At 42.3% G+C, this 57,426-nt stretch overlaps 1 protein-coding gene and 1 long non-coding RNA gene across 2 annotated transcripts; one reads left to right on the forward strand and one right to left on the reverse strand.

The window, feature by feature from the left end:
- The first annotated feature begins 2,754 nt into the window (after positions 1-2,754).
- On the forward strand, positions 2,755-4,962 carry LOC306938865. Its single transcript, XR_013791781.1, has 3 exons — positions 2,755-2,967; positions 3,434-3,599; positions 4,871-4,962. It is a non-coding gene; the product is annotated as an uncharacterized lncRNA (long non-coding RNA).
- A 23,133-nt stretch (positions 4,963-28,095) lies between these two features.
- Positions 28,096-44,997, reverse strand: LOC306938110 (apolipoprotein B-100-like; the record flags this gene model as incomplete). The annotated part of the gene is made up of 29 exons (XM_079522126.1): positions 28,096-29,067; positions 29,271-29,457; positions 29,670-29,781; positions 29,893-35,283; positions 35,372-35,736; positions 35,843-35,952; positions 36,035-36,198; positions 36,387-36,559; positions 36,678-36,882; positions 37,587-37,705; positions 37,820-37,999; positions 38,093-38,298; positions 38,883-39,050; positions 39,444-39,647; positions 39,747-39,926; positions 40,034-40,229; positions 40,337-40,548; positions 40,644-40,790; positions 41,006-41,114; positions 41,234-41,681; positions 41,790-41,875; positions 41,971-42,095; positions 42,192-42,344; positions 42,753-42,900; positions 43,063-43,208; positions 43,317-43,429; positions 43,977-44,002; positions 44,521-44,716; positions 44,946-44,997. The coding sequence occupies 29 exons, from the start codon at positions 44,995-44,997 to the stop codon at positions 28,096-28,098; spliced, it is 10,893 nt and encodes a 3,630-aa protein (XP_079378252.1).
- Positions 44,998-57,426: the final 12,429 nt, after the last annotated feature.

Consider the following 57,426-nt stretch of genomic DNA (forward strand, 5'->3'; position numbering starts at 1 on the left):
TATCTTAAAAAAATAACCTTGTTTCCCCCCCCCCTCAAGGCTTTTAGCTGAAAAGGCTACTGCAAAAAAGAAGATCTCTCTCTGATGCCCTGAAAGCTCTTCCTCCAATGACTGCTGACTTTATAGACCATCAGTTGAAGACATGTGGCCGAAACCAGAGAGGAAAACAATTCCCAACATCGGTCAAACAGCTGGGTGTGAAGATTTATCATCACAGCCCCAGAGCCTACTGGACACTGAGGAAGCACTTTACTTACATTTCCATGTAAGTAGTTCAAGAATGGATCATGACAACTTGACAAGATAGACCAAGTGAAGTGTTGCAGTTCATAATAACATATCCAGTATTGCTGAGCTTTTGTTCAACCATTACAAATCTATGAAAATGTGTCCTAACTGCATTGACCATCCAGATGTTTTTTTTGTTTTTTTTTTAAATCATTCCATTACACTAAAATGCTATACTGCTCCTCGATTTTACAGCCAGGTTTCCTAGATGGTGTCCTCAGTCACATGGAAAACCTAGGGAAAAAGCTATATCCCAGTGAGCTCGTCTTAGATGAGATGGCAATAAAAAAAACATCTGGATTACAACAGCTCACTGGATTCTATTAATGGCCTCACAGCTAAAGGACAGGTGGCTAACCAAGCCATGGTCCTGATGGCTCGAGGAGTGGCCTCGAGGTGGAAGCAGGTGAGTTGATATTTTATTCCATACTGCTTAGAGAAAGTGACCAATGCATGCACATACAAGATAAAGTTTATTTTATGGGAGTGATTGTGTGTTCACTCAGGACAAATTAATGCACTTCATCTGTTCACTACAGGCTATATAGGATACTTCCTTGCAACAAGTGCTCTCTCAGGAGAAGATACGGCAGCGATACTGTCGGAGGCTGTGAGGCGCCTAACAGTAATTGGTTTCACAGTAAGTCTATTATGTAGATGCGTACATATTATGTACATACTTCACATACATGTTACAGAGATTATGTTAACATGTACAGTGTACACTGTCTCACAACAGGTCATTTCTGTGGTCCGTGACCAAGCCTCAACCAATATGAAAACGCTGAAGTTGCTGGGAGCCAGCCTGGATCCAAAAGATGCTACAGATGTGGCACACTGCATATTGGTGGAGGGGAAAATAATTCCTCTTATATTCGATGTGCCTCATCGTGTGAAATCCATTCTCAACAACCTTAAAAAACATGGCCTGAAGGTTGGTTTCATTCCCAGACCTGTTTTACCATCTAATGAGAATTCAAATTGGACATAAATTTAGTACATTTTAATGACCATGGTGATGTCAGAGACATTCCTTGCATGCATCTTGGTGTGATCAATGAGTGCAAACCTGGTTACAGTTGTGAAATAGTTACACGTATCACGTATCAACTTCCATCTTGTTACAGATGGGAGAAAAACAAGTCCAGTGGAAACACTTTCATGCTCAGGATATGCAGAACTCTGTCCGCCTTGACTCGCAAACATATTGATTTGCCAGCTTTTACCAATATGCGTGTTCGACTTGCAACTCAAGTCTTCAGCCACACTGTGGCTGCAGGTGGGTAATAATCGACAAACTATTTATGATGAATGGGGCAATCAGAATGGAATGTAATTTAGTTTGGAACAAATTCACCTGTATTACAACGGAATGTAATGCAAGCCAATAATCCAACAATCATATAGGGATGAAGACAATGATTGACTTGAAAAGGCTACCAAGTGAGGCACATCATACAGCGGATGTTTTTGAAGACATGAACAGGTTGTTTGACATACTGAATTCAAGGTACTAATTCTGACTATTTCAAATGGCTACTGATCATCACACATTTTATTTTTATTTATTTTTTTATCCCACGATTTTGTAACCCATTTTTCACCCCTGTGTCAATTATCTAATGTGATCCTGGGCTCTACACACCCTCCGCCAACCTAGTCCCCATATATGGGGGACATGGGGAGAGCAACGGACTTGAACTCATGCTTCCTTCATGCCTGAGTGTCCAAGTTGCTCCTTTACACCCTGGTTGGCCGTAGCGTGTGGAAGGAACACGTTATTCCAACCAGTTCCTTTCCAACTTTGGGAAGATCATCACACTTGTATAGTTTATTTTTTATTTATTTTTATTATTAGTCAATTTAAGTCGATTTTAGATTCTTTATTAATCAGCAAACTCATACTTTTCAGAAGCCTCTCTCTTTCCAATCCTTGGTGCCGACCCCTCCGAAAAGGTGACAAGTCCAAAGAACAGTTTTAAGATCCTCATGGACAGCCTTACATGGATCTCTTCTTGGACCTTCAGGTTGGTTAGAACACATTACATGTGGTGATCAGAAAGAGGCAATGGACAATTGTCATGTTTCTATGCAGATGAGTATATTTCCATGAAATAGTCCTCAGACACCTAGAGATTTGTACAGTGACAGATCTATGATTCTCAAAACAGAATGCCACTGGCATCATTGGATTCATACAATAGATCATTGACTTCCAGGCCTAGATTCACTCCCCCTTGCCATCGAGGTTTAATCCTCACCATCCGAAGCGTCCTCCACATTGTACAGAAGCTGGAGAATTAACATGGAGACGTCAAATTCCTGTGCACAGCCAAGCTTAACCAGGACTGCCTTGAGGTATGAACATAAGTTTAAAAAAAAAAAGATTATGAATAAACACAGTAGTTAATATTTTCTTCTAATCCATTGTATGTCTCTTCCCACTCCCAGAATTTGTTCTCTGTGATCCGTGGCAAGGGTGGACATTGCTTCAATCCCACAACCACAGAGTTTGCTGCAGCACTTAAAAGTGCCTCTGTTGCTTCTCTGTCCAACGGCATGGGGAGTGTCTGTGTGGAGGATAAGGACATGCCTTTTATCAGTGGACAGAGCAATGCACCAAGCACTGACCAGTCTAACCCACTTCACTCCAACCCCCAAACGGCATCTACTTCAAAGGTGTGTATAATTTAAAAATAAATACAAATAATTGTATGGCTGCCTGCCACATGCACATTGAAAATAAATGTGGACATTTTCTCACCCCCTTATAAGTTGTAATGTGTAAATTCCCCAGAGTTAGTGTCGAAGTGTCCTTGAGCAAGACACTGAACCCTATAATTGCTCCTGATGTGCTGGTTGGTGCCTTGCATGGTTTCCGCCGCCATCAGTGTATGAATGTGTGTTTGAATGGGTGAATGTGATCTATGTAAATGCACCATTTATGGATTTTGTGAATATGATATATTGGCCAAATGTATTTGCATGTCTTCGTTGAACATGTTGCTTCTTACACACAAGAATTCTTTCCTAGTCAGTAATGAATGGCTTGAATGCATTTAAAAACAAATCGTCTAACCCTATTTGCTGTCCATTCAGACAATTTAAACTCATCAAGTTGTTCCAACTTGTGCTTATGTTACAGTGTGTTCCTGAGTGTGAAGACCTCACAGCTGGTGGAGTACTGTCGTCAGGAGGGCATAGTGTTTGAAGGGTACTGCCCCCTGGCCAAGGGACAGGCCCTTAACCATCCCACTGTTCTACAGCTTGCACAAAAGTACCAACGCACCCCTGCTCAAATCTGCATACAAGTATACAGGTATTAATCATGTCATAATATTGACAATCTAGTCAGACCAGACTAGGCCATAAAAGCACATTATCCCCAAGGTTAACAACTCTTTCAATTATTATTGCCTAAACTATATAGTATGCATGCATTATTATATGTATTAATGTGTTTAACTATCGGGGCGGCTGTGGCTCAGGAGGTAGAGCAGGTCGTCCAATGATCCCTGGGTTGGTGGTTCGAATCCCGGCTCCTCCTGTCCACATGTCGAAGTGTCCTTGGGCAAGACACTGAACCCTACATTGCCTCCAATGAGTCGGTCGGTGTGAGCTCGCCACCATTGGTGTGTGAATGTGGGAAGTGAGGACGCTGGCCTCGACTGTTCGCCGCCTCACCTCCAAATGTATGAATGAATGAACCATTGTAAAGTGCTTTGAGCACTTGGAAAAGCGCTATAAAAATGCAATTCATTATTAAGGTCCTATCTGTTGATTCTCTGCATGTTTTCCTCACGGTGCCTTTATGATCTTTGTATTCATAAGTGATTCTTCTCCTTTTTTCATCATGCTCTTCTGCTTTGTTGCCGGAGTACACCGTGTTGCACATTGCATTCATCTGTTATGAATGGGATCAGATTTTCTTGTGATATTGTAATCTGTGTTGTCCTATAGGCTAGAATTACTTCTCTCCTCTGACCAAACCTGCACTTACTCATCTATTCTACACTACATATCACATTATAGTGCTGCACAATTAATCAAAATAAAAGATCAAGATCTAGATTCAGACACTTATGCAATCTCATTTTGTGAAGAATCGTGCAGCACTAGTTGGCTGTCTAATTCATTTTAGTTACTCTTATGTTTTTTTTAAATAAATATTTTCATGGGAAAAAAATGAGAATCGTGATTATTGTGGAGTAAAATCGAGATTCACATTTGAGCAAGAATCGTGCAGCACTATCACATTATACCTCGATTTAAACATACTTTGCCTACATCACATCTCACAGAATAACTTACTTGATCTATCTCAACCACCAACTAATATGGTTGCTGACTCCGTCCCAGTCAGCAGTTAAAAACTCAATTGTAAGGAGATGGATGCAGGTCCTTCTAATGTGAAATTCATAGTCAGAAAACATAGTAGCAATGGGAAATGATGTCAGGAGCCAAGGACAATAGATAACATATCTACGCATTTCTGTATAGACATACTACAGTATACAGTATTGAATCGATGGCATAGTCATGAGATGGTGCTATGTTGTTAATAGTTTTGGTGTTTCAACAGGTCTTTGATTTCTTGCTCTCTCCTGAGGACATGGACAGCATCAGGAGACTCCACTGCGACATGAAACTCATTAATCTAAGTGATCCACTCTGAAAAGAGAAAACACACACGTGATCCAACACATCTGGAGAATGACATTTTGTGTAACAATCTCATAGAACGTCTGCCTTTAAGCCCTGTATTCAGTATGTTAACCTGACAGTGCTCGGTAATATATTAGTGTTCCTAATAGACTAGTGTGATCAATATGCAAGCATGTAACGGTTACAGTGTACTTTGGTTGTTACCCTGCTTGGAAATAATACACTAAGACATGACACAGGATAATTGTGTTTATATGTGATACTTTCCCACTGATTCATATGCTGGAATATATCCATTGTGTGTTGCCGTCTTCTGTTTGTTTTTGCATTGCATTTTCTTTTCTCCTATTTTTCTTTTTTCCTTGAATGAAATTGCATTGCATTTTATTAAGTGTCACAACCTTCTGGTTTTTAGGTGAATGTTTGTAATACTTGTCAATCAAATTATACAGTACAGTGTAAATGAATGAAGTTCATATGTCTTGACTAGCCTACATTCATCTTAGTCATGAAATCCAATTTGTTGTTTTTCTTTTTTCCTTGTATCTTTGTCCATGGAATGTTTTCTGGGATCCTGGAAGAGTGGGCACCTGAGAAGTCTGTGCAGCTCAATGATTTGAGGATACATGGTACATTATCAGACAAATGTACACTTCCATATTAGGCCTTAATTAGATGTTAATGTTATTTCAAACTATTTTCCAAAGCATACATTTTTATTATTTTTTTAATATTTAGGATATCCAGACTTCTCATCTGGCCTGATGATGCTCAGAGTTTGGTCTTTCGTGTGAAATCTAACCAATAACCATGCTCTAGCTTTTGCCTAAAAGCATGTCATCTTTAACACAAACTTCACCAAATATGTGTTTAGGCCAAATTTGCACACTGAATGTTGATCAATCAATGGAGACTAATTCATTTTCAGTTAGGCTGCCTTATGATTGTGAACATTATCTGTATTTCAGCTGGTATGTGACTTTGTGCTATAAGTCAGAAATGTGAATTGTCAGTACAACCATGATTTCTGAAGCTCTGAAACTGGTTATGACTAGTGCCACCTTCTGGTCACATTGATTTAGTGCAGTCACATTCTGCATTATTTTTTACTTCATCTCCCCACACACTAGGTCTGCTTACAACTCTGTTCTTTTAAATCAAAGCTGAAGACCTTTGCCTTTTTACTAAGGTTTTTGAAACTTTCACAAATTAGCTTGCTTCCTGCTCAATAGCCTGAGAGCTCTGATCAAACTAAACAGCGATCCTGCTGAAATATTTTCCTTGCAAATGTTTCTTGAGAGATCACACAGTGGTAGATCTTTCTATTATCAGACGTATTGGCAGAGACATTTTCCACTATAGAGAATTTCCTGCATCACTGTACTAATGCAACATTCATGCAGTACATGGACGCACAGACTGCACAACTGGTGCAACTAAACTGAAGACCCACAACTATGACGCTGCATAGTGCTAGTCTATGGTTAAGAAACTTGCAGCAAATTAGGTGACAGCTTTACTGTCCAGAAACCAAAGTTACAGTTATCACACCTCTTGACAAGAATAACAAGTGTGATTTTCTGTGGTCACAGTTTAGATGACATGGAGACACATTGTTCACTGTTGAAGAAATACTATAGGAATATAATATAATATCTGAACTAAATGGATGCACCTGCGACGTATCCTCATGTATAGGCCTATCCCAAGGTCATCAGGGTTTCGGGTCTCGCAACACCCCTCACTCAGATGACCTTATACGTCCCAGTAGCTACCCACCATCAGTCCCATTAGGGAAAGACAGGGCCACACAGTCCGTCGCTCCCGAACTACTCTGCCGAGACTGGGAGGTCTGGCACGTGGAAGGACTAGGCTCTGTGGGTCGACTCCTGTCCGGGCCCCTCCTTCATGACTTTGTATCTATAAAATATGCATATGAAGTATGAGAAGGTACATTTTTGATTCATTGTAAGCAGTGTACAGTATCAACTGCTGTTCTCATTCAGCCCAGTTATTTCAAGTTCATGTCACTTCAGTGGATCGCCGTATGGAGTGCCATCCTGAGGATAAAGCATGTGAGTAGTACCATTAATATGTCAGACTTTGGACAAATAACAGAGGTTGAATGATGAAGATTAATATTGGGGGAAGCGAGCATATTCTTGGCATAGATATGCAAGCTCGTGAATCTCAGATGTACATTCATATTGTTATATGGTTTGAAGGGTATACTGTGTGTGTGTGTGTGCGTGCGTGCGTGCATGTCTGTGTGTGTGTCTGTCTGTCTGTGAGCATAAGTACACATACATTATGTAGGCCTACCTACTACAGAGGCACCAACGTGCCAAAGGTCCACCACTGCTGCCTTCCCCTGCCCCTCCTGTGACAAAGTCTGCGGATCGCGCGTCGGTCTGAACAGCCACCTGGCTATGCACAGATGACAGACACAACAATAATCACAAATCCTATTTGGAGCAACGTCATCGTCGACATCGACGGACTGCCATAAGCAAGTAAGTGTGTGCGTGTGCGTGTGTGTGTGTGTGTGTGTGACGTGTACAAACTACATGTAGCCTATATAGGCAAGATAAGGCAATTGTATTTATATAGCACCTTTCATACACAAGGCAATTCAAAGTGCTTTACAGAATAAAAAACAAAGATTACAATAGACAAAATTAAATACTGTAAGATAAAGGAGCATATGAATTCGAACAAATATATGTTTTTAAATTAGAAAACCGCTATGGTTGGGGATTTCCTAATGTATCCTGGAATATTATTCCAGGTTTGTGGTGCATAGTGAAATGCTGCTTCCCCATGTTTTGTTCCAACTATGGGGTGAACAATTAGTAGGCCAGCCCCAGATGACCTGAGGGTTCTAGATGGTTCATATGGCTTCAGCATGTCTGAGATGTAGCTGGGCCCAAAGCCACAAACAGATTTATAGACAAGTAACAACATTTTAAAAGTTGGAAATACAATCGAAATACAATCGTTTTCAACGAGGGCGGCGCAAATAAGAGCTATTTTAAGCATGTGTGCAACATGACAACTGTTTTAAAGTATTGTACAGTAACAACTAAAGTCTCTTTAATGTTTATGTTGTACTATTACTACAAAACAATCTAAAATAAAGGGATTTAAGATCATTAAAGCTGGGCTGTTGCCTGAGTCCAATGCATTTTCTGCCTACTTTCAGTCCGCAGGACTTGTCCCAGTTAATTGGTTGTCCCAATGTCCCCTTGCTCAATAGAAGTCTATGTAGAAGAGCCGCCATTGGACTGGCCCCATGAAGTGAACGCAGTTTGCATAACTCTGGCTATATCTAAGGCTCTGGGCTACAGTACATAGGTGAAATTCGTCCTCTGCATTTTACCCATCCTGTGAACTTATTGATCTGTTATTTTCAAATAGACGTGAGTAGGGTTAAAGTACTGATTTTTATAACTGTAGTATTAGTAGGCTAAACACATTTTGCAGGGACTCCCCTGAACCCCCCTCAGGTATATGGTCAAGTTCAAGACAGAAGGCCTTGAACTTTAGTCTTCGACACAAAAGTCGAAAGGTCTATTCAATCTATTCAATACACAACAACAGGGGGTGTTACTGTGTATTGAACAGATGAGTTTACTATCAATATAGTGCTGTCATGTGGGCCACATTTACATAACTAATGGGGTATTCGGTTCATTATGTAAATCAGTAACAGTGGCCGACATGACAGTAGCTACAGAAGTTACAGAACGGTTGCTAAATGTCTTGAACGTGATCTGACACCGTGATGTCATGTAAACGCTGAATTACAATACCCAAAATCTCGTCCGAGTCTCGGTCACTCCAGCATGGCGATGTTACCGTGAAATTGGTGACCTGCTGAAATAGGTCATATAACACATGCATGAAATGAAATGAAATGAAATGAAATCATATAACTAAACGTCAGTGTCCATTCCATACGTAAATCATTGCTGTTTGTTTATTAGCACTTATAGCAGTCTAACCTCGCGGTATTTAGGCCATGTGTCAAAGACCTCCATGTAAGTTATTTGAAGTCCAAAGGTGATCACATATTTCGTCAGGTCACCAATTTCACCGTAACACTGCCATGTCACACACACACACACGCACACACACACACACACACACTGACTACACTACGCTACGAGGCTGATGTAAATAAATAATCTCATTGATCTGCAGTGGCATGCAGATGCAGTGGTGGTTCAAGTTCAACAATCAACGACTCATATTTTCTCCTCTAAACGTAACATATGTGTCACTTGAATTAAAACAAAACTAATAACAATAGCAAAAATCCAAAAAATAAACACACGAAACCAATTTGTTACTTCGGGCGCGTTCGGAAATACCGCACTCGTGCGATATTTCCGAACGCACCCTCGTCATCGTCACTTGGTGGAAAGCCCCCCGAAGCCAGGTCGGTGAGGCGAGGTTACACTTGAACTGAAAAGTTAGTTGACATTTAAACCGACCAATCAACGAGCAGCGACAGCCCAACAGTCAACCAATCAATGACGGACGAGGGGCGGGCCGCGCCGTCGCGGGCACTAGCACGCGTATGGGGCGGAGCTGCAGATAAATAGCTGAGTCGCACTGTTTCAACCTCAGATGCATTGAATCCTAAACAGAGACAGTCGCATCTACCTACCCGCTTAACAGCATCATTACCACCACCTGCTCAACAGCCACAGACATCACTAACCAACCACCATTACACACAGTTACAGAAAGGATACATCGACAACCACGAAAGGAACTAGTGTTTATCTTGCACCAGTGCTAATATTGTTGCTTTTCATTTTCAACAGTGAGTTTTATTTTCGAATTACTCGTACGTTGGGCTTGGGGTAAGGGCCGGGGAACGGTCTGTTAGACTGTTACCGTTGCCGCCTGTCGGTATCGTTGCGTTGATAACGTCTGTAGTTGTGTTTTTCAAATAAGTTTGTAAGCATTTGGGCTGTGTATCGTCGTTGCGTCGATAACGTCTGTCGTTTTTTTTTTCAAATAAGTTAAGCATTTGGGCTGTCGGTATCGCCGTTGCGTCGATAACGTCTGTAGTTTTTTTTTTCAAATACGTTTGTAAGCATTTGGGGTGTCGGTATCGTCGTTGCGTCGATAACGTCTGTAGTTGTGATTTTCATAAACGTTTGAAAGCATTTAGGCTGTCGGTAGCCGTTGTAGCCTAGCTTGGCCACAACTACTATCACAGAGGGCAATTGTTTTTTTCACCGTCAGGTTCCCGTCTTAATTATTGCCGTTGTACTGGGTTTAAAACGTTTAAGTTAGTTAGGCGGCCTACATTTACAAGTTAACTAAAATTGTGGCTCGGCCATTACATTTTGAATCAAACTATAACAACATAGCTGACCAGACCTAAGCTAACCACTTGTAGCATAAATAATACTCATTGTTAGATCTGTTTTTTTACATTTCTCTTTCACAGGTGTATCAGCCTTGTACAACTCTCAGCTCTCTCAGTACTCTCTCTCTCTCTCTCTCTCTCTCTCTCTCTCTCTCTCTCTCTCATTCTCAGTTCTCTCTCCACAGGCACATAGCAGCTCCTCTCTCTCTCTCTCTCCCCCCCACAGGCACAGCAGCACCTCTCTCTCTCTCTCTCTCTCTCTCCACAGAGCAGCACCTCTCTCTCTCAGTTCTCTCTCTCTCTCCACAGAATGGAGCAGTATATTCTCGGGTTGATCAACGAGCCGGCTGTCTCTGGACGTGCAGGTAAGTTGAGGGCTCGTTCCAGAAGGCAGGTAGATGTCCGCGTGGACAACCTGAGGAACCGCCCCCTGACCGATGACGACCTGGCCGTCATCACAGCGTGTGTCCCTGAACTGTACCGCCAGTTCGACCAGGTATGTGACGTTTCCTCACTAGTAGTAGTTGAGAAGCAGCTGCTCAGACCCCCGAAGGATGTCACACCCGTTGTTGAGGAGAAACCCTGTGCATGCTACTATGACCACCTCACTAAAGAGTGGAGGCCGGTGCGTGCAAGCTATGACCGGCGTAGAAAGCAGTGGAGACCTGCTTTTATTCCAACGGTCGTGCGGTGTCTCTGTACTCGCTACGTCCACAGTAGTAAGACGTGGGTTCCGGTGCGACCGCCCACGCCACCAGCCAGGGTGGTGACTACCCAGAGCAACAGCCTGTTCCATGAGTTCTCTGGGTGCCTCGTGACTCCACCACACCCTGATACCCTAACGCCCCCCTTCGGTTGTTGGAAAGCCCGCTGTGGCAACCGTTATGACCTCGTGGAGGTGAACGGTCAGCAGCTGGCCAGAGTCATCTCAGGTGTCTCCGCCACATGGGAGCTGGGCGGAAGGCCAGTCCAGCGCCAGTGGAGGGTGACTGTCTATAGGTCAGACGGACAGATGCAGCTGTCTGTGTTCTGTAGCTTCCCTGGAGAAAAGGTACGGAGGCGTTTCGTCTTTAGTGACGGGGTGCCTTCCCCTTCTCCATCGCTGAAGAGGAAGACTGATGCCGATGTGACCATCGACAGAGGCCCTCCTCGAAGCAAGACAGGTCTAAGACTGTAACTCAGACAGACCTGGGGTGCAGTGTTCATTGTAGCAGCTGCGTGCACAGGGTTTTTCCTCAACAACGGGGGTGCATCAAGTTGAATATAGACAGCTCCTTAGCTGTCTATCTCTGGACGTGCAGGTAAGTTGAGGGCCAGACATTTTTATTTGATACCTTACACATAGAATTGTGTGGAATTAATACGGAATGCTTTTCGTAGTACTTTGATGAGAGTATCGACCAGGTAAGTGACCTTTCCTAGACGACAAGAAGCTCTTAAGGACCTCTGGTACAGGTTGGTTTTGTGCCTTTTCAGCAGGAAGTGGATCTTGGAGGCATCGATCTTGTTCCTCCACATGTGCTAGGCCTCACAGAGAAACTTGACACTGTCTCTCTACTCTATAGGGTTTAACTTTTAACATCAAGTAATAATAGTCGCAAAGAAAACAAACAAATAAAACCCCCTATTGGCCAAACACAATTGGCCGTGTTTACGGGTGGGAACTTAATCTGGCGATGGATCAAGTGACCGTCCCTTTTGCTGCACTGCAGAAGCTACTTGCAAGTGTGTATGGGAGGATGCATACAGTAGTTTATACCTCCCCAGATGTGGTGGTGCCAGCAACAGGGACTCAAGGACACTTGGGGCAATTGGGAATTGGCGATGACTAAATTGGGTCTCCTCCCATGGATTGTCGCCTTGACGTTGGCGGAGGAGCTTATGTATTTCTTACCCAGAGAGCAGGTCATGGCAGTTACATGCCGGACAGCTTAAACGGTAAGAGATCAACTAAGGACAATCCGTAGATAGAACAAACCTGTGTTACAGAAATCACCACAAGGGTTTCCGAGATACCACCGTGGAGCATGCTAGGAGGTGTGGTGGCGGTGGGAGATCTCTACAACACACTGAGCACGGACCCCAGGTAAATCACAACTGGCACTATTAAAAGTGTCATTTTAGATTATTGCATTGGATATCCGCAGATATACAAGCTCATATCTGCTATTTGTGAACATTTTTGACAAATCTTGAAGATTTGTGGTCTGCGGCCAAATGCATATCAATTTGAGAACTACTGATTTAGAAGGGATTTGTAGAATCGGGCGCTATTGGGTTAATGAAAAAAGACGGTCACACTAAATTAGTAAAAATGTCAGTGTAGATTGGGAACTGATCAATAAAAATTGTATAAAATGGTGGTCCGTGGCTGAATGCTCATCAAACTGGAAATTTAAAAGGTTGAGAATCGCTGTTCTAAATTAAATGTCAGGTCGAACTATTATTGAATATGCACTGAATGATTTGAGGCATGACAATGGTGAACTGTATTGAGCCAGTATATGAACACGACCTGTTCTGTGCAGGTGGATGAGGAGCAGTTCACTACATCAGCAGTGGGAAGAAGGAGGGAGCCAAGCTGATGTGTGGAGGAGGCGTGGCCATCCAGCCCCCCGTGTTTGGAGATGTCCATGACAACATGACCATCGCTGGGGAGGATTCCACGATCCGGCGTGGAATCAGGACATTTATTTCATACCTTACACATATAGAATTAACATAAAGAATTATTTTATTAGTACTTTCATGAGAGGATTACAGTTTGCGTAAAGTTTAAGCACTTGAACTTCTATGAGAGAATTCAATTGTATTTTAAGGTTATGCACTTGCCACTTAGCCAGTTGCACCACCTCACACTAAGTTCAAACTTAGTCTCGTTAGCTTAATGGCTTGACTTAAAAGCCATATTTAGACCTGAGGATGATTCTACAAATGCCTTCTAAATCCTGACAGTTTTCTGAAAAACCCATGTTTCTATGTCAGTGGTAACGTTTGCTCTGAAAGAACATATAGTCAAAGATTTGCGCCACATTTTCACGATTTTTCAAAAATGGCAGATCTACAAGCTCGTATTGCGGCAGATCTGCTATTTTTCAATAGCGAAAGTATAACATGATGCTTAAAACACAAAGTGGTTCCTGTCCGAAATGGGTTAATGGGAGATCCTCTGTCAATTTCTTCAAGAGTGTGTACACACTGTACACTGAGGCACAGACTCATAGGGGTCTATTCATTGGGTACCTAAACTAAATCAGTAAAAAAAAATCTCACCCGTGTGAAGTGAGGGGCGCTCTTATCATTATACATCAGCTCATGAACTTAATTTATGTGATTGGTTAGCCGATTTGCTAGTCAACATATGACGTAAACTTTCCCTTCATTGTCAATGGCATTTAATGTTTGTTGCCACAAATTGATGTCATATTTGAGGCACATATGACCTAATTTCTCCTTTCATTGAACTGAATATGTGATTGGTTAGCCGATTTGCTCGTTATTGTTGTCGGGAGGAAACCTCATAACGTTTTACACTGTTTTGTTATTAAATTCTATTGCGATCAATTCAGGTGCCAGTGGTGGAATGTAACTAGGCACATTTAGTTTAATTTGTACTAACTGGGCACAATTTATTTCTACTTCACTGAGCATTTTACTTCTACAGCCACTACATCTCGGAGGCAAATTGTAACTGCTGTAATTTGTTTTGTATTTAATTTCAGTTATTGCTCATATATGCTTATTCAATGCATGTCAAAGTTGGGCCGGAAGTGCCATTGTTTTGGCTAATGCGGAATCCTTTATATGGCCGTCTGGTGTCGGGTAGACATAGGTGCATACCTGTCACTTGACAAATGTTTTGTCTGTATTTTCTTTAATTTATGATTATGTGCTGTATTATGTTTATGCCATGTTAGTCTTAAGCATTTGTGTATTTTTCTGTGTGTTACCAGTTCAACGTTGGTTTCAATAAATCCAGCAGTATGCAGAACAACTGATTCATTTTTGGACAAGAGCTGAGGGAGTGATACAAATGATGATCTTAATTGTTTGAAAACTTTAGTTCTAGCTACTTTGTAGATTTTGATTATTAGCTCTGATCAGATCTTCAATCTCACTTCGGCTATTTTCAAATTGCCAAAGTGAGCTTGTAGCTCTGACATTTTAAAGTAACTTTTATACATTTGAAAACCTGTGAAATGGGACCTGCATAATGAGTACTTTTTTTACTTTTGGTACTTGAAGTATATTTTGATGACTGGACTCTTTAACAGTGTTTCTACAATCTGGTTGGTACTTTTACTTGGTAGTAAAACATGTGAGTACTTTTTCCACCACTGTATAGGAGCAGGAGGCATCTTTCATGCTACAGAATGTGGCGGAGCAGTAATTGCTCAGACACTTGGGCCCATAGACCAGAGCCTGGGGGTGCACTGGAGACCTTCGGTTTCCCAGACGGCCTCTTTACCCATTCACCATTTTGATCATTCCACATGTGGCACATTGGTCACAGTGTCAATTCTGTTCAACCCTATACTGTAGTATGTACTCCAACCTTTTAATGTTGAAAGTCCATAGACTTGGCTGCCACATGATGTAATAACGAAGCCAGATGTCGGAGGGAATAGCACACCTCAAAAACTAGGGTGCCAAAAGAATTCTAATCATGTGGATCAACATGGGAACAGTGTGGCTCCAATGTGCATCTGAGACTTCATGTCGCCAGCCACTGATGGTGTCATCTATATGGACTATATCTCGGCTGTCGGGAGGAAACTCCAAAATGTTCATTTTTCAGGAAATGTTAAATATACATTTTTCAGGAAATTAAGAACCTTCATTTTGAAAACAAAGCAATACTGCCTTAGCTTGGCTAATTAGTCAGACCGAATCAGCTGTTGGCAAAAAGAAATTGCCTGCCGGTGTGTGATTTGAGTCTGGCTTATTAGCCAGGCTAATGTTGCCTCATCAAAGTTGGTGTTGTGACTTTATATATTGTCAATGACTACCATGAGCAGCGGATTCGACCGTTCTCTCTGCATGGGGTGCAGCGAGAGGGGAGAGGTGGTGGAGTTAGTTGCTTTAGCAGACATTTTGAGGTCCAATGGAGTTAAGTGGTTTTGTCCAAAGCACTTTTTTACTACTTTCCATTCGTTCAATATTGGTCCCCCATATTTTCAACATGTTCTTTGGTGGAAGAATGCAGAGAACGCAGAGACAAGGTAAGAATGTAGTTCATCAGTTTGGAGTCACCCTGGAAGAGATGTACAATGGAACCACCAAAAGTTGGGATCTAGAAAATGTCATTTGTGAGTGCGAAGGTTATGGTGGTAAAAAAAAGGTTCACTGGAGAATTGCTCAAGTTGTAAAGGAGAAGGTTTCCAGATCCAAGAACAACAGATCATACCGGGCATGATTCAGACCCTACATAGTGTTTGAAGTTCACATTGACAAAGTGTATTCTCCAGTTCTTTAGTAGGCCTCAACTAAAACAGAAATGATGTCCAACTCTGCTTGGGAGTGATACATGTAATATGCATGTATAGGCTAATAATACATTGTATGCATCTAAGATTACAACAGAACATCGGTGAGTTACTTTCACCCACAGAAGATAGAGCTGCAAAATGCAGGTCAAGTTTCAACTCCAAAAACCAAGCATTGCTAGTATCATGAGTCATGACAATGAAGTATGAACTGAAGACTGGTTTCATGCTGCAGTAACAGCACATGTCCAGTAGGTGGCAACAAATTATCTTTTAAAGAGAAGGTATTGGGATTGCTGTCACTTTTGTTTTTAGTTGATGTAGCATATACTTGGGGTCATATTTCATGTTTCGTTTCATGTCCACATCAGCTGCAAACATATTCTATTTCTATGTTCTCACTAGAGCAGTGGTTTTCAACCAGTGGTCCAGGGACCACTTGAGGAGATAAAAAGTGTTTTCTCTTCATAGAAAGAGAAAGAAATAGCCAAAATATTGCAATAGAATAATTAACTTTCACTGTTCACTGTTGAAGTAATACTATAAGAATATAATATATCTGACTACATTGTTTCTATGAAATATGAATATGAAGTATGCAAAGGTACATTTTAGATTAATTGTACACTACACAGTATCAACTGCTGTTCTCATTCAGCCCAGTTATTTCAAGTTCATGTCACTTCAGTGGATCGCTGTATGGCGCGCCATCCCGAGGTTAAAGTATGTTAGTAGTATATAGCCTACCGTTAACTATTTTTTGTCAGACTTTGGACAAATAAATAACAGAGGTTGAATGATGATGGTTAATATTGGGGGAAGGGGTCATACGTCATATTCTTGGCATCTGATGGCATATGCAAGCTTGTGCATCTCGGATGTACATTCATATTGTTATATGGTTTGAAGGGTGTGTGTGTGTGTGTGTGTGTGTGTGTGTGTGTGTGTGTGTGTGTGTGTGTGTGTGTGTGTGTGTGTGTGTGTGTGTGTGTGTGTGTGTGTGAGAGAGAGTGAGCGGCAGTGGCTCAGGGGTACTAGAGAACGTTCCCAGTTCGATCCCAGGCTCCCCCAATTTAAATGAATACAAATCCATGACTATACCTAGCGCCAGTGACCCTGAGTCTACCATTGGGCGTTTGGGTTTATTGGGTTGGTGTTGACTAATGCATTTCCATTAATTGATTGATTGAATAGCCTACTTTGTTCGATAAAAATGTAAACAGCACGAGGTACATTTAGGCTTTTCACATTGGCCTATTATAGCGCCACCAGGAGGCCACAATATAACCTACCTGATGTGGGAGACCTGTGCTCCGAGAGCAGTGCACTTTTACTAGTTGTCTTTCTCATGTCCTTGTTGGACCTTTTGTGAAGTAAATGGTCTTAACTCTGTAAGAACCATGATTTTCTTCGCTTTGCCAAGCTCATGTTTTTGTGGACTTAATTGGAAAATTATGTTTGGAACATTACATACAATTACAAGTGGAGAATTTCACTAGAAAGGGCATTTCAATGGGTAGACTACATTAAATATATTTAAAATTGTAAAAAAGAAAAAGGGGGACTGTTTGAAGTGAATCTATGGCAGAGCAAGTAAAATAATGCAGAGTTCTGAGGATCGTTAAAAAGTTTATTAATCAATCAAGCATGTTGATGCTGGACAACATAGAATACACACATAGAGCACACATAGAATAGACATGATACCAGTAAGACGTGCTGATCTAGGTCAGCAGGCTCATCTATTCTAAACGGTGGTCAAAGAGCAAAACTCCACATGTTTGTAACTTTTAAGAAGTTTTGAATGCATGACTTTTAGTTTATTATTATTATTATTATTATTATTATTATTAAAATTAATATTATTATTATTATTTGCTGTTGTTAGTTTGGACTCTCTCCTGTGACCAGTCCGGTGTGGTTAAACCTGTCAACCGCCACCACGACAGGTTCCAGGGTCACTGAATCACTAAAGCCTCTCCACCACGGCAAGGTCACAGCAATAGGAGAGGAAGTGGCCCTTAAAAGGGCCGGGGGGGGGGGGGGGGGGGGGGTACAGGGTCTCGAGCTCTCACAGTGACATGAGGGAAAAGTAGTTTGCCACAGCAGACAACCGTTCCTCCATGATCTCCTCCTTCTCCTCCAGAAGGGCCTGCCATTCATCCTCATTGATCCTCAACTGCTCTGACAGCAGGGTCTCCTTCTCCTCCACCTTACGGAGAGAAAAGTAGTCCTCCACACGAGACTCCCATTCCTCCATCCTCTCCTCAAACTCCTCCACAATGGCCTGCCACTCATCCTCCTTGATCCTCCACCTCTCCTCCCTGCACTCCTCCGTCTCCGCCAGGTCTGGGTGGTTGACCACAGCGTTGATGAAACTACCGGAGTAATAACTTCGTGTCACCGCCATCACAATGGATAGGTCTTCTTCTGCTAAGGTTCTGAGCTGTACTGTCTCAGTGTCTCTCCAAAAGAAGTGATGTCTAACAGCCGTGTACAGCCAGGCTTTATTATGTTGGTTGCCCGTTGCCCATTGGCTGATGCCTAGCAACGGTTTGTACACAGAACGCTCTGACGTCACCCGTATCAACAAACAGCCTGTAGGTGGATCACGCGAGATATCAACACTAGGCTTGTGTATTTGTGTTGTCATGGCGACAATTTCACACGACCAAAGGACAGGTCAAAGGTCACGTTGTGCTAGCCAGGTAAATAATCACAGTGACGTGTGTGTATTTCTCTTTGTGGTTTATTTTTAAACGTTGCTATTAGCTTCCAAGCTAACCTTTAGCTTGCAAGCTAACTCGGCTGTTAGCTTCGTTTTGTTTATTGGGGCGTTGACGTCCTCATAACCAACATGCTTTGTTTATTATGGTAATATAAGGAATATATATTTCAGACATTATGTCATACTACTTATTGTGATTTGGGTAGGTGCCTGTGTGTTTTCCACAGTAATGGATGTTTAGCATTTCAGTCAGCAGAGATTTGTTTATAGTAGGCTACTTATTGATTGAAGTATTTATTAACAGTTTGCAGAACTACAGTACATTTCAAGCACAACTCAATACAAAAACTGTTAACTGTGAGTGGACGACCAATAAAGCACTAGACGTGTTTACAAGAGGGTCCACCTTGTTCAATTCATCATAACATTTAGAGACGTACAAATAGGCCTATACACTTCTATATAGCCAAAAACAGGAAATCATCATAAAGGAAAAGAAAATATATACAGTGAGGGGGGAAAGGGGTGGGGGATTCAGATTTTACGGGGGCCAGTTTCGAATGGTGCCCTTTGAGAGCGGTTTTGAAGGAGTCAAGGGATTCTCATGTCTTAATGACTGTTGGTAGGGCGTTCCACATTTTTGTGGCATAGGAGCGAAATTAATTTAGTCCCTTGTTTGTGCCGAATCTGGGTTGCACATGGTTTGTTGAACTCCCTCTGGTGTTGTGGGCGTGGACTTCGTTGACATTAAGGAAGTATTTAGACAGATGAACAATTTATTGCTTAGGGCTAGTGAGCGAAAACATTAATCTAATTGAATTGAATAGACCTGTGGCATCAAATACGCTAACTAGCTGTTAAACATTCTTGTCCTATGGTGTGCATTAGATAACACTAACAGTCATATAAAGTCATTTAAATGTCAGTGCTATTTTTATATATAATCAACTGTTGGACAAACAACAGCCATGTCCAGGTAGTCACAAGTGCTTGCCATGCCTTGATGTATTATGGGTTAGTTATTGCCCTAATAGTTGGCTTTCTGTAAAGCTCTCTCATTGTCTCTTTTCCTGCAAGATGTGTTTTTAAATCATGTTATAAACTGAAAATAACACAAGACATATCCCCCCTAGGCTACAGTACCACACATGAACAAAATAGCATTTTAAAACAAAATGTGAGATGCTAGAGGGATTTAATAACAAACTGATAAGAAATATTAGGCCTATGTTCGAATATATGACATCAAGGCATTTAATAGCAACTTAAGTAATAAGTTGCTAACGCCGTTCCGGTCCCACTTGTCCCACACAAGTGATACTTCTGTCCCTCAAATTAACAATTTGGATCTGGTCACCTTCAGTACATGTTAAGGGTTTCTGATCATTTAGGCCCCATGGGCACCGCTCTAGTTTCTACAATTCAGATAATTCTAAATTATCTAAATTCTCTCTTTCCATATGTCTCTTCAGAGAATTGCTGTGACCGTTGTTTAGCTGGAGCAGTAGGACCCCACATCAACACAGCGTCGTTGCACAGGTCTTTGAGTGATGGAACAAGGAGAAGTCCTGTGATGTGAAGCACATGTCTCAGTCCGTTGTGGTCGTCCAGGCTGGCCGCAAGGCTTCCAAGGGTCAATGTGGAATGGCATCCGTTTATCAGAATGCTGATTGTTGAACATGTGCAGGTCAGGAAGATGCAGCAGTAGCTTGGGGAAGAGGTTGCTGTCGTTGGGTAACGGTGATGAGGGTAAAGATTCTATTAGATTATCCTGTAGTTGCTCCACTGCCCTCAGCTCCACCATACCTGAACCATCTGAAAATGAAGCAGGTAACGTAGACGAGGCTTAGGAACAAATAAGGGTAACTGTGTGTGTGTGTGTGTGTGTGTGTGTGTGTGTGTGTGTGTGCGTGTGTGTGTGTGTGTGTGTGTGTGTGTGTGTGTGTGTGTGTGTGTGTGTGTGTGTGTGTGTGTGTGTGTGTGTGTGTGTGTGTGTGTGTGTGTGTGTGTGTGTGTGTGTGTGTTACCGTCAGACAGCTGGGCTTCTCACTGAAGTTAAACATGGCATCTACTAAGGAGGTGATGCCAAGCACAACCTCAACATGAGAATCTAGGGACGGTTCGATGGTTCACCATTCCTACCTAAGTCCTGCCCAGGAGATTAACCTTTGTCCAGAGTCACGTGTGTCAATTATGTTGTTTCTTGTACTGATATAAAGTTCTATAAGACGCCATTTGTGTTATTTTGTGTTCATACAGTATGTCTGCACATTAGTGCTGTGAGTTGGGAAGTGATTGGAAAACCCTGCCCAAGACTCATTATATCACTCCAGGTTGATGAGAAGTCAACTGTATAGACTGATTTGGAATTGGCTTTCTTTTGGATATTTGTGGAGGTTTTGAAGAGTGACAGCACTGACAGGACACTAGGAGAACTACCAACACGTTTGTTTGCAATTTCCCATTGATTTGTTTTGTTTGTTCATGAAAAGCATTATAGAGCAGATACGTGTGAATGAGGCCACCTCTTGGTACCACAGCACCTCAAAGGCCCTTAAAACAAGGCTCCAGACTTCCCAAAACAAACCGTTCAGGCTCCTACTCGGCCTCACCCCCCGAACCCACCTCATCCCTGCCCGCTTTGACAGGCTGGAATGGCTTATAGGGTCGAGTACAGCATCTTGCAATGGGTCTGGTCCACAAGATTCGATACACCACCAAGATACCCATGTACCAACGAAGTCCACGACTCCACACCTACAACACCAGAGGGAGTGCAACAAACCATGTGCAACCCAGATTCGGTACAAACAAGGGACTACATTATTTTCGCTCCTATGCCACCAAAATGTGGAACGCCCTACCAACAGTCATTAAGACATGCAAATCCCTTTCTTTTCCCTTTTTACCTCCTTTATGATGAATTCCTGTTCTGTTCTTTGGCTATATAGAAGTGTCTATCTGTATGTCTCTAAATGTTTTGATGAAGGTGGACCCTCTTGTAAACAAGTGTAATGCTTTATTGGGTCGTCCACTCACAGTTAACAGTCTTTCTATTGAGTTGTGCTTGAAATGTACTGAAATTCTGCAAACTGTTAATAAATATTTCAATTAAAAAAAAACAGTGCAAAACATACTCTCTACCAATGCCTTCGGCCTGGTGGAGACAATTACCTGACAAGGATTAAGGTTTTATGAATACATAAGCGGTATACAGGCTTCATTCACGGTTTGAATGTCTCAAATTATGTTGGCAGAAGGATTTTTAATAGTACATGGCAAGACATTATTGTTTAATGGCATACTTCTTCGAGAAGCACAGTTAACTAGTGGACTTCATGTAAGATGGCTAAACTAAAGTTGAGTAACACTGACATCTGCTGGCGTAACAAGCAACCTAGCTGGTACAAATAAACGGGTACATTTATACATGTTGTTGAGTGTGAGAACATTTCCCTTGTAGGATTACATTACCCTAATTTTAAGTAAAGTGCAGGAAGAGTCGCTACAGTATAAACATCCTGCTTTTTGTACAGTGGGGGGAAAGGCTCCCCTTAAGGATATCGTCTATTTTATGATATAAATTCTGCATGTTAGCAATGCTTTGCCAAATACACATGGGCACCATGTTGAAACAGTAGATACATTTGATGTTATAGTACAAAAATACAAATAAATAAAATGGCCCCCCTCTATGGGGCAAAAAGCCCCCCATGATAAATTTGACCCAAATTCCACATTTTGGGGTAAAAATGGTTTTATTTGTGTTATATTGGCCATTTAAAGTATTTCAGTCTTAAAACCTGAATTTTAGAACAAAGGGGTAAAAAGCCTCCGGGGGCTAAGAGTGTCATCTTTTTTGTTGTTGTTTTTTTAATTGATAATTTATCATATAGGCCTTCTTGATTATATACAAACTTTAACTTATTTACACTGCGTTTGCAACATTTTCAGGATGACAAAGAATTAGAGCAGCTATCTTAAATGTGTTTGAGCGGGGAAATTATGACCTTAGTCCAGCAGCCAGGGTTGTGGGGTGGGAAATGTAGTATATAGTTTTTTTCTATTGGCCTAAAATATTGTATATACTATACCTTCATGAATCCACTTGCTGACCGGCTGTCGGTATTGAGCAATTTTTTTTATAGGGGTTTATATGTGACCATACCATTGACATCCTATAAGGCAAAAATGTCAAAAATGACAAACTTTCCTTATTCTTTAAGTAGGTTTAGGTTTATTTATTTAGCACATAGTATAAAAAATCACACCCGTGTGAAGTAAGTGGTGCAACTCCGTGGGGGGGTGGGGGGGCGGAAGTTCCAGACCCACAGGAACGAATCCAGGGTGCCGGCCCGATTCCGGCGAGCCGGCCCGTGTCCGAAACGGTTGAGAAATGACAGAGTTACCGTGTGGGGGTCCCTCTACTGTACTGTACTGTACTGTACTGTACTGTACTGTACTGTACTGTACTGTACTGTACTGTACTGTACTGTACTGTACTGTACTGTACTGTACTGTACTGGCACACCCGACATCACCATATATACAGTTAATATGTGCGTGTGTGTTTGTGTGTGTGTTAGGTTACACACAGGTGCTGAAAAACAACCTTGCTGTTTTCGTGCTCAGACGCACCCAGCCAGCCACCCACCCAGCCAGCCAGCCACCCACCCACACACATAGTCACTTAAGGAAGTGAAGTGATCAAAGAACAAAGAACAAAGAACAAACATACAATGCAAGGAAAGGAAGAAGCCAGCTGGCTTATTTGGAATCCTTTCCTGTATGGAAGGTGTCATTGATTAAGCAGATTAAAAGTTAATTAAGAACAATACAAAAGACTACAAGTTGGGAGCAGCTGTGCAATAAAGAAAATAAAAACACAGAGCATGTGACATGTCAAACTAGGTTTTTTTTTCATGATTATGAATCCATTCCAATTTGTTTTGCACAAAACACTCCTTGTGCTAAAAACGGCCATTGCAATCATCACAAAATGTGATGATGTCAGCACATTTTGGGGAATTTAAGCACATTTGGGCAAGTGGCTATGGGCGTTTTTTGGACCAAGGAGTGTTTTTTGTGCTTGAAATGGATTCAGAATCATGAAAACCCCCTATATAGGATGTTAATTGTATGGTCACATATAAACCCCTATTAAAACAGCTGGTCAGCAAGTAAATGTATGTATAAAGACAATATTGTAGGCCAATAAAAATACTATATACTGTACCAAATTTCCCACTTTAAACAAAAGAAGCCTGTCAGCTGCCGGACTACCTGGCTTAGGTGAGACAATGAAATGTTTGTATCCATGAAGAAAATGTGATGAAAAAAAATAGGTTGCTATACCTTGTGGTTATGTAGACAAATACAGCTGGACCCATTACATTGAAAACCTATTTACATCACTGCTATTGGCGTTACCAATTGCGTTGACATGTTTGTTGGAGCTTATTTAAAATCATCAAGGAACAGTTCCTTTGAAAACTTTAGAAACCCGCTGCAACCATGCAGTTTCCCTTTCCCAACAAGATGTGGACAAAGTATCCCACCTGTCTGTCTGTGTGCTGGAAATGCAGTACCCTAAATGTCAGTCCTTGTGTGTGCAGTGTGCTGGGGAACGTTACGCCACTTAGCCAGATTTTGGTACCACGTAAGGTGACCATAACATATTTGTATTTTTGAGGGGCGCTAGCCCCTCCTATATACAGGTTTAATGTTTTAGTTCAATGTTTGTTTTAAAAATGCCATTGACAATAAAGGGAATGTAATGTTTGTGTTGGCACTGTTTGTTTTACATCACCATCACCTAATCAACATGAGTTAGACTTTAATATATTAGCGCCCCTCACTTCACACAGGTGTGACTTTTGTATTCCATGTCTCTAGTTTACACCAATTCAGTAGCTTACTGCTAGTTATCGCCAATTATATGTGACCATACCATTAACAACCTATATATAAATAAATAAATACAATTTTCATTATGCTTTAAGTAGCATGTCAAACTAGGGGGGTCAAACTAGGGGGTTTTCATGATTCTGAATCCATTGCAACTTTGCAAGCATTAGTTTTGCACGAAAAACAATCCTTGGGCTAAAAACAGCCATAGCCATCCAAATGTTATGAGGTCATCACATTTGGGCTTCCAGGCCAGGTGAGCCGACCCTCTGGTGGGCCGGTCTGGGCCAAATGTTAAATTACTTGTCTGTTGGTTGTGTATCATTGATGTATTGTAAATGTGGTGGTGTTAAGGGCTTGTATTTCAAGTATTTGTATGGGCCTCGACCCGAAAAGAGTATCTGCGCGCTGTTTGTGGTGGGCCAGTCTGGGCCAAATTCCAAGGAAAATGTTCAGGCCGAATTTTTGTCTCAGTCTAGCCCTGTTCCAGGTTATGGCAAAATTTAGCCCAAGGAGTGTTTTTCGTGCAAAACTAATGCTTGGAAGGGATTCATGGACCCCCTAGTTTGTTTGTTTTTTTCAAATGTTTTATCCCATGATTTTTTAACCCATTCTTTTCACCCAGTGTCAAGTATCTAATGTAATCATGGGCGCTACACTTCCTCTGCCAACCTGGGGGGGCAGCGGACTGACCTCATGCCCCCTTCTATGCATGAGGAGTCCAAGCTGCTTCTTTTCACCTGACAGGGGAGAGTTTCCCCGGCTGGACGTAGCACGTGGAAGGAACACGTTATTCCGACCAGTTCCTTTCCCCTCCATCAGGCGCCCCGGCTGGCCAGGGGGAGGTAGTTTGGAGACCAGGATTACTGCATGTTTTTGTGAGGGTACCTACCCTAGGGGACATGGGGAGAACATGCAAACTCCACACAGAGAGGCCCTTTTGCCAACCCCGCCTCGGGTGTGGGCACTGATGACGCGGGGGAGGGAGCACGCCCCCAGCATCCCCAGCGGGAATCGAACCCAGGACCTTCTAGCTGTGAGGCGACAGCACTACCGACTGTGCCACCGTGCCCCCTGAACCCCCTAGTTTGACACGTCCCCTAGTCAGATGTTTTTGCCTTATAGGCCTATAGATTGTTAATGGTATATATGGTCACATATAACTGGCGATAACTGGCATTAAGCTACTGAATTGAAAGATGTATCTCTGTATCATACCAAAATATAAACTAGCGACATGTAGGAAAGGAATACAAAAATCACACCCTTGTGAAGTGAGGGGCGCTAATATATTAAAGTCTAACTCATGTTTAGATCATGTAAAACAAACAGTGCAAACACAAACATTAAACGCCATTAACAATAAAGAGACAATATGATGTAATGAGGCACATTATGACGTACATTTTCCCTTCATTGTCAATGGTGTTTACAAAACTAAAGACAAACAATATACAAAAAATCACACCCGTGTGAACTGAGTGGTGTAAGGTCTTATATAGACTGATCAGCTGTGGTCTGACGTAATGTCTGACGTAATGAAATCACACCCGTGTGAACTGGGTGACCATAGCAACCATGCTCATTTTTGAGTGGTGTAAACCACTCCTACGACTGGCTTTGTTAGTTTACGTGTCTGTCTGTCTGTGCTCAAAAAATGAGCATGGTTGCTACGGTCACCCAGTTCACCCGGGTGTGATTTCATTACGTCAGACATTACGTCAAACCACAGCTGATCAGGCTATATAAGACCTTACACCACTCAGTTCACACGGGTGTGATTTCTTTTGGTACGAACAGACACGTAAACTAACAAAGCCAGTTGTAGGAGTGGTTTACACCACTCAAAAAAATGTACAGTCACCTTACTGGTAGTTAGTACCAATTTGTGAAAATATCAGTGTTGGCCCCTGCACTAACCTGTCTGTCTGTGCAGCACCTTAATCCTCTAGTTTATATTTAGATTAAAAGGGTAGTTCACCAGGGTAGTTCACCCCAAAAAACATTTTTTTCTATCAATTAATCATAGTGTGAAGCCTTGAATTAACAGACTTTTTGGTTTTTGTCGCATTCCTGATTCAATATTACAATATTTGATTAATTTAAGTAAATAGGCCATGGTAAAACAATATAAAGAGTAATGTATAAACTCCAAAACAACTATCTTGCTCTTAATAAGATTGGAATATTAGAAGAGGAATACAACAAAACATCTCTGAATTCAAGCCAAGAAAGTCTGAATACCATTATAATTATGGTCAATGAAATAGTGCCAGAATGACCTAGCTTGTGTCACAGTTTTCTCAACAACACACTAATATAAACAATAGGTAGGTGGGTGATCCCGCACACTGCCAGTTGTTCAAAGTAGGCTACTGAAAACAACCAACATGTTAAGTACTGAAATGAGAAGTGCAATAATGTTAGGGAATTAACATTATAAATATGATAGATAGGCTACACATTACAATTTAAACCAGGAAAAGACTTGCTCTCAGCATACTGTAAACCAGTGGTTCTCAAACTTGTTCACGCCCAGGACCCCCAAATTGACACCAATTATCCCACGGACCCCCATTTGAAAAGATATGTCAGAGAGAATATTTTTACGGCTCTCGCAGTGATTCTCAACCAGTTTAATTTCAAGGACCTCCAGTTTGACATATTAATCTACAGACCCCCATTTAATGCCAATTCTATCTCTGGGATCCCAATTTATATTGTAAAATCAATGTAAATTTAACTCTGAGAGTGTACAAATGGAACCAAATGCACCCGTTAGGGTCCATTTGGTTCCATTTGTACACTCTCAGAGTTACAGACCCATAAGTATTTGGTTCCAAACTATCATTTAGCTGGGGACCCCCTGGAACTCCCTCAAGGACCCCTGGGGGTCCCCGGACCCCACTTTGGGAACCACTGCTGTAAGCAGTACGTGTATGCAGGCATATGTGTTGGCAGAGGTAGAGAAACCCAGGAAAGTGCAACCTGCCTGCAGTGCATATAGAGCGTCGCAGTCCCGCCTCCTACCCTGGACCAGGAAATGAAACCCAATGCATTATTCTCATAGACATTTCTTAAAGTATTTATTTAAAGACGGTTACGCCGCGGACAAAGCCAACTCGAGTCGTGACAACTCATGACAACACAAACAATATTTTGGACCAAACAACTAATTAGAAAGAAGAAAAAAACGGCAGGTTACAACACTTTTTTTGTTGTTTTTTTTCTTTGTAATTATTTGTTTGATCCAAAATATTGTTTGTGTTGTCACGACTCGAGTTGGCTTTGTCCGCGGCGTAACCGTCTTTAAATAAATACTTTAAGAAAATGTCTATGAGAATAATGCATTGGATTTCATTTCCTGGTCCAGGGTAGGAGGCGGGACTGCGACGCTCTATAGCGAAACCTACGTTAGGCAAAATGTAAAGTTCTGATTCAATAATTACTTGACACATTTGGATAATAATAAAAGAGCCATACAAAATTAAATAGTAAACAGATTTTATTTCATACTAATATTGCAGAAAGGTAGATAAGTAGGATAGAATACCATATCTGTTGATACATATATAAATATAGCTGAATGTCCGAAATTGTTATTAGAAGGTAGTGTTTTAGTCCTTGACAATCGCTCACTGGCGGAGGTAGAATGGAAGGTCAATCTCAAGCCTTCCACCCTCAACCTTCACGTACTCCTGGAACTCGACGTTGCTTAACAGGCCCACCACAGATCTAACAACCTCCATGATGTAATCAATGGTGGTATTCAAATACTCCATATCCACAACAGTGTTGGCCTGATCCATGACATTCTTCAGAAGAGTGACAAGGTTGCCATAGAAAGCATTGATGTAAATGGCAACGGCATCAAGGATGTCAGACTTCAGGGTGTTATCAACAAACTCCTGAGCTTTGTCAACAATGACCTTCAAGGTCTCGCCCAGCTTCTCCAAGATCATGTCCAGGCTCTCCAAGTTCTTAACAAGATCCACAACCTGGTTAAGGATGGCCTTCACTGTATCTCTTAGTCGATCAATCATCTGAGCTCCGGACATGACATCTCCGATGGGCATGGTGACTTGAACGTTGCTCAACATGTCAACCATGGCGTTGAAAGTGAGCTCAGCATTAACAAGCATCATCTGGATGGCCTTCTCTAGTACAGTGGCAATTGTGCCGGTCAGTTTCTTGAGGACCTCTGGGAGTGTGGTCATCTCATCAGAGCCAGGCAGCTTGAACTGGGTTTCCCTCAGGAATTTCACAGCAACATCCAGGAAGACCTGAACAATTTTCTGGTACTGAACGACGGTGTTTCTGAAGAGAATGGAAAGCTGGCTGAGCTCTGCAGCCTGGTTGTTGACGGTGGTGTAAGTCTCCTCAACCAGATTGACGATGGCACTCTTAAGTCCGGTGACGTGTCCAATGAGCTGATACTTCTCACCAAAGTCGTTCAGGGTAGAGACGATAGCGGGGAGCCTCTCCTTTAGTCCGTGGATCACGATTTCAGGGGCCTCCATGTTGAAGGCAACATACAGATTCATCTTATCGCCTTCCTTTGCAGAAGCTCTAATGATGAAGATGTCCACATCATCCTCTGGCGCAGACTGGCAAAAAGAAAAGAAGAATAAATTGAGTTCATTCTCATTGACTTATACCCCCTAAATATGCAGAGTTAAGCGGGGCAATCAACGGCATTTGATGATTACATTTATAGTTTCAAATAATACATTTCAACATGTTGTTTAGACAATTTCTGAATTGAAAATTGATTCATTATTCAGACAAAATATGAATGTAAAATACTCACAGCATAACGTCCATAAAGTCTGCCATTCATTTGAGATAGCACCCTGCCCTGGACCTGAAGACCAAGGAAGCCAGTTGATGGGGTGGAGAGAGAAGCAGTCACACCATCTCTGCTGGCAGCATAGCGAAAGCTCACATCGGTGAAGGTGGGACTGGTGATGTCCATGTTCAAGGTGAGGCGGCCGTCACTGAATAGAGAAATAACCATTAGAAACGAACACAAGATTATCCATATGGATAGATAATTTTTTACAAGTAATATTTACCTTCCGTCAGTTTCGCGTCTCTTCCTGATATGGAGAAAAAAACAGGAATGTCAGTGTCTGAATTGCCTAAGAACACCGGAAATGGTCAATATAAAAACTAAAACAGTTGAGATGCTTCAGACAAAAGTGGGTACCTCATAGACTGGGACAGAACATGCTGAATGTCCATGGTAAGGTCAGCATGGGTCAATACAGCCTTGCCAGTCAGGGACAGGGCAGCATTTTCAAGGCTTACAGTGATGGTAGCTATGGAAGCAAATTGTTTTAAAATGAATAACTACATTTGAAATATTATGTATGTATTTAATAGAACACAGCAGTGGCATCTAGTTTTATGAAGACAAAATAGGCACTCACAATCAAGGTCATGATCCAAGATGACAAAGACTGAGGTAGCAGTGGACTTGAATGTCACTTTGAAGACAGGGGCATCACCCTCCAACTCAGCTACTAGGCTTGTGGTGTACACTGGAGTTACAATCTTGGCACTGGCAGAGATCTTTTGCTTTGGGGCTGTCAGCTCAACAATGGTCTTCTCAAAGATGGTGAGTTCACCCAGGCTGCTTGGCTGAGACATATCAATCTCAATATCAGCGGTCAAGGAAGAGGTAGGTGCAAGGTCCATTGTAGCCTGGATAAAATGCTTTCCATTGGTGTTGAAGTCCATGACATTTGCCTCGTTGTTGCTGGCAATCTTCAGCACTGCATACACACGGCTAAGGGAGGCCTCAATAGCCAGGCTTTGATCCAGATCCATCTCCAGGAGCTTGATTTCACCCTGGTTGAGTCTGGTGTTAGCAAGAACCTTGATTGTGGAGCGCAGGCCATCAGCGTTCATGTACAGATTGGCCTCATTATTAAGAGCTGCCAAAAGTGGATATTCTTCAAACACTGTGCCCTCAATATTTACCATGTTGGTTGTCTCCACAGAAACATCCTCAAATGTTCCCTCCAGCTTCAGACTGTGGTCTGCCTCTGCCTTTCCAACAGCCTTGATAATGGGCAAATTGAAATCACCCTTCAGCTTCAAGGTGGAGACGGCATTTGCCTTGGTCTTGATGTCCGCAACCAGGTTCTGGTTGGCTTCCAGGTTGAGAATGGGTAGGGCTAATTTGCCAACAGTGGCTACAGAGACAGCAGCTTCGAAGGTCTCAGGATTCACAGTGATTGTACTCTCATGGGTACCCTCAATATGGAGGTTCTCAAGGGACAGAGAGTTGGCCAGCTTGATTCCTCTTCTGGTGGTCAGGCTGGTAGTGCCATCAAGCTTAGCCTTCAGGCTCTCAAACACAGAGGCGGTTGTTGCTCCCAGACGGAACACAATATCATCCTCATTGTACAGTCCAGCTTTAAGTTTGAGGTTGATAATGGCAGACTTAAAGGACAGCTCTGTGATCAGGTTACCCACAGAGGGAATCTGAATCATACCCATCACATCAACAAGAGGGGCATACTTGCTCTTCTGGTACACAATCTTGGTTGCTACAGCAACATTCTGCTCTGTGGTAGTCAAGATGTTCTTCAGGCCTGTAAGTTCATATAAGTTCAAATCACTGATGGCTGGGGTCCGGATGTCAGCATATGGCAGATTAAACTCAGGGATGCTGATGGGGGTTGCAAGGATGTCAAGATTAGCCTCACCATCTACATCAGCGAAGATACCAAACTCCTTCTCATTGTTGTTAATGGTGACATTGTAGAACAATTTGTACTGATTGAGACGTGCCAGGGCAACAGTGTTTATCTGTTGGGTGTCAGGTTTGAAATTAGCTGAGTAATCATTCTGGAGATCCAGTTTGGCAATCAGACTATCAGTGAAGCTTAACACTGTGTTCCCCTTGTTCTGGAAATCAAGGACAACTTCAATGGGACGGATGACAATGTTGACTGCATTAGAGAGAACTCCGCTGAGTGTGCCAACCAGCTCTGTGTCGTGGGTTGCCTTCAACTCAATCTTCGTATCATAAAGGTTGACATTTCCAGATGCTACCAGAAGGCTGTTCTTGACAGCTGGGCCCTCTGCCTCAGAGCGGGCATCAAACTTGAAATAGCTGAAGATGACAGAGTCAGCGTTCAGGGTCTGTTTCATCTTCAGAAGAGCTGTGTCTGTATCACTAGTGAAAGTCAGCTTGGCAATGTTGGGCTTGATGGTGAAGAGCAGGTCACTCTTGTGGACTCCATCCTGAGAGTTGAACTTGGCAGTGCCTTCATTCCCAACAGTCAGGGTAACGGTGGTCCCCTCCTGGCGTGCAACAGCCTTTTGGGTCAGAGAAGTTTCACTGGTGATGGCAATGATTGGGATGTTAAGCATGTGAGAGTATGTGGTGTCAATTGTGACAGACAGGCCACCTGCAGTGGCAAAGAAGGCTTCATTCACAAGCTCTGCAGTGTAAGGTGAAGTGGTGGCCTTCACTGTGGTCTTAGCTGAGGCCTGGGCTGAGAGGTCTTTAAGAGTTACAGATGCCTGGTGCTCAAGCTCAAGGACAGAGTGAGTAAACTTAAGGGTCTCAGCAACAATCACATTCTGCGCCTCAGGGACAGCAATGCGGGCTGTAGAATCCAGGTTGAAATTGAGGATCTCAAAGCTGGGAGATGTTGCCTGGGAGGTCACAAATGCTGTCACCTGAGGAGCATTCTCACCATCAACGGAACTCTGCAGCTCAGCAACATTTCTGATAGTGTAGATGGGGGAGTTGATTCTGATCTCACCATACAGTTTTCCAAATGCTGGCACCATGAATTCAGTAGGGATGTTTGGCAGCTTGAACTCAGGCATCTGGAGAGTCTCAATGAGCTTCTCAACGGGAACTGCAGGGATGACAGGGAATGAAATCTCTGGAAGGGTGATCTCAGGGAGTGAAATCACAGGCAGGTAGTGCATGTTCAGCTGCTCCAGGTAGTTCATGACAGTAGAAAGAGCAAAGTTGACAAACTCTCTGATGGCTTCGAGTTTCTGGGGGATTTCGAGTGCCTTGACCAGCTCATTTACTTTAGCGGAATAAGCAGAAATCATCTGGTTGACCTCATCAGCAAAAGCATTGTAGTTGAAAGATTTAAGGTACTGTACAATGTTGTCAAGGTACTCATTAATTTGCTCAACCACTTGTTTAATTTCTGTGGCTTTCAGATAGTTGATGGCATTTTCCAGTACCTGCATGATCATAACAGGCATGTCAATGGCCTTCAGGTTGTTAGCTAGAACTTGGACAGTTTCATCAATCTTGAACTGCTTGATGAGCTCCACAACCTTTTCTAAGATAGCCTCTACCTTCTGTTCAACTTCAAACTTGACGATCAACTCTCTGAGTTTAGCAACAATTGTGTTGAATTTTCCAATGATGTCAAACTGTTGGATCAATTCTTTGAGAGTTTCAACTGTTGTACCAAAGAGGTTGGTTGGAAACTGTGCCATCAGTTCTTGAATGTAGGCATCCAGGTTGAGGGATGAAATGTAGGTTTTCAGCTGTTCAGCAAACACAGTAATGTCAAAGCTGGCAATGAACTCCTTCAACTTGCTGACAACCATTTCTAGCTTAGCCTTGACATCAAACTGAACATCCAGATCACGAAGGAAGGAAAGGCTACTTTCACTTAGCTTCTGCAAGTCAATCTGTTTGATGACCTCTTCAATGGCATCAACCATGGCAACAATCATATCCCTGATATTATACTCGTCAAGGAAAGTATTCAGCTCCTGGTTCAGTCTATTGATGACATTCTCAGACAAGGTGCCACTTGCAATCATTTCCTTGGTATAAGAAATAATTTCCTGCATGCGGGAAGCAATTTCTGTAAGCATTTTCTCAAGAACATCCTTCAGGTTCATCAGGGAGGCCTCCAGTTCTTCAATGGTGATAACATATTCCTGTGTGAAATCAATCAGGGTCTGCTTGAGCTGCACTGCTTTGCCTTCAATATTCAGTTGAGAAACAAAGTCACTCACATACTGAGGAATAGCCTCGATCTTAGCCTTTATGTCTTCATTGTTGATGTAGTTTTGCAGTGCTTCTGCCATGCTCACAAACACGACCTTGATGTTTTCAAGGAGAGCTGGGAAATTCTCAATGAAAGGCAACATAATCATGTGGCTCTCAGTGCTCTTATCATATTTAAGGAAGCCAGAGATGGAAAACTCCTGGTTTTCACTGGAATCAGTGTTGAGAAGGCTAGTAATGAGGGTGTTGGACATCTCCAGTCCAAGCCTCTCAGCATTGTTGTAGGCATTAACTTCCTGGCTCATCACATGGTTGTTCATCTTAGATTTCAGCATCATTGTGGCCTTCTGTTCCTGAGGAGTCAGCAATGCTTCCATCTTGTTGTCAACAGTGGTCTCAATGGAGAAACCATCATCCAGCTGCTGGGTCACTGAGGCTCTGCATTCATTTGAGGTGACAAGGGCCAGGGGCTGTGCTCTAAGGAGGAACTTGCCATGGAGCTGGCCGCTCTGCTTGCCATAAAGGGTCAGGTCGCCATCAGCATTGAACATGGCATCAAGGTTGAAGTCGAAAGGAATGATGCTAGTGCGGACGGTGTGATCATAGCGCATGGGCTGAGAGTTGAAGCGGGCATCATTGGTGAGCCTGGCAGCAAGTCCAACAACTTCAAGTTCGGTGTTCTGGTTCATATTGGTTCCAAAGACCTTTCCAGTAGTGCTGCACTTAGCACTGGCAGTCACGTCGGCATAATTGATCTCATAAGTGTGCTTGATCTCCTCTTCACCATAGGTGGCTTTCAGGCTTCCAGTCAGGTCAATCTTGTAAAGCTCTGCCTTCAACTGAGCCTCATTGATGATGTTGGCAGCCAGCAGTTTCAGGTTGTTATTCACATTTGCAGAAGCGGTGTAGGGCTTCAGGGCAATGGTGATGTCATGGGTATAAGTGGCATACTCACTGACGATGGCCTCAGCCTTGGTGTCGAAGTCAAGGCTAGAGAGAGTGATGGTCAGAGTGTTGGCATTATCAACCTTGATGTCACTCACTTCAGCCTTGTTGATAATGGACAGCTCAGCCAAACCCTCCTTGTTTATTTTTAGAGTTGTTTTCTGAACAGCCTCATTTTCAAGGAGTTTCACAGCAGCATCACTGCTTAGAGCCAGACCATTGACATCAAGAGTGGCAGTAAGCAAGGAGAAGATGCGGCTTTCAGATTGGTCAGCATTGGTTTCCATCTTGATGATGACTTCATCTGTGGCAGCAGAGACCTCAGCCTGGTTACGTACCTTCATGCCAAATACAATAGTATTTGTATCGCATGTCAGGGCAAGTTTGTTCTCCTTGAAGGAAAGCTCTGCAGCTTGGGTCAGCATGTCCTCAAAAGCATTAGTGTTTGAGGCAACATTGAGCTCACCATTGATAAATGTGGCTGCAATGGTGTTCTGAGCCTTAAGAATGGTGGAGTCAATCTTCAGAGAGGAGTCGATCTTTGCTTCTGGTTTGAATGGGAAAACTGCAAAAGCTTGGGTAGAAATGGTGTTGCCATAGATGGGTCCAGCTTTGATGGATCCCTCAAGGTTGCTATCAGCAGAAAGTTCTTCAGCATTGAAGCCAACCGTGCCAGTGTGTAATAGCTCAATTAGCAGGCCAAGAGGACTTGTTGCTACAATCTTGCTGCTGGACTTGACACTGATCGTATCGGTGAAGGTTCCATGTTCCATGATGATCACACTGGCTTCAAGAAGTTTATGGGTCACAGTAGCTTTCATGTCTGCCTTGAGAGAATCAGATGGAGTGCCAACCAGCAATCCAGCGCCTGAAACAGGGAATACAGTGCATTTGTGAGTTTTAGACAAAACTGAAAATCTTGAATTGATTACTGTTACTGCTGCAGAAAATGTTACCTTCAATCTTGAGGGACAAGATGTCTACTGGGGAAGTTCCCTCCATTTCAAACTTGGCTGAGTAGGTTGGCGTATCAGCAGCGTCTTTGCCGAGAGCTGCAGAAACCTCTAATTCATACAGGTTGGTGCTTGCTTTAGCTATAACCTCAGCCTTTCCAAAGACAGGAACAGAAATGGTCTCAGGGACAAACAGCTCTGGGAGGGGAATTTCAATGGAGGCAACCTCCAGGCCAAACTGGGGCAGTGACAGGCTTGGGGTGGCCAAGGCAGGTGGGAAGTTCAGGTCTGCTGTTGTTGACTTTCCTCCAAAAGGCAGAGTGATGAGGAAGCGTTCATTGTTGAAGTTGTAAGCAGCCTTTGCCTCGCTGCCAAAATAATATAATAAATAACATTATAGGAACACATATTTTGTAATACTCTTTATTCCTACCCTCATGGCTAGCAATCTTTTGCCCAAAACATTTTACTTACGCATTGAAGAAAAGTTTTTCTGGCATTGTAATTTCAGGCATGGCAGGTATCCTCATGTAGGTCATGTATGGGATATCAGAAACATATTTGTCCATGTAGTTGTTGGTTGCCTAAAAGGACACATTAGTACAGTTTTTAGATATCCATTCATGATGAAGTGAAGCATAAAGTGACATATGGGTATGGTTTTACCTCCACAGACATGGTGATGATTTGACGGACCTTCATGTCAGTCTGTCCAACCTGCATATCAAGAACTTCATTGATAATCCTTTCAAATGCCTCAGCATTGGGGAGCAGTTTCTGGATCTGAGAGTTCATCTCAGACTTGACCTCAGCCTCAATCTTGCTGTCATCTACAAAAAGTTATTTATGTTAGTTCCACATAGAATATATGCAAGTATCCTTTTGCAGTAAAGTGATGAATTCATCTTTAATAATTGGGGGTATTTGTTTTATGTACCCAAGCTAACTGATGTGATGAATGGGGACTGGGTGCAATAGTGTTGTGTAAAAGATAAGGGGAATATTATTTATATCATACCATATTTCAAGGCAATCTTCTGCAGTGAGGTGGTCTCTGGGAGCTTGATGTCACTTGTGAGCTCTAATTCCAGTGTCTCACCACGCTTCAGGTTGGCCGTGAAGCTGGCATCAGCCTTCATCAAGGGAACCAGCAACTGGAGCTGCAGCATAGCTTCCTCCACCGTTGCCACCCTAAGAAGGGGAAATCTATGAGCTAATGGTCTCATACCAAACATTGATGAAGTATACAGATACAAATACAGTATACAAGTATACTGATATTTGTTTCATGTTTTGATTGATTTCATACTTGGCACGGGCAACCAGGGAGAGCTGAGGGATGTTCTTGTTGATCAGGTCAAGGGAGACTGCGTAAGCTCCATTGCCCTTGGTGTTGGCGTCAACGACACCCAGCCTGAATCCAGCCTCCAGGTCGTAGTCAGGGATCTGGAAGTCAGTAGTGAGGACATTCTTCGCCCTGTTGTACTTCACAGTTGCTGTAGCCTCACCAGCACCTGGTAAAGGAAAAAATCACACCCGTGTGAACTGAGTGGTGTGAGGTCTTATATAGCCTGTCTGACGTAATGAAATCATGTCTGACGTAATGAAATCACACCCGGGTGAACAGGGTGAACATAGCAACCATGCTCATTTTTTCTGCACAGACTAACAAAGCCAGTTGTAGGAGTGGTTTACACCACTCAAAAATCATGTCTGACGTAATGAAATCACACCCGGGTGAACAGGGTGAACATAGCAACCATGCTCATTTTTTCTGCACTAACAAAGCCAGTTGTAGGAGTGGTTTACACCACTCAAAAATGCCTTCAGCTGTTTACACTATTATGCAGTCATAAATAAGTTCATGACAAAATGTGTGGAGTATTTACCTAACGACCAGAATTCAATATCAGTTGCAAAGACTACCATAGTAGCAAATTGCTTGTTTTAGGTTTGACTATGTTGACTAAAGGTATATTACTGTAACAAAACTATGTTGACGTAATAGTAAGGGAAATCCTAGTGGAATATTCTTTTCTATATGAGTTTTGTTCCAGTTCAAAACTGTGCCTGCAGTGTAAGCCCCCACAAACAAACATGTTTGTGTATAATAAATGTGACAATAAGAACAGCTCCAATGTAAGAGAAATGCCATTACCTCCACTTATTAATAAGCTGTTTTATAGCTTTGAAATCATTATTTGCTGAATCTTGTTACCTTCCGCCGTCAAGACCATTTTCACGATGTCAACCTTCTCATCCTCTGTGAGAAGCTCATAAGTGATGGTAGCAGAGTATTCAGTCACCTCGCCAGTAGGATGGAGCTCCACAGCCAACCTGAGAGATAGATCCATTTTACGATTGATTTGACTTAAATACAATACAATTTAAAAGGCATTCCATTCACGAATGCTGTTCTAGCATTTTACAAGTTTCAGGGCTTTCACTTACTTGCTGTCTCCGGTGAAGGGGAAGTAGGGGGTCTCATAATTGTAAGCATCAGTGTACATCAGGGAAGTGCAGTACTTCATTCCAGCGAAGAAGGGATTACACTCACTGACATCAACCTTGTCCTCCACCATAGGGGGGATAGTTTTAATCTCAGCACCATTCACTGCTACAAATGTGTTTCTGTAATTGAGAAAGAAGAAAGTTTGGATTGTTGCATTTACAGGAATTAGATTCCATATAGACAGTTTGCGTACATAGTCAGTTGAGGCTTACGTAATGCTGATGAGCTTGGTAGGATTCTTAGGAGCAGGCATGGTGAACTTAATTTCACTACTTCCCATGGAGATCTTCGCGCTCAGTCCGCTCTCATGGAAGAGGTTGGTGTGCATCTCCAGTCCAGTGTTGATGTACTCAGGAATGAAAGAGCCGATCTGAGTCGTAAACTCAATGCCAGCAGAGGGCATGAAGGCAATCTCGCTCTAGGGGGGGAACAAAGTGGTCAGCCAGCGATGGGTTATGAGAGAGATACCATATGTATCTGTATACATCTCATTATTATTCATCTTTGTCAAGTCAAGTCAAGTCACCTTTATTTATATAGCACATTTTAAAAACAACAGAAGTTGACCCAAAGTGCTTTCCATATAAAAAATTACATCATAAAATACAAAATTAACAAAACGTTTAGCAATACTTCAAATAAGAAAAAATACAATATAACAACATCTTAAAGAACATGAAACAACAACTGGCCTACTAATAACAATAAAAAGAGGTTTAAAACGATCACAGAAACTAGGAGCTGAAGGCAATGGAGAAAAGGTGAGTTTTTAGGGATGATTTGAAGCTTTCGATGGTTGGGCTGGATTTGATATGCAATGGGAGGCTATTCCAGAGTTTGGGGGCAATTACCGAAAAGGCCTGGTCGCCTTTGGTTTTTTGGCTCGCTGAGGGGACAGCAAGGGGCATTTGGGAGGTTGACCTAAGTACCCTGGAGGCTAGAGGTGCAGAGACCAGGTCACAAATATACTCTGGTGCTTTGTGAAAATGAGAAGATTTTTACCATGTCACGGGCAATGTTGAGTCCACCCTTGATACCAGGAGTGAAGGTACCAGACAAGGCAATCCTCAGAGGCACACCAGTAGCCGTGGGCAGGAAGAACTCATTGTCCATGAAGATGTAGTGAGCGAAGACTTCATTGTCAGCTTTAGTCATCAATCCCTTCATCAACTGTCAGGAAATAGAAGTCAGTTCAGCATGGCTTTTGAAGAATACGTCATATGGGATTTTTAAATTTAGAGCACTTATGATGTAAACCGTTTGCCAGCCAAGTCTATGGACTTTAATGTTTGTTTAGGGTTTGTTTAATGTTTGTTTTTAAATGTGAACGTAAGACATTGTGGTCGATATAAATACCTCTTGTAACTAATTTTGTTTCATAGAAGAAACAAGCTAGGATCTTATTCATGCCCCGAAAAAACGCCAAGAATGCCTGGCGGGCACGCCACCCCACACACATGACGCCCCGGGTAGGCATGTTTAAAACAAACATTAAAAGTTCATATACTTGGCTGCCACCTCGTCATGTAGCAGCGAAGTCTACATGGATGTAAGTTTACTTACATCCATGGGGAGCATCTTGAGCATGTTATCAATCATCATGGCAGCAGAGTAGGCCATCTCCTCCATGTCACTGGTCTTGAGATATCCCAGCTCATTTCCCAAAAGTCTCAGGTAAACCATAGCCTCAGGGGTCTGCTGGGCTTTCAGTTCAGTCACCAGTTTGTTAAGGTTGCGTCCGATTTCTCTCATGATGTTCTGGGTGGCCTAAATATATACAAATAATGAGATGATGACTTATGAGTATAGAAATTATAATAAAGTATGTAAGTAGTAAATTAACATCCAAACACCTTTGTAACTTACCTGTCTCTTTCGTCTGTCGTTCCTTAGAGCGGGGAGCAGGTTCTTCAGGACCAGGCTGACCTCCTGGGGCATTTTGTCAGAGACAAAGTACATTGTCTTCAGCACTGTGTCTGGGAAGAATCCGTTCTCTCCAAACAGAGCCTCAACAGTTGGCTCAAGTCCGGTACCCTCCATGCCGATCTGGAAATGTATGAATGTTCGTTGTTAGTGTGACAATTGAAAGGTGAGTTTGAATAACTGAGCAATCCATTATTATATCTTACAAGGAAACAATTGGTTTTATTTACCTCCATCATGTCAATGTCATAGCCAAAGGCTTTCAGGGTCATCTCAAGCATGACCTCTTTGGGCAGATAGCTGGCACCCTCAAAGATCATGTTGCCCTCCACAGATCCAACCTTGTAGTTGCGGGAGAACTTGGTTGGGTCCATGACAGTTCCAATCTCATTACCTTGCAGGGCATCGAGGATCTTCTGTCTCAGCCTATAAGAATGTTAGATGTACTAATTAGAGTTAAGCATTGAATGAAATATGAAATCCTCTTACCCACAGCTCATGATGCATATTTAATATTAAAAGGCTTTACTTACTCTTCTGTCTCGGGCTCAGTTGAAGACAAGATGTTGGTAATATGGGAGATGACAAAGCTCCTGGCTTGCTGGTCAGGTTCAATAGGCAGGGCAGCAGCCAGCTGGGCGAGTTCACTTGGCTGGGGGTCTTTCATTAGCACCAGGTAGGCAGCAACACGCTTCTGCAGGGGGCTGGCGCTGTCCAGAAGCACCTGCATGAGAATCTCTCTGCCCTGTGACAGAGAAATACATCCATCATTGAATTATTAACTATGAACTATTACTTCTGCAAAGTCTTAATAACCGTGATAATGTATGTATGACTTGCCTCCTCAGGGACAGGGGTCAGCCTGAAGGCCTGGATGGCAGCTTGCTGAACAGCAAGAGATGCAGCAGGCTGGTTCACACACTCGATCACAGCAGTCCTCAGGGCAGGGCTGGCAGCGCCCATGGCTGCAGCCATGTTTCCAATAACCTAAAGTCATGAAACCATTGATGAGTTTGTTCTGTTATGTACTACCTTGTGAAGTACATTTTTGTTCCCTCAGCCATCGCAGCATTAAACAAATGTGCTATAGGCCTATGTGTTGTTTTTTTAAGTGGGTGTTTGAACAGACTGAAGACGAATATCCTTCGGGACAATAACGATTATTATTATTAAGTATAAGTCTGTTAGAGATAACCACTCACCCTCAGAGTCATGAAGGCATTGTCACCAGTGCAGTCGCCTAGCTGGGAGCCCATGAAACGAGCAACAGCATGGATTTCAGGGGTCAGTTTGCCTTCAGCTTTGTAGAACCTATTAAGGAATTAACATTGAATTGAACATGAATGTGGCAGTTGAGTTATCTATTGTGTAACACGAAATAAGCTAGTACTAACAGTACTAGTAAGTAAGTTCAAGACTTGTTTCCTCACCTCTTGACAACATTGCTGAGGGCATACATGATGGGCTTGCTGGGCTTGTACTGAGCCATCTCCAGCATGTCATTGATCAGGAGGGGAGAGGGGTTGGACACCAGTCCCAGACCAAACACGGTGGCATCAACCTCAACAGCGGAGCTGTCGTAGGTCCTCAGGATCTGCATGATGGCACTGCTACACTCAGGAGTACCACACTGGGCCAGAACCTGGTAGCTGAGTGAACGGGACACCTCAAGAGCCTCGGGAAGGGCAGCGCTCAGGGTCTCCATCCTCATTTCACGGACCACATCAACCAGCACGTGGAAGAGATGGGCCCTCCTCTGACCCTCGGTCTCAGGCAGATTAGCCAGTTCTCTCAGGAGAACCAGACCAGCATCCTTATCCTGGATAACACTCTTGTCAACAGGAGTCTCCATGTTCAGACCCTTGACAGTGGTTGCATCTATAGTAAACAGAGAGTAAACAGTTGAAAATGAATTGATGAAAAAAAGAAAGAAAAAGAAAAAAAGAACATCCATAGGAAAAAAGATAAATGCAAAGATCTCCTTACCAAAGTCAAAGACTCTGTCGTTGTAAGCAGAAACCTCCAGCAAAGTCAGAGACTGCTTGCCAACATTGGTAACACCATATTGTCCCCTATGGGCAAACAACACGTAGTTAAGATCTATTACATAATAGATGCATGCAAAATCATGTATACTGTGAGATAACCGTGTATATGGTTGACTTACTTGTGAGAGAAAGGAATCAGGATGTGGTTCTCAGTGCAGGCACCAGAGGTCATGTGCATGTTCTTATTGTCAAACTTGTAGTTACAGGTCTGGGAGCTTCTGACCAGCTGGGCAAGAGGGTAGTGCTGCAAGTAGATAGTTATTTGTATTAGCCTATTTCTCAGACTCACAGTATGGCATTTTACAAACAAGCAAACAACCACATTGCTTGGATGTCTTACCATGCCAGAGATCAGAGCCAGGGGACTGGTGTGGTCTCTCATGGGGACAAACTTGTCACATTTGGACAGATCCCTGGTGAGGCTGATATCAGTAGCAATGTCCTCTCTTTCATTGACAGAGTAAGAGGTACTGCATTTGCCGTGGATGGTGGGCTGGGAAGAATGCAGAGAAATACAAATTTGATAATTCTTTCCTCAAATATAAAGTATAAAAATCACACCCGTGTGAACTGAGTGGTGTAAGGTCTTATATAGCTTGTCTGACGTAATGAAATCATGTCTGACGTAATGAAATCACACCCGGGTGAACAGGGTGAACATAGCAACCATGCTAATTTTTTCTGCACTAACAAAGCCAGTTGTTCTGACGTAATGAAATCACACCCGGGTGAACAGGGTGAACATAGCAACCATGCTCATTTTTTCTGCACTAACAAAGCCAGTTGTAGGAGTGGTTTACACCACTCAAAAATAATTCTTCATGCTGGTAGTGTAGGCTATACAAGAATACACATGTGGATACCTGCAGTGAGGTATAAATTAAAGAGCAGTTTTATGTACCATGTTCTTGTTCTTTTCCTCCTCCAGCAGAGGCACGGCCAGGGCAGAGATGATACCTCTCTTGATGTTCAAGATTGTGGACGTCTCACCCTCCTCGGGGTACAGTTTGACATCGTACTCACCCTCAACCACAACCTTCAGAGCATATCTAAGAAAAAAAAGAAAAACATACAAGAGGACTTACTATCAAGAATAACTTGAAAACAATTGTATTGCTTTAAAAGTGTTGTACAACCGTTCTTATTTTAATTGCAATCATGTATTCAGTCACATAAAAACATGTACAGTATGTGCTGGTGGCATAACTTACTTCTCCATTTCAGCAGCAAAGGCCTCAGAGCTGGGTGCAGGGACGACCACAGCATTGCCATCGGCATCCATGTCGACCACCTCACTCAGGCTACAGCCTGTGGTGCGGACGATGAAGTTGCACATCTGGGGCACTTCAATCTCCACCTGTGCAGGTGTCATTTTAGCTTTCAGGATATTACGAGGAAAGATATACATGAACAAAAATGTGTACTTATGCTTAAGTAATATTTACTATATATATGCATCGTGTACCTTGCAAGAGCCCTTGGGTCCATTGCGAAGATTTGAAGCACCGTTGATGGCGTTCAAGGATTCGGCTTCATAGAGGTATTCATATTTGTTGAATGCTTTGTACCTTTGGTTCACTGTTAAAAATAGATAATTTTATTATTATATAATATGAATTACTGTACGTACAAGTATTTTCAGCAATTCAATAGGGTCATAGTTGTATGACTGGTTAAAGTATTCGCAGATGTCATTTGTCAGAATTAATTTGTCCGAATGGATAGGCCCTTTACGATGTAGAATCTCATTTTCAAGGGGGTCCTGGTTTTATTGTTAAGTCAACAATATGTCTATAAAAATCTATGTGTGAAATCTATGTGGATTATGTTTAATAAATATAGGAACGTACACAGGCATGATCCCTCCTCTTGGGCATCTATAAGGAAAACACAAGAAGTTTAAATGAATAATGAATGAATAAAGTTTAACACAATTAAGTAAAATAACTAAGTACATTTATGTTTTTTTTTCTTTTAAAGATTTTGAATTTGTTACAATTTTCCATTTCCATAATTTACAGTATATAGTTACCTCAAGAAAATCTGTTGATTTGATGAAGTTTGAACTCAAAATTAAACTTTTAACTTCTAGTTTTACTAGTTTACAGTTTGACATCGTACTCACCCTCAACCACAACCTTCAGAGGATATCTAAGAAAACAAAAGAAAAACATACAAGAGGACTTACTATCAAGAATAACTTGAAAACAATTGTATTGCTTTAAAAGTGTTGTACCACAGTTCTTATTTTAATTGCAATCATGTGTTCAGTCACATAAAAACATGTGCAGTGGCATAACTTACTCAGAGCTGGGTGCAGGGACAACCGCAGCATTGCCATCGGCATCCATGTCGACCACCTCACTCAGGCTATCAAATTCACAACATTACAGTTACTAGTTGCATTGTCACACAGTAATGTAAATTGACATCAATAGAGGGTATGCAACATCATCATCATACCCGGAAGTTATGCGGGAACGCCTCATACTGAGTGGGAAAAAAATACTTTCTGGCCTTGACAGCCCATACTGTACATCCAAACAGAAAAGTCCTATCTGATTGATTGCATTAAACAATGTTAAACTCACTTTGAGTTTAACATCGTTCATAACGCAATCATGTGTTCAGTCACATAAAAACATGTATGTGCTGGTGGCATAACTTACTTCTCCATTTCAGCAGAAAAGGCCTCAGAGCTGGGTGCAGGGACGACCGCAGCATTGCCCTCGGCATCAATGTCGACCACCTCAGCATTGCCCTCGGCAGCCATGTCGACCACCTCAGCATTGCCCTCGGCAGCCATGTCGACCACCTCAGCATTGCCCTCGGCAGCCATGTCGACCACCTCACTCAGGCTACAGCCTGTGGTGCGGACGATACATTTTTATGTTTTTTTTTTCTTTTAAAGATTTAGAATTTGTTACAATTTTCCATTCACATCATTTACAGTATATAGTTACCTCAAGAAAATCTGTTGATTTGATGAAGTTTGAACTCAAAATTAAACTTTTAACTTCTAGTTTTACTAGTACAATCAGTGAATCAATTTGGCATTAACTGCAATATTTAATGCAATTACAAAAATACTTACAAGCCAAGGCAAGTGTGGTTAAGAGCACCAGGCAGAGTTTTGAGTTCCCCATGATGAGATCGTTGAAGCTCTCTCCTTATGAGATGCTGAGTACTCGAGACTGAGACTGAAGCCTTGGTCTCAGCAGAGGTCTTTTATACCCATGGTTTTCCATATGAAGGGAACGTGGGAGTCGCTGTACAGACAGTGCTGTTCCAGCTCCAAAGTCCCCTCCATACGTGTGGACTCTGGAGGGACAAAGGCAAAGTTTCATAAGTTTCATTTTAGGCTGATCAAGCCTGCACATATATGTTCAGCATTGTGTAGACAGCACTTGACCGCTAAGACTATGTTTATATACCATTTTAACATGAAATAATAATTCTGATACACACGGTAATATTACAATGCCTGTTTGAGTGGTTAAGTCACTATGTTGAACATTATGGCAGTGATGACCTGACCTGACCCATGACCTGCTTTGGTCTTATTGCATAAGTCTGGTCTACTTTCATAATGTAATACATAATATTTCATTCAAATTTAGTAAGGGGATCTCTCCTGTTGGTTCAAGTTTATGATTCATACCATTGCTCATAGTCAATGCATCTACAGTATAGCAACAGCTACCAGCTAGGTCATTGAGTTCAGTTCAGATCTGCATAGGTTATGTCAAAGGGGTTCCCATCCTGAATGGGTGAAAGGGATATTTCATTTTAAACGTTTTTGGGGTCATTTTAATGTCTACTCTGGCTTTTTGTGCATCCCAGACAGTTTTTAAGTTAATTGATTCAGTATTTGATATTCATTTTAACAGACACACTCCCCTCCTATAATATACTATATAAACCCATTGAACTTAAAACTCAATTTTAACCATGTTAGACTCATTGAAAACAGTACATATCCCAGGTTCTGGTGACTTATATTGCCCTCACCCATTAAAAGCAGGGCCAAATTAGCCATTGGGCCAGTGGGGCTGTGGCCCAGGGGCCCTTCGGGGAAATTGGACTGCTCTGAGTCTGTACTGGGTTTGAGCACCTGACAAGAGCTCATGGGGACCTTTATTGGCTATCGATTTTGTTAAATTTAGGTTAAAAATTTGATAAAAACACGAAATCTGCACGCACACAAGCTATGGGGGGCCCAAAACATTGGTGCACATTCTGCTCACAAAGATATTCATCCATCCATCTTCAACTGCTTATCCGTAGTCGGGACGCGGGGGCAACGGCTCCACCAGAGAGCTCCAGACTTCCCTCTCCAGAGCAACATTTAGTAACTTCCTCCTGAGGGATCCCGAGGTGTTCCAAGGCCAGTGAGTTGATGCGATTCCTCCAACTGCGCCTTGGTCTGCCCCGGGGTCTCCTCCCAGTGGGACATGCCTCGAGGACCTCCCTAGAGAGATGCCCAAGAGGCATCCTAACCAGATGCAGGAACCACTTAAGCTTGGCTCCTTTCCAAGCGAAGAAGTAGCGACTCTACTCCGACTCCACTTCTACTCTACTCCTGCACACAAACAGAAATGTTATATTTATGCCAGAAATGTTCTAGTGAAACATCCCTTTAATAATCAAATTCACAACATTGCAGTTACTAGTTGCATGTCACACAGTAATGTAAATTGACATCAATAGAGGGTATGCAACATCATCATCATACCCGGAAGTTATGCGGGAACGCCTCATACTGAGTGGAAAAAAAATACTTTCTAATACTGAGTGGGAAAGAAATACTGATTGATTGCATTAAACGATGTTAAACTCACTTTGACACTCACTTTATGCATGCGCATACATCACAATGGTGATGAACAATTTGTGAGGATCTTTTGGTGCATTAAACAAGCTGTATTAAAATCTGGGCACTTTATGTGTGGGCAAAGCGAGATTATTGTACTTATATATTGATGTTAAACCAAAAGCCAAAGTATATAGTGATGTATGCGAGTCTGTGTATAGAATGTCTATGTTGCATTAAATATTCAACAAATTACCAAAAACAGCTACAGTAGAATCCCCACTTTACTTGGTAAATGTTCATATCCATTATCCATATACTGCAGTAAAATCAGACACAACCAAGAAACTATGAGGTTTTTGTCCAATGGCATTGATGAGGAGTAATTACATTAAACTTAGTTATCAAACACCCCCTTTTCCTTAAAAGATGGCTGATAAGGTCATATGTAGGTTTTATACACCACAAATCTGTTTTGGGCCATATCATAATGCAATAATATTTTGTTCTATTTTCAAATGACACATTGGGGAGTAGCTTTCAATAAGGGTGCTGAAACAATTCAATATCCATTTGTGCAGCAAAGTCAAGGCATGTAGCAACAGCTAAAGGGTCATGGTTGTGGGTTTGTTGGCATAAATCAATGCTACTGTCTGTCTGAACACCCTTTATGTCTGTGTTGTTTCGAAAATATTGAACCAATGGAAAGTATTAAAAAGTGCTTTGGCGAAAACCACCTAACTCCATTGGATTCTCAAAGTATCTGCCAAACCACCTAACTCCACCCGTTTAGCCATCTTTTTTTTTTTTTTTAAATCAGTGCTATTGAACACCCTTTATATCTGTGTGTTGGTTAAAAATATATTGAACCAATGAAAAGTATTAAAAAGCGCTTTGACTAAAACCTCTTAACTCCACTTGAGCTGGATGTTTTCCCATTTTCTGAAATATGAACATTTTGTTAGGTTAGGTGGTTTCAAAGTTGGTATTGTGACTTTATATATTGTCAATTACTGGTACTTGGATGAGAGGGGAGAGGTTCTGGGAGAAGAAGGTCCAATGGAGTTAAGAGGTTTTGTCCGAAGCACTTCTTAATGGTTCAATTCATTGGTTCAATATTTTTTTAACCAATGAACAACCAACAGATGTAAAGCCTGTTCAATATCATTGATTTATTTTAAAAAAAAAACAGCGACAATATATTATATTTAAAATGTGTCTAATATGCCATTTTTTCTTTTTAAAGCATCTTTGTAAATACGGTTTCTTCTTCTTTTTAATCAATAGAAATGTGCTATCTTGCCTTTCAAATAACTGACATTATAGTCAAATAAAAATTAACATGGATATATAGGTCTGTACATCACAAGGGAGCTAAACAATTTGTGAGAACACTTTGGTGAATTTATTACACACGCAGGCTTTATTAAAATCTAGGCTTCTATAGTAATGGTCGTCTGCGCAAGATGATTGTACGCTGAATATTTAAGCCGTAAGCGAAAGGTACATGTGTCTGGAATAAGGTTCATTGGCAAGTATAACACAACAAAAGGATTGAGCATAAAGTTGAATATTCAACACATTATACATTATATTGGTGATGTTCAGAACCATCTAGTAAAAGCAGACTATAAAATTAATCATATAAAGATAAGACACACAGACTTATTTGTGTATGTATCAAAAGTTAAAATTAGCTATTAGATATCTCATTGAGCTGATCAGTTGAAACACTTTTTATCAGTCCATTTTCCCCAGTAGTTACTGCACTTTGGCTTTGTATGGCATACATTTGCGACACATGAACTGGGACTTTTGTCCCTGGGCATTGATAGGGAGTAATTACATCTCTCTCTGGGTTGTCCTCACAAGTCTGCTCCTTATCATCAATTGGACTACAGTCTCTATCCTTGTGTACACATGAACGTGCTTACATTGAGGTTTTTTTTACATGTTCTTTGACATGGCATGTGTCGTGTAGCAATAAATTATTGATCAGACTCTTTTATTGCAAAAAATGTTTGAGATGCATGGCTGATATGGCTTGAATCATACCTTCCATTAGCCATTGCTTTTTTCATAGAAGCACTTGGTGCTCTTGGATGAATTTATATGGTACAGTAGGCCTTCCCAAGTCAGTTTCAAATTTATATTTAAGAGGTTGAACTAAATCAAATAACCAGTGTTTGAAAAAGTGACAACCATTTATACAAATAAATTGTCGTAAACATAGCTTACAAACTAGAAAAAGTGCCCTTCTGGTCTGTGTGTGTGATGTTTGGCAAAATGTTTAGGAGCAATATAAACGTGTGTGTGTGTGTGTGTGTGTGTGTGTGTGTGTGTGTGTGTGTGTGTGTGTGTGTGTGTGTGTGTGTGTGTGTGTGTGTGTGTGTGTGACGCGGCTTGGCCTGTTGTAGCGCCACCATGAGGCTGATTTGAAAACTGTCAAGTGGCATTTCTTCCAAAGCCTAGTGGGAATATGCATGCACAGTTTCACCACAATCGGACGCTGCGTTGAGTAGTTGATTTGTACAAAACGGGTACAAAGCGGGCTACTCCTGAAAAGTTTAGAAGCCAATCGTAGCCAATGAGGGTGGATTATGAGAAATCAAACAAACCTGTCTTGATCACATGACTATGGAGACTATGTGTACCGATTTGCGTGAAATTTGGATAAAATCTGAAGGAGTAATAATAGAAAATGTGTTGGCCTCCTGGTGGCGCTATAAAGAGCAGATGTGAAAAATACCAAGGTTTTTCCTTGGCCTCTAGGGAGTTGGCATACAAAGTTATCCACAGATCCGTGCAGTTAGAGGTAAAAACACTTTTCGGCCAGTTATAGCGCCACCATGAGGCTGAGTTGAAAATGTGCATGTGGCATTTCTTCCTAGTGGGAATGTGAGTGCACAATTTCACGGAAATCACACAATGTGTTCATGATTTGCAGCAGCATTTTTTTGAAACTGAGAACTCCTGCGAACTTTGGAAGCCAATCTTAGCCAATCAGGATGGAGTCTGAGAAATCTGAAAGACACGTTTCGTTGAATGGCTCTAGAGAGACTGTGTACCAATTTGCGTGATGTTTGGACAAAATCAGTAGGTGTACTGTCCAAAAACCTGTTTTGCACAAAGGGGCCTCCTGGTGGCGCTATAACAGGCCGATCAGGAAATTTTGGGGCAGAGGTTCATCGTTGGCATCCAGGGAGTGTGTGTGCAAAATTTGACATCGACCGGGTTAGCGGTGCCGGAGATTAGCTGTTCACAGACGGACGGACGGACGGACACACGGACGGACGGAGTGCAAAACATACTCTCTCCCCATGCCTTCGGCCTGGTGGAGACAACTAATGATTGCTGGCTGTGTGACATTGGTTAACTAAGGGCCTGCCCCCTGCACCATGTGTGTACTGTCTATAAGCCTTACTGTGTTGCCCCCTCGTAGCCTGGCTAATAAGCCAGACCGAATCAGCCGTTGGCAAAAGAAAATTGCCTGCCGGCGGATTACGGTCTGGAGAGGCTCAATTGTACGCCCATTTCCTACACCAGAGAACTGGTGTGGCCAATCAGGACACGATATGCAATATGGGCGGGCTTTGGTACAGTGACGTTCAATGCTTGAGACCTTTGACTGACAGTAGCTCTAACCAATTGTGTCAAAGAGAAAATGTTTGAACCCGCCCCCCGGGAAACCAGATCCATACACAGCATCTCCAGACTCAAATACCACACGACAGTGTGATTTGAGTCTGGCTTATTAGCCAGGCTAGCCCCCTCGGGCTATGACCTGACGAAGATGTAACTTACACATCGAAACGTCACTTTTTACTTGCACCCTGTTATAATAAACTAAGGGCCTAAATCGTCTGAGCTGCTCCAGTGCCTTCTTGTTCGCACATTATAGTAATTGTTTTACTGATTATTCTGAACTGACCCTCCCAGTGCCCTCCTCCCTCATATTAACACTTAACAGAACCCCTACGGTCTCCGAGGCTACCCTCACATAAGTGTGTAGCAACCGTTACACACCTGGAAGGTTTCTGATTTGAGCTCTTGACAAACTCCACCACTTCCTTGACTTCCTTGACACGACTCCCACACCTCCTGACTGGAACACCACAGAACACGTGTTCAGAGGACACAACTGTGAGACAAAGAGGAGAGCAAGATTAGGACCTGGATCTGTTTTTTTGGGGGGGGGTTTTGTCGTTACTGGAAAAAAATAATCTTTTGGAAAACAGTATATTAGGTCACAAAGTAGATTTGAGATTCCATGAGGAATGTCATTATGTGGTAAAGCAGGGGTTCTCAACGTTTTTGGCCGGGGACCCCCGAAAATGCTTTGGCAATGTCTCGGGACCCCCGCCCCGCCCCCTCCCGACCCCCAATATAAATTGACTGCTACATAACCTTAATAATATAGACAATACACCATAAATATACCAGATATAATCATTAGGGAAGGTGTATGCATGTACTGTGTACTATATGTAAACTCTTCATTTCCATTTCACAGCCATTCAGTTGCAAAAAAAAAAAATCTTTTTATTTTATTTTTTATTTTTTTATTATTTGGGGACCCCCCAAAATAATTTGGCGACCCCCCGAGGGGTCGCGACCCACGGGTTGAGAACCCCTGTGGTAAAGTAGAAACCATTACCTCAATCTGACAATAGATGGCAGACTAAACAGCACATAAAACATTAACACAACAAAGGCCTCCCTGCTTGGCATTCAGCATCAAAGGGTTGGATTGGGGGGTTAAATCAACAAATCAAATGATTCCGCAGCAGCGCGGCACGGCTGCAGCTCACCGCTCCTTGGCTGCGGCTCACCGCTCCAAGAGATGGGACAAATGCGGAGAACAAATTTCACTGCGGTAACGTGTGTGACAAAGCGTACGACTTTGACTTTGATCTCTAAACTATGCACACACCTCTGGCAAGGAATGCTCTGAAAATGTAGAGAGGCCCTGAGAGGACTACCTGAAAACCTGTAAGACCTTTGTTGCCGTGTCCTATTTGATCCAGGATGATGTGTTTTTAAGTCATCAGTATAGACTCTGTGGTCTGACTTATTCATATTGTTGCATAGTATGTTACTACTATGTTTAAATAAGTTCAACTGGAATGAGCTTTTCAACTGGAACAGACCTTGCTGTAATGAACTGAAAAAGAAAGTTCTCTGTGAAATCCTCAGTGTCAAGTGAATACAATTCTGCTCTGTCCATGACACTGTCCATGGTGCTGAATCTCTCATCTCAGAACAGAGACTGCATTTTAAAGCTTACTTATATTTACACCGTTGTTTACACCTTGTTTTTAACTTTTAACTTTAAGTCAATTTAATAATGAGATGTTTACTTTAAGTTCCACACGTTGTTTATCGCGTTAATTACAAGATGGTTTGGCCGCCATAATTGTTACATACAGTATGCCTGCTCCTCCTGTTTGGTCGCAATAAAACACTGAACTTGACTTTCCCTGCCTCTGCCTCTCATCCTGCGTTTGGGTCCTATACTCAACTTGACTCACACCGTGACAGAATTGTAGTTGAATATGTTTACATGATGAAGCAGCATGACTGTTGTACCTTTATAGTACCTTTATAGCCTGTCTTTAAATGGCCATTGATGTTGATGCTATCAGGGGTCCTTATTGCCACACCTTAGCTTTTCTTGAATTGACTTGCCAAACTTGTCAAGACTGTACACATGTTTGTGAATATCAACTTAGTTAATATTAATAGTATATTTGTGCATAATATGCATGGTGAATGTGAATACAGGTAAAGTGGTGACACTCATATTTTCTCATTTACGGCACATTATACACATAATATTGTGGATGTGACAGTTACACCTGGCCCAAAGTCAAAATCAGTAACTCCCACAAACATTCAGGAAGACAGACTGGAGCTGGCAACATTTTTGGGAACTCTTTTTAAGATTTCTTTTAAGATTACTGGCTTTTATCTTGTCTATTTCCTTGTGGATATCTAACCCAGTAACCCATGATACATCAAGGCATGGCAAGCACTTGTGACTAACTGGACATGGCTGTTGTTTGTCCAACAGTTGATTATATATAAAAAATAGCACTGACATTAAAATGACTTTACATGACCGTTATATAATGCACAGTGCACACCATAGGACAAGAATGTTTAACAGATAGTTAGCCTATTTGATGCCACAGGTATATTCAAGCTGATTTGAGAAAAAGAATGTTTTCGCTCACTAGCCCTAAGCAACAAAATATGTTCATCAATACTATAAACAAATCTCTGCTGCCTGACTGAATTATATGCTAAACATCCATTACTGTGGAAAACACATCGTGAAAGGCACCTACCCAGTACCCAAATCACAATAAGTAGTATGACATAATGTCTGAAATATTCCTTATATTACCATAATAAACAAAGCATGTTGTTTATGAGGACGTCAACGCCCTCATAAACAAACAGCCGAGTTAGCTTGAAGCTAAAGGTTAGCTTGCAAGCTAACAGCAACGTTTAAAAACAAAAGACAAAGTAAAATATTGACACACGTTTGTCACTGATTATTTACCTGGCACAACGTGTCCTTTGGTCGTGTGGAGATGTCGCCATGACAACACAAATACACATGTCTCGGCGAGACATGTGTATTTGTGTTGTCATGGCGACATCTCCATCACCTGCAGCTGTTTGTTGATATGGGTGACGTCAGAGCGTTCTGTGTACAAACCGTTGCTAGGCATCAGCCAATGGGCAACGGGCAACCAACAGAATAAAGCCTGGCTGTACAGGCTGTTACACATCACTTCTTTTGGAGAGACACTGAGACAGTACAGCTCAGAACCTTAGCAGGAGAAGACCTATATCCATTATGATGGCGGTGACACGAAGTTACTACTCTGGTAGTTTCATCAACGCTGTGGTCAACCACCCAGAACTGGCGGAGACGGAGGAGTGCAGGGAGGAGAGGTGGAGGATCAAGGAGGATGAGTGGCAGGCCATTGTGGAGGAGTTTGAGGAGAGGATGGAGGAATGGGAGTCTCGTGTGGAGGACTACTTTTCTCTCCGTAAGACGGAGGAGAAGGAGACCCTGCTGTCAGAGCAGTTGAGGATCAATGAGGATGAATGGCATTCCCTTCTGGAGGAGAAGGAGGAGATCATGGAGGAACGGTTGTCTGCTGTAGCAAACTACTTTTCCCTCATGTGAGAGCTCGAGACCCTGTACCCCCCCCCAACCCCCGGCCCTTTTAAGGGCCACTTCCTCTCCTATTGCTGTGACCTTGCCGTGGTGGAGAGGCTTAGTGATTCAGTGACCCTGAGTCCAAACTAACAACAGCAAATAATAATAATAATAATAATAATAATAATAATAATAATAATAATAATAATAATAATAATAATAATAATACAAACAATCCCATGCAGTATTAACATTTCCAGAGTGATTAATCGTCATATTTTTTAGTCCGTTCTTTCTCCTAGTCAGTCATTATGAAATGTTACCGTAATTTATTAAGTAAAGTACAATATAAATAGCACTGATCTGGGCCATGCCACAACAAGTTCGTTTTTCAATTATTTAAATTCAAAAGAGTAAACAAAAAAAATCTAACATTTGTTATGTCTAGCCTAGTGGGAGAATGGACTAGGAGAGGGGGAAAAGTTACGCTGGATCCGGCTGGAATAGGCTACTATTGTGTGGCTGTACTAGACTCTAATAGGCTCTGTACTAGGCTCTTGTCAGCCCTGTAGCTCCTCACACTTAGGATTAACCACTGTGTACACGGGCAATAGTTTTTGCATAAGTTTGTGTGCACGGCCAATAGTTTTACATGAACATTTCTAGACTATAGATCCCCGATAAGCTTGACCGAGGTCAAGCTTATCGGGTACATATCAGCATGTCGGTGGCGGAGACAAGCAACCATCATGCATGGTGCGGTGGTATCACCCAACTCTGCAGATCATACCAAGAGAAATCGGCAAGATGGCAGGAGGTAGTATTGCCCCTATTGTGATTGCGGTGACAAGCTTAAACGCCTGAATACAAATTTGGTTCAGGCTGACTTGGCGGACGAAACAGTGTTTTTTCTGCGGACGTCGTCATCAGGCAAGAGGGTGTATGTAGTCTACAGACTAGGTGTGAACAATGTGGTGGACCCACATTCTGGCTTCTCACAGTATTAATATGAGCCGGCCCCAGTCGAACCGGAGAGCAGATGAACATTTGTGGACCCCTAGGACACCCAAGATCGAGACGTGACAGGAGCTAAGAGGAATTACTGCAGCCAGCTTCTAAAATCTTAGTTATAGCAGGAGAGTCCTTGCATGTGGGTTATCCACCACCTAAAGGGAGAAACGTCATGTTAAAGGTTTGCAAAGTTCTAATTTGCAATGGTGGCAGAGTAATGGAAGCATATGCGGTTCTGGTTGATGGTTCGGGCCGAACCATTTTGTTACACACAGTTGCCAAGCAGGTCGGGTTTCAGGGTCAACCTGAAGAGCTGCGTATCAGAATCATGAGAGATCTTCAAGTTTTGCATTACTGTAATGTGTGTGACTGTGTCGTGAAAGACTCCATCAACTTCCTGGACCACATCAATGGAAAGAAACACCATGGGAACCAAGGCATGTTCATGCGCGTGGAGCACTCGTCCCTGGACCAGGTGAAGAGGAGGGTCGAGGCCAACAAGAGGATTGATTGATTGATTGATTGAAGAATTTATTAACAGTTTGCAGAATTACAGTACATTTCAAGCACAAACTCAATACAAAGGCTGTTAACTGTGAGTGGACGACCCAATTAAGCATTACACTTGTTTCCAATAGGGTCCACCATGTTCAAATCATCAAAACATTTAGAGACGTACAAATAGACACTTCTATAGACAGAACAGGAATTCATCATAAAGGAGGTAAAAAGGGAAAAGAAATATATACAGTGAGGGGAAAAAGGGGGGGGCGGTGGGGGGGGATTCAGATTTTACGGGGGCCAGTTTCGAATTGCAGCCATCCGTAGGTGCCCTTTGAGAGCGGTTTTGAAGGAGTCAAGGGATTCGCATGTCTTAATGACAGTTGGTAGGGCGTTCCACATTTTGGTGGCATAGGAGCGAAAAGAATTTAGTCCCTTGTTTGTGCCGAATCTGGGTTGTACATGGTTCGTTGCACTCCCTCTGGTGTTGTGGGTGTGGACTTCGTTAACATTAAGGAAGTATCTAGACAGGTACATGGGTATCTTGGTGGTGTATCGAATCTTGTGGACCAGACCCATTGCAAGATGCTGTACTCTGTCGTCGACCCTAAGCCATTCCAGCCTGTCGAAGTGGGCAGGGGTGAGGTGGGTTCGGGGGGCTAGATCAAGTAGGAGCCTGACCAGTTTGTTTTGGGAAGTCTGGAGCCTGGTTTTAAGGGCCTTTGAGGTGCTGTGGTACCAGGAGGTGCATGCATAGTCAAAGAAACCCTGTACAAGGGCTCCTGTTAAGGTCTTCAAGGTGTTTTTGTTGACCAGTGAGGAGATCCTGTAGAGGAATCTTGTTCTATGGTGGACTTTTTTGATTACGTTGGTGGCCATTTTATCACCGGAAAGATTAGCCTCCAGGATGGAACCTAGGTAGGTAATTTCCTCTTTACGTGTGATAACATTGTCACCCACTCTAACCAAGAAGCCATTTGCCTTGCTGAGATTACTAATAGAGCCAAAGAGAATGGATTCAGTTTTTCCCAGGTGTAAAGATAGTTTGTTATCAGCGAGCCAGGTGCAGATTCTACCGAGTTCAGAGCTGAGGGCATTTTCAACCTGCAGTTTGTCCCTGTCCGAGACCAGCAGTGCTGAGTCATCTGCGAACAGGAACAAGTTGCAGTCACAAGCTGAACTCCATATGGGCATACAAGGGGACACAGCTGACATCACAAGGCCTCTGCCCGGGCAAGACTCCATATTTGGGCATGCCTAACAAAGAACTCCATATATAAGCATACAAAGTGTCACAGCTGACATATGCCCTCCTCCTCGTAGTCCGATTCCATCTCTCTTTCTACCCCTGCGTCTTCCTCCATCTCCTGTAAAGTGCGTTTCCTCTGCGTTGCTGCTCGGGGCAGCGGTAGCCGAACGGTTTGCGGAGCGGTCTTGATACCGGAAGGTCGCCAGTTCGAATCCCCGGACCAGCACGTTAAAATTACCACCGCTGAAGTGCCCTTGAGCAAGGCATTGAACCCCAACCATGAAATGTTCTATGAGCAGGGCGTGGCTGTAAACAAGCATCTCGAGCTTAGTCCACTTACCCTGGGTAAACAAAGAACTTTGCTTTGCTTTTGCTTTTGGGTTCTAATGATGATCTTGGTAACCTTGTGCAGCAGTAGAGATGCTCTAGCTCTGACGTCATCAAATCAACAAACAGGTGCAGCCAGCCGCTAGGTGGCGGAAGCGGGACGTCATCAACATTAGGCTTGTGTATTTGTGATTATGTTGTCATGGCGACATCTCCAGGTCTCCACACAAACTGTTTCTGCCATTAGCTTAATTGCAATGTTGCAAGCTAAACTCAACTGTTTACGTTTTGTTCCGTTTATGAAAGTGTTCAGTGCAAACTTGCAAAGCAAATTAGACAAAGTGTCTGTGGGTGTGTGGGTGTATCGCTTTTTTTTTATTTTTTTTTATTTTATGTCCTCTTGCTGTTGCCATAGTCACATAATTCGATGGGTCACACATTTCGGTGTTCCCCATATACTCTAGTCCATAGATATATATATAAACACTAGATGGCTC

Source organism: Electrona antarctica (genome assembly GCF_951216825.1).
Source record: "Electrona antarctica genome assembly, chromosome: 15".
Taxonomy (NCBI): domain Eukaryota; kingdom Metazoa; phylum Chordata; class Actinopteri; order Myctophiformes; family Myctophidae; genus Electrona; species Electrona antarctica.